Source organism: Phycodurus eques, chromosome 18 (assembly GCF_024500275.1).
Source record: "Phycodurus eques isolate BA_2022a chromosome 18, UOR_Pequ_1.1, whole genome shotgun sequence".
NCBI classification, from domain to species: Eukaryota; Metazoa; Chordata; class Actinopteri; order Syngnathiformes; family Syngnathidae; genus Phycodurus; species Phycodurus eques.
In genome coordinates, this window is record NC_084542.1 from 18,124,456 (window position 1) to 18,182,039 (window position 57,584).

General features: G+C 45.5%; 4 protein-coding genes across 8 annotated transcripts; 1 reads left to right on the forward strand and 3 right to left on the reverse strand.

The window, feature by feature from the left end:
- Window positions 1-549: 549 nt before the first annotated feature.
- Window positions 550-16,052, forward strand: LOC133416900 (potassium channel subfamily K member 2-like). Its single transcript, XM_061704219.1, has 7 exons — window positions 550-666; window positions 2,340-2,659; window positions 5,395-5,512; window positions 6,799-6,959; window positions 8,863-9,058; window positions 10,117-10,259; window positions 12,707-16,052. Coding segments are annotated over exons 1-7 (1,284 nt in total). The 5' UTR covers window positions 550-665; the 3' UTR covers window positions 13,052-16,052.
- Window positions 16,053-18,835: 2,783 nt separating this feature from the next.
- On the reverse strand, window positions 18,836-31,510 carry prkg3 (protein kinase cGMP-dependent 3). Of its 3 annotated transcripts, XM_061704278.1 has the most exons (21): window positions 29,872-31,510; window positions 28,979-29,041; window positions 28,774-28,900; window positions 27,869-28,035; window positions 27,314-27,427; window positions 26,651-26,756; window positions 26,502-26,565; window positions 25,575-25,652; window positions 25,389-25,477; window positions 24,457-24,522; window positions 23,405-23,452; window positions 23,270-23,311; window positions 23,088-23,199; window positions 22,873-23,009; window positions 22,275-22,364; window positions 22,064-22,205; window positions 21,819-21,982; window positions 20,622-20,738; window positions 20,478-20,540; window positions 19,545-19,620; window positions 18,836-19,442 (listed from the first exon to the last, which is right to left on the reverse strand). In XM_061704278.1, the coding sequence occupies exons 1-21, from the start codon at window positions 29,957-29,959 to the stop codon at window positions 19,356-19,358; spliced, it is 2,040 nt and encodes a 679-aa protein (XP_061560262.1). In that variant the 5' UTR covers window positions 29,960-31,510; the 3' UTR covers window positions 18,836-19,355. The 3 variants fall into 3 exon arrangements, with proteins under 3 accessions (XP_061560262.1, XP_061560261.1, XP_061560263.1); XM_061704277.1 differs by having other exon boundaries at window positions 23,270-23,452; XM_061704279.1 differs by lacking the exon at window positions 25,389-25,477 and having other exon boundaries at window positions 25,501-25,652.
- A 4,833-nt stretch (window positions 31,511-36,343) lies between these two features.
- fdft1 (farnesyl-diphosphate farnesyltransferase 1) lies at window positions 36,344-43,433 on the reverse strand. Of its 2 annotated transcripts, XM_061704029.1 has the most exons (8): window positions 43,189-43,433; window positions 41,778-41,875; window positions 41,047-41,230; window positions 40,755-40,883; window positions 40,321-40,512; window positions 39,948-40,124; window positions 39,343-39,495; window positions 36,344-38,038 (listed from the first exon to the last, which is right to left on the reverse strand). In XM_061704029.1, the coding sequence occupies exons 1-8, from the start codon at window positions 43,285-43,287 to the stop codon at window positions 37,823-37,825; spliced, it is 1,248 nt and encodes a 415-aa protein (XP_061560013.1). In that variant the 5' UTR covers window positions 43,288-43,433; the 3' UTR covers window positions 36,344-37,822. The 2 variants fall into 2 exon arrangements, with proteins under 2 accessions (XP_061560013.1, XP_061560012.1); XM_061704028.1 differs by having other exon boundaries at window positions 41,778-43,282.
- A 901-nt stretch (window positions 43,434-44,334) lies between these two features.
- gata4 (GATA binding protein 4) lies at window positions 44,335-53,663 on the reverse strand. Of its 2 annotated transcripts, XM_061704030.1 has the most exons (6): window positions 52,968-53,663; window positions 49,287-49,453; window positions 47,924-48,049; window positions 47,735-47,816; window positions 46,384-46,571; window positions 44,341-45,835 (listed from the first exon to the last, which is right to left on the reverse strand). In XM_061704030.1, exons 1-6 carry the CDS (start codon window positions 53,527-53,529, stop codon window positions 45,716-45,718), a joined length of 1,245 nt encoding a protein of 414 aa, XP_061560014.1. In that variant the 5' UTR covers window positions 53,530-53,663; the 3' UTR covers window positions 44,341-45,715. The 2 variants fall into 2 exon arrangements, with proteins under 2 accessions (XP_061560015.1, XP_061560014.1); XM_061704031.1 differs by lacking the exon at window positions 46,384-46,571 and having other exon boundaries at window positions 44,335-45,835.
- Between the last annotated feature and the right edge of the window lie 3,921 nt (window positions 53,664-57,584).

Here is a 57,584-nt window from a genome sequence, read left to right on the forward strand (position 1 = left end):
GTGGTTCCTCAAATCCACATTAAAAACAGGTTTTAACAGCGTCTTTGGCTTTTAAGAAAAGTGCTGTACAAATTGGATGTATTATTAATAACTGTGATGATCCCACTCCATAGTTCCAATTGGAATGGCGTTGCGAACCAAAACAGCAGCAGCGTTCTGCCTCGTTTCGTTACCTTTTCACAGAATCTCCCGTAATAGTCGTTGAATTGATGGATCTCATTAGATTGTGCAAGATGTCTCTCTCGCATTCTCTCTCTCTCTCTCTCTCTCTCTCTCTTGTTCTCGCTCACTCTGTCGCTCTCTCTCTCTCTCTCTCTCTCTCTCTCTCTCTCTCTCTCTCCAAGGCATTCAGCCTCCTCCAGCACTGAAGGCAGATCGCCGAAGTCGTCCAGGCCAGCGGATCCAGCAGGCTCCCCGAGACCTGGATGGATTTCACGGGGGAGATTTTCCGGCGTGTCTAGCAGGTGCGCCGCATCATGTCCTGCCCGCGTTTCTCCCTCCGCCGGAGACGACACACCGGAGGAGCCACGCGGAGCGCGCCCACGTCCGTCACGGGAGGCAAAAATCATCAACAACTCCAGTGAGGAAGAGGAGGAAGAGGAGGAAGGGGGCGGCGAGCACTTTATCGGAGATAAGGAAACCAAGAAGAGAGGAGATGGTAGAGAAGTAAGTGCCTAAAATGATTTCAATTCTCTTTTTGTTTTTGTTTGTGATGATGCTGTCTTTATTAATTCAGTATATTTCAAGACAATCTCTTTCTTTTAGCTTGAACTGAAAAAAGGTTCTGCATAAGGGAAATGCTTATTATGCATTACTATTGCAAACATCATTATTATTTGTCGGTACCTTTGTTTCGATTTTGAATAATTTTATTGTTTTATATTTTATATTATATTTGCATTTTTATGTTGTATAAAAAGTAAACATTTTATGTTCATCATAAGTATTGATAGTCCAATTTCATTTTTCTAAATTGATTTAGTCATTATTATTATTATTAGCGGTAGTAGTAGTATTACTGTTATTTCTTTTATTAGATTTTTATTATTTTTAATCCAATTTGGTAATTTATGTAACATTTTTATATCTATTTTACAGTTATCATTTTGGCTGTATTTCGCCCTTCATCTTATTTAGAAGGATTTTCTTCTCATAATATATATATATATATATATATATATATATATATATATATATATATGTGGTTGCAAGATGGCTTTTATTCAGCTTGTGTTTATTGGCTGGTTACTCCTGTAAAACTTATTAGCAGCGCCACTAAAGTGGTTATGCAACTGCAGCCAACCACAGTTGCCGGCTAAGAATGCCTTTTAGTATTAATATTTTAGTATTTGATGAGTTTCCCTGGAACTGCGCTGTTTACTTGATTTGCTGGCCGTAACCTGGTCCACTGTGACTTTGTTGTGTGTATTGATCTGACAACATGCAGTACAAACTTGGTTATGTCGTATTTTGCATTTCAGTTGTAAAAATGATAAATCTATGAATGAAAATCACGAGTCATTATGAAAGGGATGAATACAAAGCTTTACTTGTATGCGATATATTGTACATGGATGGATGGAACATTGGGGAGCAATGTAGTTTAGTTATTGTTTTTTTATTTTTACTTTTTTATTGTTTTAAAAACATTTTATATTCTTTTACGCAGATGTATAGATGGATAGAGAGCGAGATAGTCTGCCCAGCGCCAAATGACTTGAAAAGGAAAGATACCTTTACCTATAGTTTGCTTAGATTTCATGAATTTTATTTGATTTTCGTTGTTTTTATTTTATTATTTTTTTGGTTTTGCATGAAGAAAAACATTTATTTTATGTTTGATTTGTATTTTTATTCACTTTTTTCACATTCTAAAAATATTTTTCTAGAACTTTCTTTGATTTTTATGATCTATTATTGTTATTGGGGTTCAACAAATATGGAGGCAATATACTGTATGTAAATATATAAAATAATATATAATTTTATATATATATATATATATATATATATATATATATATATATAGCAAATTGACATAGTACATAGGATTTTATTGTATTTTTATTGACTTTGATATTTTTATAATTTCTTTGTATTTTATTATTTTGCAATTCAAAGAAAAAATAAATAAATTGTTTTTAAATGAATCGTCTTTTTTTAATTTCATTGAGATTTGACCAGGAAAAAAATATTTCTTGTATTTCTTGTAGCTAGGCAGAATTCGTCGGGTTTGGCATAAAAAAAAGACCAATCCAGTCAGGCCCACGTTTCTGTTTGAATGTCAAACTGAGAAGCCGTCGTGCTCTGTATGAAATATAAAATGCGCCCTTGTGCAGTGGCCGCACCTGACCTCCTTGACCCCAAGTCTGCCGCCCACAACTCCAAGCCCCGCCTGTCGTTCTCGGCCAAGTCGGTGGTGCTGACGTTCCCCGAGGAGGACGAGCGCGACGTCGCCCGCGCCACCGTCATGCGCTGGAAGACTGTGTCGGCCATCTTCTTCCTGGTGGTGGTCTACCTGGTGATCGGCGCCGCCGTCTTCCGCGCGCTGGAGCAGCCGCACGAGCGATCGCAGAAGTTGGCCATCCTGGCCGAGAAGCTAGACTTCTTGGCCCTGCACGCCTGCGTCAACTCCTCCGAGCTCGAGGATCTGGTCAAGGTAAAAAACATGATGCGCTTCTTTTTTGGGGGAAATAACAAAGTTTTAACATTAGAGGTGACACAAGTACTTACACGCTGTACTCAACTCATTCAGTGCCACAGATGTTAATATTTTACCAACAGGAATCCAACCGTTTACTGCCACTGACGAATATATACGTCAAGTATGTTTTTCAACTGGTCGAGGAGGGTCTCGCCCAGCTTGTCTGTGAAATTCAGGTTTGTAAACCACTGTAATGACGAACAGATCGCTGGAGATGGCGACGTTGCATCGCTTTGGATTTGAGCTTTTGAGGAGAAGATGAAGAAGATGCTAGCTAGCTAAATGCACGTCGCAGACGTTCTTTTTTTTATTTTTATTCGGGGAGGAGGACTTGCGCCGGCCTTGACTCCAAAGTGCTCCGTCACGCGACGGCGTTTCAACCGAACCGGGGTGTACCCCGCTCCGGATCGCCTGCGACGCTAATGTGGACAAACGGTGTCGAAAACGGATGACGAATGGGTTCGTGGGATGAAGTTGTTTCTGTGTGGCAACCGGGCCAACAGATGACGTCGCAGTCATAGAGACAGAAAGGCAAAAGACACAATTCAGCGTCTCTTTTTGTGAAAAAACTAAACAAAAACAAAGCTTGCTCATTTGTTCACATGCACTGACGTGGTTGCTGTATCTCTGTATTTACAATAAATGGATAATAATAGATAATAGATGCTCGAATGGCAATCCACATGTATTATTCTTCTTTTCTCCTTTTGCTTCTTTTTCTAAAATGGATTTTTTTTCAGGCATCCGATTGGCTAGAATGCCCTTAACGTTAGCCATGTAGTTAAATAGCACTACCCGTTGAGATGATGATGATGATGATGATGATGAAGATGATCCTTCTTTGTAATTAGAAAAATAAAAAAAAATAAAAAACACTCCCTCAAGGTATGAAGACATGGTCGAAGAAACTACTGAGAGATAAATTACATTCCCAAAAAGAAAGTCCAGTTTTATTGCGCATAATGCATGATTGTTTCTTAATGTTCTGCCTGGAGTCCAAATGAGACGAGCGCTCCACAGAGATCTCAGATATTCTCATGGTTGTGAACCAAAGGAACTATGATTGATTTTATATTTATTTCTCTCACACTTAGGGGGAAAAGCGTGTTCTTCGTTACACAACGAGTGATTGTCCGCTGCCTCCCCGGAGAGCTTCCCTTGTTCATTTCCATCTCACTATTGATTACCAATATGTACACAGACCGGCCCATGTGCAAGCCACTGAGCTGTTTGTTTGTTTTTGGCTAAAAGGACCTTTACTGACATCTAAAAGGACCTTTACTGACATTTCAAGTGGCAGAACGTCAGGAAAAGATGACATCGCCCCATATAAGCAATAAAGTAGAAGTTGTTCTTAAGTCGGGTTAACCGCTGTATGATACAATTGAAATAAATAAAGTTCTATTCTTTTATCGTCACACTTGTGACACATTGTCATTTGACGGTAATTCTTATAAACCTTCAAACAACTGCTACTCGAACACACCCGGAGCATCAGCACATACAGCGGTAGCGTACGTTCGTAAGCGAGCGCGAGCCGCCATTCGGGGGCGTTCGACTTCTCCTCTTTGATTGACAGGCCAAGCGTTTGGATCAGAGTCGACGAAGAAGTGAGCATCACGCTCCGCTGACGACACGAACATCATCGTTTTAGATAAAGGACAATTCAATATTGCGTCTTTTAACGGCCAGATATTCGACCAAACAATTGAATAACAAAGGTATGCTAGCTCAATGCTAACAACTAATGTGAAACACAATGGACAGGCCAACAGAAAGTAGCATATGTTTAGCTTTTCCCCGAAAATGTTGGTTGAACACCAAATTGTAGCAATTGTGGGATGTTGCAACAGTCACGAATTGTCAGTACCGGTACACCGGCGGCACTGTTGACATAGTAAATGACTGCGACAGCATTCGCAGTGCAACGTTGAACGTCGAAAGGCTCAACTCTTAGCATGTCTGCAAATGTTTTCATCAAATTGTCAGTTCCGCTAGAAGAGAAGAGCTTTGTTATTTCCCTGGTAGATGAAAAAAGGTGTTTTGAAATGATGGAGTGCTCATCTTTTGCACCGCTGGAAATCAAACAGAGAGAAAGAGAGAGAGAGAGAGAGAGAGAATTGTTTGTCCAGTAATGAGAACTCGAAGCAGACAGAAATAAATTGCTCTTGTGTTTCCGGCGGTGCCACAAAACTCGCCAGTCGCTGACATAAAAGTCTGCTCGGACAAAAGAAAAAGAGAATGAATCAGCGGTGTCGAGTGAGGTGCCAAGGAATGGGCCACGCTGCAACAGAAAAGACAATTGTGTGGGGCAACCGTACGTTTGCGTGTTTCTCTGAGCAGATTTTCATGTCTTACCTTGTTTTACCGAGGTACAGACCTTATTGCGACAGAATGGCGATCGGTCGTATGCTCCCAGGTTTGGGGAAGACCCTTTTCGGTTGCCGCAAGGTACGGCAAAACCTCGCTGCAAAGTGAAAAGAACTAAACGTTCCCGGTACTTTAGTTACATGTAGCCGCCAGATGCTCTTCGCTGTTAATTAGAGATGGATGGATGGATGGATGGATGGATAATTGGATGTCGGCATCGCCTGTCAAGCGATCCTCGTGAGAATTGACGCGTTCCGCCGCCTTTCTCTCGTTCACCAATTGTGCGTTTTGTTGTTGTCGTTCGGATTGCCTCGCTCCAGCAAGTGGTTTCGGCCGTCCGAGCCGGTGTGAACCCGTCGGGAAACTCCAGCAACCGGACGAGCCTGTGGGACCTCGGCTCGTCGTTCTTCTTCGCGGGAACCGTCATCACCACCATCGGTGAGCGTCCCCGAAAAAGCCGTTTTGCCGCGGTCGCGTTATCACCAACAAGCGGTCACCGTGCAATTTTGATGAACATTTTATCACGAAACTGCCCTGGTGTCGTACAAATGTGCAATCCTACACAGCGTAATAAGGCGCTTACGATGTATCGGCACGTCGCTACGCCGATTTTCGTTCCTCTTGAGGTGAACGTGAACGTTGGCCGCCGTCGGTTCCTCGTCACGTTTCTCAGATGTTCGACGAGAAGCACGTTAATAAACATAATAATTAAGAATAATATTTTTTAGTGGCCGTCATTTTAAACGGCTTGAATGAAATGAACATGGAATACAGAATATATTATCAATATTGTATATAAGCATGAAATGAATAACAATATTTTTCCAAATAAATACAAATAAACACATGCATATTTTATTGAATGTATTATTTAAAATATATATAGATATTAAATACACTATCAGGTATGTGTTGAATAGAAATAAAGAAATGGAAGAAATTGAATTTAGATTTTGTTTTGATAATGTATTAATAATCATAAGTTAACTTTAAAAAAAGAATAAAACAAAATGAATTATATATCATCTTTTAAAGTCCCTGTGGATGCTTGTTTTATTTATTATTTTATTCTTTTTAATTATTTGTCTACTATTATTATTGTATGCCATCCGTATTATTTGTGAAATAATGTTTTTCATTGATTTAATTCCTAATCCAAATACAGTTGGCTGGAAAAAATACAAAAATATATACAATACTTGATGCATATATGTATATATGTATACCCGTGTGTGTGTTTAGCTTTCCACCAAAAATAAACAACCATTATGAGATTAATAATGTAAAAACTGGAGCATTCTTATATTCATATTTCATCCAGGTCTTGTATTGAATCTCATTCAAGTCTGCTAATTTAATTGGTTACTGTTTGAAAATAAGATGACACATTAACCCGACCCCCCGCCCCCTCCACACACACACACACACACACACACCCCACCCCCAAAAAAGTAAATAAAATCCTTCAGTGCCGTTTGACACCAAAACACCGTTTTCCGTTTTTTCTTCCGACTGCTGACACCGAACAAGCTGCGATTGGCACGTTTCTCGCATTTAGTGTCGCTCCAGTCCCGGAAGTCGTCAGACAGACGACCGCATTTAAGCGGCGCGCGCTCCGTTAATCGCACGTTAACGAGACGCCGCATCAGCTGTAAATGGACTAATTAAACGTCTAATCTCCCCTTGGAATTGGAACGAACGCACGTTTTCCGGCCTCCTGACAGGATTTGGCAACATCTCGCCGCACACGGAAGGCGGGCGGATCTTCTGCATCATTTACGCTCTGATGGGGATCCCCCTCTTCGGCTTCCTGTTGGCCGGCGTGGGCGACCAGCTGGGCACCATTTTTGGCAAGGGCATCGCCAAAGTGGAGAAGATGATCGTGGTGAGCCTCTTTTGTTTTTTCCCGGCGCAATGTCATATGCGTCATCTCTCTGTGAACGTTCGCCTCCCGCTACGCGTCTGTGGAAGCGGCGGATGCAGGGTTGCCATGCCAACGGACTCCCAGGTACCAAAAGAAAATACCGTTTTCTCACGACCTGAAATTGACAAGTAACATGGACACTTTGGCTTCTATTTCTTTATTGTAAGCTCAATGATAACTTCTTGCCTGGGCTCCTGTGTGATTTTATTTTATTTTATTTTATTTTTGTATCTTGACGGAAGAACACTTCATTATATTTAATTAGTCATAAATATGAATTAAAGGCCATAAAGGGATGGGAGACCATGTGGTTGGTTGGCAAGGAATTTGTTGAATTTGAAATGAGAGCGATAGGATGACAAACTAGACTTGATTAAAATATCACAGTAAATGATTATTATTAGTAGTAGTCGTATTAGTAGCAGTAGTATTAAATGTAATGTTATCAATGGTGTCTTTCTGGACCCTACATGTTGTGTTGTTTTCAAAAGAAATTTCCTCAATGATGGAGCGGACCGGAGAGGGCGTTCAAGCTGCGTTGAAAACGCGCATCGGGATGAATTTGAAGGAGGTGAGGAATTCCCCTCGTGACCGTCGGTGCTCGTCAGCCAATGGGAAACGCCGTCCGATGTGAAATAACGCAAGATGCACGCGTGTCTCTGGAGCTCATCAATGTTAACGCCGCTCCTCCGGCACACTTGGAAACTCCAGCAGCGGTCTTCGTGCGTCGGCGCCTGTGCTCTCGCTCGGGTTTGGTGGCTTACGTAATATGGGGCGGTGGGGGGGCGGGGCTCATGTGGGAAGACAGACTGGCGTCTGACGTGCGCTGCGAGAGACATAAATCGGCGTTGTGCATCCTTTACTTCCAAGCCGGAGCCGTGCATGTTGCGTTGGTCACGTGACGACGGGCACCGGGATGTTTTGGAGGACGAAACAGTTTTGAGTCCTGCAAGGACTTGGCTCAGCGAGAGTGGACGAAATGGACAAAAGGTAGAATGGGGCGAGTGCTCACCTCATCTTATGGAAGGAAAATATAGAGAGACAAATTCACTCTTGTCATACTATGACTTTTTTCAATTTTATTGTGTTCTGGTCTACCGAGCAAAGCAAAGCGTGCGGGAGGAAGTGTCGGCTTCGTCGGACGGGAGGTATTTTCGGGCCGCTTTAGAGCGCCTCGTTGTCGGCCGTGAGAGGACGCGCGTCACACAGAGAAGTGCGGAAGTCCAAAGAGTTCGGGTTAGTTAGTTATTCCGACTTGAATGCGAGCTTGTGAACCGGGGCTTCGGGTTGGCGTGGCTCCTTTAGAGTGCCTCGTTGTTGCGGCGTGGACAAGCCCTGCGATGACCCGGTGGGATATATTCCAGCCGCCGGAGGCTTTAAGCGTTTTGTATTTTTGTGGCTGAAACGTAGTCGTGTGTAGGCATAAGTACGACGCTAGACAAAGTAGCATATATTTTTCCCGGTCGTAGAAGTCGGTAGTTTTGGACTGAGAGGACACGGCAACAGAGTGGCTTTTTTTTTTTTTGGGGGGGGGGGTTGTTTTTTTGTGTGATTTTGAAGCCTCATTATTGTTATCAATATTGTAACATTTGCCGTTTTTTTAGTCGTTCAAATTTGGCAGGGTTGTTAACAACATTCTTCTGTGTACTGTGTCACATTTATTTTCACTTTTCAGGGAGTTTAGGTCACCAACAGTGAGCTACTCACTGAGAAACTTGTTATCAGACCGCAGACGCAAAAAGCTCCGTCAAATAAAAGGCGCACTCGGTCCAGCTGGCGTCTGAGGGAGACTTAACCCAAGCTGCCGAAGCGAAGCCGGAAACTCCTCACCGGGGTCACTCGCGCTCGTTCTGTGTCGCCGCAGAAGTGGAAAGTCAGCCAGACCCAGATCCGCGTCATCTCCACGCTGCTCTTCATCCTGTTCGGCTGCCTGATCTTCGTGGCGCTGCCGGCGGTCATCTTCAAGCACATCGAGGGCTGGAGCACGCTGGAGTCCGTCTACTTCGTGGTCATCACGCTCACCACCATCGGGTTCGGAGACTTTGTCGCCGGGGAAAAAGGTCTTTCGCTCCGCCGCCTTCTGTACGCTGTTCCCACGCCGCTTTTCAAAGTTGCACTTGACACGAAGGCTGCCTGTAACTCGTCATTTAGGCCTTTTTAGGATACGATGACGAGATGATTTCTCATTTCAGGACGTTTTTCAACCCTTTCTTTATGGGATTACAATTTTTGTTGTAAATTACAACTTTTTTTGTTGTAAATTCTCCTCGGATTTCAGTTCTTTTGAGAACTTTTGAAAAATTATAGCTTCTTTAATTACAACTTTTTTTTCTTGTAAAATTAAAACACTTCTCATAAATGAAATGACAAAACTACTTTGAATTGTACATTGGAACTTATTTCTTGTAAGATTGAAAATCTTCAAAGCAAATCAAATGTTTCCCTCCTTGGAAATGACCCATTTTTAAGAGGATGACATTTGATCCAAAAAATTGTAGAAACATTGTACATGACAGCAAATGTTTTTAGAATGTTACATCTTTTTATACCAAACTATTGTTCTTATATAGTTACAACTGGATTCTGGTAAAGCTTGCAAACTTTGCATCATTTTCATCATGTTATGCGCATTTTATCCTTCTAGAATAACAACTTCCTCTTTGTAATATTAACACATTCAAATTTGTCCTCTTTTCAATGTCACCCGAATCGTCCGTCTCTGTCGTTTGACAGACGAGCGAGAACGCGAAGAGCGGCAGATGGGCGGCGAGCGCGGAACACTTGTGACTAGTGACTAGATTCTCCCGAGCGGACCTAATGATTATGGATTAGCGTCCGTGCCAACGCGGTTGGTTAAAAAGTCGACTCCGCAGGCTGTCGTGTCCCCGCTTTGCGTCGCGTCAGTGAGTCAGGCCGGGCCGGACGGCTTTTATCCAAGGAACGACGCTGCGCTCCGCTACTCTCGTGAACCCGTTTACCGGAAATCTGTATTTTGTTCAAATGTACGCGTCTTCCCTGGTTTCCTTCCGTTAAGAACCCGACCTTACATAAGAACGAAACTGTCCAAAGGTTTGAAAAGTTCTTTGTTCGATAGCTGAGCGCGGCTGTGCTTGTGCAGGTGGTTCCGAGAGTCCGGAGTACCTCAAGTACTACAAGCCGGTGGTGTGGTTCTGGATCCTGGTGGGTTTGGCCTACTTCGCCGCCGTGCTCAGCATGATCGGCGACTGGTTCCGTGTCATCTCCAAGAAAACCAAGGAGGAGGTACCTGGGGGGGCGCTGCGATATCCAATTTGTCCTCATCGGCAGGATGCGTCGCATCAAAACCGCGTCGAGAGGCTTTGAAGGCCCTCCCCCAAACTTCGGGAGTTCGCGTGTCACGCGTCCTCTCGAGAAGGGCGGCGACATCGCAACGTTCGCCCGATCCGTTCTCAACGTCCGCCCGAGCTCCGACGACGACTTGAAGACATTCGAGCTTCTCGTCGCACCGTTGCCGTTTTACCTTGCGCTTCTCTGCCGTCCCGCCGGTGCTCACGCTGCCGTTTTTAGATGAATTTCCGGAATTTGTGGCTGACTTCTTGACCCGTGCAGGTAATATATTCGCAATGGGTGACTTGACTATTCCTACCGACTCCCCGGCAGAACATCTCAGCGTGGTGTTTCACACAATAACCGATACTTTGGATTTCACGCAGCTAATGCATGAGCCGAGCCGAGCCGTAAGAATGATAATCATTTAGATTTGGTACAACTAACCGGGGCCCCGTGACCTCGTGAACCTCGTGACCCTCGCGACCTCACCAAGTGTACAGCAGAAAGCGTCACAGTGAAGAAGCAATGTTGGGCCTGACCTGTTGCACCTACAAATACTTGCTCGTAGATGACCGCAATGTCCAACATTATGATTCCAAAGTTGACGCAACATTGAAGGAAGAGGGTGAAATGATGCCATCGTGTTGCTTGAAGTCAGGGGTGTCAAAGTCATTTTTGTCGCGGGCCACGTTGTAGTTACGGTTTCCCTCAAGGGCCGTTATGCCTGTGAAACCATAAAAATCTTTCATCGCCTCATCACCTTTGTTGTTATTGTTTATTTTTTTTTGTAACGGCCTAACAGCCGCATCACCTCATCGTATGGTCACACCCGAAATTTAAAAACTCGTTTTGGAATCAGAAATCAAGGCTAATGTGTTTTTCAACTATTGTTCGTATTTGGCAACACAAAAATGCTTACAATACGTCAATGTTATTTACGAAATAGGACAATTGGAAATCCTGGTACAGATTTCGACAAGAATCGTGGAAATCGACACGCGTGATTTTGCCTTCGCGGGCCACATCAAATCATGCGGCTCTGGCCCCCGGGCCTTGAGTTTGACACCTGCGCTTTAAGTAGTCGCCTTGGCGACATGGCGAAAACACACGACGATTGCTCGCGGCGGCTTCATCCTTGATTTACACGTGAATAGAGAGCGCATCGCACATTTTGTACGTACATACTGCGGGTCGTCTCCCGCGTTGCAAACGGCTTGTGCCTCGATGCGCTCTCTTGCTGTTCAACCCGTCGGGGAATAGGCTGTTTTTTCTCATTAGCGGGTACAGTACACGCTGGCAGCTCCGCTTGGAATTTCAAGCTTCGCGAGACGTGCGGACAGACGGCCGAAGTGAGGAGGAGGAGGAGGAGGTGGAAGCGCGCACTCGACCGTGCGATGCCGCCGTGTGCGCGGCAGACATACGTTCTGGCCTAAATGGGCCCGAGCTTTAACCGAGCACACTTCGGAGCCTCGTAAATAAATAAACAGGCCGCAGAGACCCGACGGAGCGCCTCGATCGATCGCGTGTTCGACATATTCGAGGATCCGCTCGCCGTCCGTGTCGCAGACGCTCGTCACGGTTCGGCTTGTAACGAGCTGCGGAGTGAACGGCATTTTATTCATCTCTTTATATGGCGTGATATTAAAACCATCGGTGTAATTTACTCAACTTCCAACCAGAGTCAACGGGTAAACATTTTGGCGCCCCAGAGCGGATGTCCGTCACCAAAACAGACAACGGAGATGAAGGAAAGAACTTCACTCATCATTACCTACAAACTATTTCTCTAAAAATAGATAGACGTACAGTATATTTTTATTTTAGTGTCAATATTATTCCATGTCATATTATTGTTCGTATTTTGGGAAATGTTTTCCTTTCAAGGAAAGTAACGTTAGCGTGAGTGGTGGGGCGGCACCCTAGCGCCCTCTGTTGACCAGCGGCCACTGTTTCCATGGCTGCTAGAAAATCATTTGGTTTTTCTGCCTTTGCGTCAACGACCACATTCCAATGTGTGCAAATCCTAAACCGCTTTTAATCAACATATTTGATTTGATTTCATTTTATTTATTTATTTGTTGTTTTTTCAGTCAGCGACCTCGAGAACGCAGTCTGTTGGGCTGAATTACAACAATCCAAAATCCGAAGCATGTACAACTGAATTTATTCATTTTAATTTTTCATCAGGGGGCTCTGGGCTACTCTTGCTGTCTTGGCAAATGATACAAAATAATACAAACTAAAAAAGCCTAAAAGGATAAGATTATGAATGAATTTCATGTGCGTACATTTTAATTTCAATTTTGGTTAGAGGCCTGAAACCCGCACTGTAGGTTGGGCCCAAATTCAAAGTGGCATCCTCGGAGCCTCAGCTTTAACTGGTGGATTTGTGGCCGCAGGTGGGCGAGTTCCGGGCTCACGCGGCCGAGTGGACGGCCAACGTGTCGGCCGAGTTCAAAGAGACCCGCCGGCGCCTGAGCGTGGACATCTACGACAGGTTCCAACGCGCCGCCTCCATCAAGCGCAAACTGTCGTCAGAGCTGGGCATCAACGCCTCCGCCAACCAGGAAATGACGCCCGGCAAACGGACGCTGTCGGCCGACCTCGCCGACGAGCGCGAGGCGTACCCCAACTTGACTCTGTCGCTCACGCCCCTGACCCGCGACGGCGGCCTCTTCCTCAACGGCCTCGGCCCGGACTTTGCCGACCGGCTGGAGGTCGCTGTCGTCGAAAACTCCGAATGAGGACACGTTCCAAGCGTTCCAGTGCACTGAAGGCTCGTACGGGGGAGGAGCCTCGAGAAGCTCGCAACGTTCCGTCGAACGGGGGCGTAGCCAGAAGATTTCAATCGTCGAAGGGGCCGCGGTGCCGATTCCTACTTTTCCGCCTCGCAAAAACACTACAGCGGCACGGTGGCCGCCGCGTAGCTCCGCCCCTGCCATCGACACGGTCTCATGAGATTTTAGTAGCAAATATTACAGAAAGTTCAGTCGCATTGCTTTGAAGGGGGCTGTTTCTAAGCCACCTTCGCAGCAATCCGCAAACATGGCCGACCCGACATTCTAAAACGATTGTCCGTTAAATTGAAGCGCTTTTTTTTTTTAAGCCATATGCACCCGTATTACAATACGGTACAAAATGATTGTTTTGCAGCTATTTTTCTCGTGGCCTTAAAACGCCCGGTACAGTCTAAAGTTAAGCTTGAAAATGTTTGAAAGTTTCACATTTCATCCAAACTTAGCACGCCGGTTTCCTTGGTCACGGTGACATTGTTGACGTGCAGTACTCATCGTAGGCAAGTGGCTTTTATGAGCTGTGAGGAATTGCTGTGCTCCCTCGCTCCAAATCCGTTGCCAAAGGCGAACAGCTTGATAACAAAAAAAAATCTTACTGTAACAAAAATAGCATGTTCCACACTTTAGAGACTTGTGTTTTGCATTCCTCAGAGCCATGCCACTCTCTCTCTCTCTCTCTCTCTCTCTCTCGCTCTATGCACAATAGACAATAGATAGATGGTCGCCTCATCAATGCCCCGCATTCAACATGGCCGCCACATAGACACGGGAGGCCCGTCTTTTGGAATTGGATCTATTTTTTGTATCTCTGTGAGCCGTAAATACGTCAGCCCCATTCTCTGCCTGCGTTGCGCCGCAGCGCCAGTCAACAACAGTGGCCAATTATGGAACTAACAGACTTTGTCAACGGCAATTTAAGTGACAAATAGAAACTATTTTTGGACACATCGTTCGGTTCCGACGCTCCGTTTTATCCGATGTCCATTATATCGGAGTCCGTTTTCTCGAAGATCCACTGTTCAGCCTCAAGAAATATGGCCGCCATGCAGCAAATCACTCCACAAAAATGACCAACGTGATGCCAGAGACTCCGCAAACACGGCCGACGCGCTGAAACTCTGTTCGCAAACATGGCCGACATAATCTAACACATTCCAACAAGGCGGCAACCGTGCTACAAAACACTCCACGAACATGGCCGACATTGTAGATAGATGCTATTTCGATAGTCAACTAATTCATCTGCAATTTGTAAAAAAAAAAATAATAAAAATAAAAAAATAATAAAAAAAATCCTACTAAATACTGGTGAGAACAAACTCAAATCGGAGTCAGAAAAAAAAATCAATCAATCAAACAGAAGAAAAGAAAACGAAATCTCCGAAATAAATCAAAGCTTTGGTAAATCTGGGTCGCTGGACTTGTGCTCATCTATGAGCGATTTACCTACGAGGCTCAAACATCTGCATCAGATAAACGAGGATCCTCGGCACCTGACCGCACACTTCAGAAGGAATGTGCTTTTATTATTCGTTTTTTACATTTTTCTTTTACACCACGCTTCCATATGCCTTGTTACATTTCCTCTCAGTTTGGCCCCTCGCTCACAAGATGAAGATGAATGTTGATATTTTTGTCGTTGTTGTTGTTGTCCCTGGATGATTGACAGGCGGCTCTTCACCCCGAAGGCATCGCCCACGTGTGCCTTACTGGAACGCTCGCAGTCAACACGCGTGGAAGACACGAGGTAGTACCAACGCAGCGGACGCTCTGAAAAGGACGGCAATCTCGGCCAATATGCGAATACGCGTGAAAATCGACGGGGAACTGGAAAGAAAATACGGCACGAAGTGACAGTGAAGCCGCGTTCGTCACGGGGGATACAGAATGTTCCGGACCGACCGGCGATTGGAGAAAATCGACGATATAGACCGCAAGGGTGTCAAACTCATTTTTGTTGCCGGCCACACTGTAGCTATGGTTTTCGAGCGCCGTTTCCCTTATGACAGTCAAAGCATACAAATGGGTAATTGTCTCATCATCTTATCACATACTGTAAATACACAAAAACATTTATGGATAACTAGTTTTGAAATAGGAAGTCAAGGAAAACAATTTGTTCAATTATCGTTCCATTTATTTCAAAAAAGAAAGAAAAAAAAAAAAAAAGTTATTCGGCAACACAAAATGCGTGGAATCGCTCGACGTTAATAAAAGTGAAGACAAGTTTTTGGCAATTTTAGCAAGAAACGTGAAGTAGTAGATGCAGATGATTTACTTTCGCGGGCCACATAAAATGATGTGGCGGGCCGCATCTAGCCCCCGGACTTGAGTTTGACACCTGTGATATAGAGTGAATGTATTTTGTATGTAGTTTTTTCCCCCTGTCACATGCTTCAAACCCATTTAAGCTCACGAATACACACTTGAACTTATTCCAACACACTTTTGAGCATTGCTGAGTACCTGCTTTCACTTTCACGGTCAAGAAATGAGAGACGACGGCGTCATACAAAACGTGCTCGCTTCAAGCGCTTGATTTGTCACTCCCACCTGAACGTGACAGTAAAACTGACACATACAACAAAAGAGAATTAAAAAGGCCAAAATGCTCAGCCAAAACAGAATTGTCCGCTAGCTTAATGCTAACATATACGGCATCGTCTCCGCAGAATGTATCACGCGTTCAAGTGTCTTATGTTTTCATTGCCCAAGACGTGCGCTGTTTCCTGAACGCTACAAAGCAAAATGCATCGTGTCTTATCAAAGACGGACAAAAGTATCGAGACTTAATCAGTGAAGTAGCTTTTTCCGCTTCCTGGGTCAGGCGTCCCAATACTTTTGTCCCGTCCTTAACGGCGTGGCTTTCTGAAGATGGATGATTGACGGGCGGTGCAAAAGGGGCGCTGTTGCGTCATAGGTCGGGTCGCATGTTGTTAGCGTGCGACGAACGTGCGCGCGCGTGCACACTTCCAAAGCGCATCCGCTTGTTTTCCGTTAGACGGTTAGTGGGCACGCTGAATGTGATTTTTGCATTGGTTTGGAATGGGTCACTTTCGTCCAAATGTTGCCCAAAACACGTTGCAAAGTCAACGTGCGCCACCTGCAACAACAAAACGGTCGCACTTCGCGTTTCGCCAACTCGCGACTTTTCAAGCGTTGCATGCGCGTCGAAATGTTAGCCTTCTTCTCGTGTACGAAATCTCGTCTTTGGCGACGACGCGGCCACGTTAGCTATCAACGTCGCCTCAAACAAACTCGGAAAACATTTGAAATAAAGTCTTTCATATGCAAAACGAAGCTTGTCTGTGTGTTTTTTTTTTTTTTTTTTTTTATTACTCGCTGCCCAAAGGCGACCCCTGACCGGGAAACCAGAGCCCGAAACCGCGCCACCTCCCGCATATTGGAGATGTCAAAACATTTCATACAAAGTTTGCAATTAGTTAAATTTAGTCTGTCTGGAAAGCCGACTTTGAAACCCAAACCTATTTTAAAACCCTAATTTGAAACCCTAAATATGTTTTGAAACCCTATTTTCAAAGTCTAACCCTAACTTGAAACCCTGCTTTGAAACCCTAACCCTATTTTGAAACACTACTTTGAAACAATAACCTTATTTTGAAACCCTAAACATGTTTTAAAACCCTAATTTGAAACACTAACCCTAATCTGTAACCCTACTTTGAAACCCGAACACTAATTTTAAAGCGTACTTTGAAACCTTAACACTAATTTGAAACCCTACCTCTATTTTGTAACCCTACTTTGAAATCCTAATACTAATTTTAACCCTACTTTGAAACCTTAACTATAATTTGAAACCCTATCTTAAACCTTAATCATTTTTGAAACCCTTATTTTAAACCCTAACCCTGCTTTGAAACCCTAATTTGAAGCCTTACTTTGAAACCTTGTTTTTTTCCCCTCCCCATAATACAACTTTATTTCCAAAATGTGACTTGTCTTTTTTCTTCCCAAAATTCAACTTTATTTCACTAAGATCACGAGATGACACGTTATTGTCTTAAAACAAATCTTCCTTCTGATAACATTCCGCCTTTTTCTATTCCACTTTCAAAAGCGACAAAGCGATTTTAGTGTGTTTTGTCGACGATGACAGACTTTATTTTTTATTTTTTTATTATTGAGGAGGCGGACGCTGGGACCGGACCGGAAATTAACAAAACAATGAAAAATACATTTGAAAAAAACATTTAAAAACTAAAAGTAATACTAAAACTACTGAAAAGTGAATTAAAAAATAATAATTTTCCAAACAATAAAATCTGATAAAAACTCGGATACCCACTCTAAAAAAAATACAAATAAAATGTAAACAAACTGAATTTGAAAAAAGAAAAAGACACAACAAAAGCTTGTTTGATTTTCTGATCCAATAAAAAGAAGAATTGCTTCATTTCGAGTTTTGGTTTTTTTACCGGACAGAAATGATTTGTTGCTATCAATCTATGTGTAATAACAAAATGTCTTCAAATAAGCGTTGGCTCATTAGTTCAAACAAGGTTGCCATAGCGACGGCTTGTCTTCTTCTGATAAGCCAGGGTGTTATTTTCATTTCACTTTATCTACATCGCGTTTTTGTGTTGATTTGGGGAAATGTGGCGGCCACAATAAGACAATATCCCGCAGTGTCAACTTCATTTCCCTTCTGGGACAATAAGAAAACATTAAAAAAAAGAAGTACAATTCAAAAGAAAGAAATATGACTCAAATCGGCGGTTAGCACATCTGCCTCACAGTTCCGAGGACCCGGGTTCAATCCCCGGCCCCGCCTGTGTGGAGTTTGCATGTCCCCCCCGTGCCTGCGCGGCTTTCCACCACCAAGTCTCCTTCTCTCCTTTCCTGCCAGAAGATACGCCAAGGAGTCTCCCGCCTGCCTCTCCGATCACCTTGGCCGCAGCGGTCCGGTCTTCTGGAAGCTCCTCCCGTCCACCGAGAGCCTGCCTCACCTCTTCCCGAAAAGCTCCACAACGCTCGTCCTGTCTCAGCTTCCACCACATGGTTCTCTGCTCACATCCTACCCGTGGGGCGTGGCCACTAATCGCACCCTCAATTTCACGTTTCAGCCTCATCACTCGATCCGATGCTCTTTTCACGTCCAAGACATTCTTAGCCGACTCTTCTTTTACAATCCATTCCTCTTCCCATCTACACCGTGGTCAAATCATTGAAACCCTGCCCCTGAACTTCTAGCCTTACCGCCTTTCCACCTGCTCTCCCGGACGCACAATATAACAACCTTTCTCCTGATCATCATGTCAACCAACTGCCGAGATTTTCCTGTCATCGTCCCAACATTCGAAATCCCCACATTCAGTCCTCGGCTCTGAGCTTTCCTCTTCCCGTTCTGCAGAAGAACCCGCTTTCCACCTCTTCTTCTTCTTTTCCACCGGCGCCGGCGGCGGACGTCGTTAACCCGGGCCACGACCGATCCGGTATGGAATTCTTTTATCCGGGCTTGGGACCGCCCTACAGTTTGCACTGGCTTGTGCCCCCCCATAGGGCTGCATTCTGAAAATACCTTCATGAATTACCTGAAGGGTATGAAAATACTCTGTACACAAAAGAGGACAACAAAGAAACATTTCAAAACAACGATAAACAACATTCACGCAGTAATTGGGAAAAGAGAAGGTCAATTCATACAATGAAGGATTGTGATATTTTCTCCAGCGGACATACCAAAAAAACTAAATAGCAAAAACCCTTTTATTGTTAAAGATCATCTTTACCGCAAGCCATGACACAACATATATTAGGAATACAGATCAGATTTGCCAGAGAACAATTTGCTTTCATCTCGATTCCTTAAATCAAACATTTGGACACATTTCTACCTAGCGACAATAAATGTCCCACTAAATCTTTTATTGTCCATTGATGTTAACATAGCTAATACATCATTTTTTTATGTTAAGAGTTATCATTTGGATTTTTAGATTTGATTTTGTCCCATTCAAAGCATGCAGCACACCCTTTACTCTTTTGTATACAATATATTTCAGGCCGAGTAGGAGCAGTAATTCTCCAGCCAGGAGTACACATATCAAGTATTAATGATAAAAAGACATTTTCAACAGAAGATCATCCAACAGTCATCGGTCTGTCCAGAATCGACGTTTAGATCCATTTTAAGGACGCAAGATTTGGGAGTTCTCCTGCGTGTTCTCCATTTCCCACGCAAATGTGGATACGATCAAATATCGGGTGACGTCCGCAGTCTCCCGACGGCTCAGAAGTCCCGGTCCCAACCCGAGAACTCCTCGTCCGCCTTCGTCTGGTCCTGAGGGAAGCGGTCGAAATTGATGTAGCACGGGCCCTGAAGAAAAAACACAAACAAAACAAGACGTAGGACTCGCGCCGTGACGAATACGACCGCGCGTGCCGTTCTTTTCTAGGCGGCTTTCACGGACGGACTCGCCTTGCGGATGAGGCGCACGGTGGGGGCGTCCAGCTGGGCCATGCGCAGCTTGTGCCAGTTCATGTTACTGAACCACCTGTGGGGGAATCGGGGGGGGGGGGGGGGGGGGGCGAGGCGAGGCGACAACAACAACAACAACTTTGAGGACAAACGTACTGTATCGGGAAAGATGGCCGTTCCATCGGGTAGATCGTTGTGACACGTGGCCGTCTTCCACGAAGAATTTCTACAAAGTTCTTCTGCACCAAACTTATCTAAGAAAGCCTTTATAGACGGAATGGAAAATTCCATTCAAGTTTTTTTCTCTCTTGAAAAAACTTTTTCTTCTCATATTAGGCTTTTATTTATTATTATTATTATTATTATTTTGTAACTTTTGTTGGTACCCTGACTGAGAAATTTGATTTGTTCCGCGATCACACTTTTCTTTCCCCATTGAAACAAAAATAAATGCCATCAATCTGTTCTCAACTCCCCAAACCATTTTACAAAAATGTTTGAATTGTGTTTTTTTTTAAAAAAAAAAAAGAAAAATAGCATTCGATAATATTGTACTTTATAAAAAAACCAATGAAAATATGAATTAGAATAGAAAGAAATGAAAGCGTTTTTGCCACATTTGTTCGCTTCACTTGAGTGGATATTGCGCTACTCCTTCTGGTGTCTGCATCTTGGCCACCTGGGGCAGTATTATGCTGAGATACTGATAACTGTACTTGTACATGGAGACAATCGCAGCTCCTCAGAAAGGCAGTGATTTTAGTGGCTCTTCACAGAGGATAAAGAATATAAGCGTATTGTTATATTGTCTGGCACTCTCTCAAGGCCGCGCTCTAAATTTTCTCCCTTGAAAGGATTTTTTATTCCTGCATTCAAAGCATGCAGCAAAATATTGTTCTCCTCCAGATGATAATAACCGCGTGACGATGTTACCTGTGATGTCGGACTTCTTGAATGCCGTTCTTGGTGTTTCCTAGCCGCTGACCGGGCCGAGGTCTGCGACATCGACAAACCGCACGTAAATAATGCGTTTTATTTCAAATTCTGCGGATAGTCTCGGCTCCACGTCGGTCTTGCCTGCACAGCTTGCTGATGATGGACTTGGCCGCCTCGCTCAAGTACGGAGGATACTTCAGCACCCCGTCCAGAATCTTGGAGTAAATCTTCTGAGGTTCCGAGCTCGAAAAGGGCGGACTGGATCGTTCCCGTGAATAAAAGATGCGAGTGGGAACCGAAAGAGAAAAAGGACGGACACGACAAAGCTACAGCTGCAGATAAAAACAAAAAATTCATAAAACATATTTCCAGTGCTGCCATCTTCTGGTGGTGGCGTCACCACATTTTTTTTTTTTTTTTTTTGTGAGGACAACTTGGATTTTGGACAGTGTGAACTGTGTTTGGATAAATAATTTACATTTATTATTTGTATGATTATTATTAGACTCTAAATTGCCCGTAGGCGTGAATGTGAGTGCGAATGGTTGTTTGTTTGTTTGTGCCCTGCGATTGGCCGGCAACCGGTTCAGGGTGTGCCCCGCCCCCTGCCCGATGATAGCTGGGATAGGCTCCGGCACGCTATTTATACATTACGTTATATATACATATGCACCTACATACGAATATATATTGTTGTTTTTTTAATCAACCCAAACAGTCGCGTGTATCTAAATCATGTTAATTATAGAATATTAAAATGAAACACTGTATAATTGTCATTTGGATGTATAATAGTAATAACAATAATGTTAGTTGTTAAAAGCAAATGTTTTTTAAATGATCAATAAATAAGCTTTTTCATTTCAAAATAAAGAAAAAATAAATCAAAAGTAAAAATACTCATGTAAAAGATTACAACAACAATAATAATAATAATAGTTTGTTGTAGATAAATATATAAATTCTAGGTAGAAAATGATCAAATCAATGTTTTTTTAATTGAAAAAGATTTAAAAATAAAAAATCGAAAATAAAAACATAAAAAGTTGCAATAATATAAGAATAGTAATGTCAAGTGGTAGCGTGCGTGATTTTGTGCTAGCATGCTGCTTCATACAATTGATGAGCCCGATGTGAAGGCGGTTTATTTGCGTTGAATAATTGAACGACTGACTACATTTGTCGATGTAACGTGGGTTCACGATCGTGTACGTGCTAGAAGCGCGGTGTTGATGCTTTCTGACCCTTTCCGCAGTCAGCGCTTTGCTCCCGTCTTGTGTCATTGAGACGCAAATCCAAACTGCTTTTAGGGGTGCGTGTCAATTCTTGTCAAGATACCTTCCCACCAGCAGCTCGTAGATCAGGACGCCGAGCGACCAGAAGTCCACAGCAAAGTCGTGTCCCTGGTTCTTGATGATCTCGGGAGCCATGTATTCAGGAGTGCCAACAAAGGAGTACGTCTTCTCACCGCGCACCAACTCTCTGGCAAAACCGAAGTCCACCTGCATGGAAAGAATGTACAACAATATCAATACGAACGCGGGCAGAAACGGCGCGTACGCTCTCCCTGGAACGGAACGGACCAGTTTGACGTAGCCGCACGCGTCCAGCATGAGGTTCTCGGGCTTGAGGTCTCTGTACATGATGCTCTTCTTATGGAGGTAGGCGTAGGCCTCCACCACGCACGCCGTGCAGAAGACGGCCATCTGCTCATCGAAACGCCCTCTGAGCAGCAACGAAGTAGAAGAATCATAAATGACGCATATGTTTATTATTTTCTGTGGGTCTCCTCACACTTCTTTGAGTTTGGTCCAGATCTCGCCGCCGCCGCAGAACTCCATCACCATGTAGATGTAACGAGTGTCTTTGAAGGTAGCATGAAGCCTGCAAAAAAAAAAAAAAAAAACAACAACAAAATTGTGTTTACACTCAAATTTGAACACAGCATACTTTTTAAAAAAAGATGTCTTCGCCCCTGCTCGCGCTTCCAACTTCCTCTGTGACGTACCCGCACTCAGAGCGGACGACGAGGCGCTCTAAAGGGCCATGCCAGCGGACTATCCGAGGGGAGAAGTATTTTAGAGGTGTAGGCGTAAGTAATGGCGTCATATAACCGTTGATGCAAACGAAGACGTTCAAGTTTTTATAGAGCGGGCGAGTGGCGACTCGTGCCGGACTGCAAAGTGCGTCGCGCTGCGCTCTTTTGGCCACGCCCCCCCCCCCCCCCCCCCCAAAAATAAATCAATCAAGAAAAAATGAAATGTTTTCAAAACAGTTCTACGCTATATCTCCACAATTGAGTACCAATAATTCGGAGTCTTTCAGCAATTATTTTCAAGCGTATTGAGAAAGCAATTCCCATTCTCGGGTCTTTAAGTGGGCGTGTACTGACCTGACAATAAAGTCGCACTGGATGGCCTTCAGGATCTTCTTCTCAAACAACACGTGCTCCTCCTGCCTCTTGCCGACAATGTGCTTCTTGCTCACTCGCTTCATGGCGTAATACTTGCCGTGGTTCAGCGCGGTCATCTTCGAAACACAAAACAAAAGCCGAACCTTTAATACGATACGACGCTATGTGCGACGGAACGGCGGGCGGGCGGGCACCAGTTCCACGCGGCCGAACCCTCCGACCCCGAGGGTGACCGGGTCCCCTTGGAAGCGGCCCTCCTGGTACACCACCGGGACCAGGTCCTTCAATCTCAGAGTGGAGCTGAGACTACCGCACACAAAGAACAGCATATCTCAATACACCGTGCGGCGAAAATGGCTTCCCTTGAGCCTCTCACCTGGACTTTTCAGGAGCGTGCGTCTCCTGCAGCATCTTGGAGCTGACGATGAAGAAGACCAAGACGTTACATTCATCGCTCTGAACGAGACGGACGATTAAGAAGTAACGGAGTAAGTAGCTTTGCCGCGCATACTCATCGAATAGCTCCAAGTGCTCGACGGGGATTGTCTCCTCAAACACCCTCGAAGGAGAGAAGTTAGAAAGAAGCAAATGACAACCAAACAATTTGCAATGCAATGGGAAGGTCAAAATGCACTCCGCAGGATTTCACAAAACGATTTTCATCGATGGCGGATCTACGGCACAGCACAAAACCTGGCGTATCTTCATTTTCGTGCGAGCGCGAGGCTCGCTGCGCGTCTTTGCCAATTTGGCAGACCGCTCCGCGACAAGGCGGACGTACCGACGAAGCGAGGGCGTCGCCCGTGACGAGCGCCCGGCGCGGCGGGGCTGTCGCTTTTGAGATGCGCCCGGTGTGACCTTTGACATGCAAGCGGCCATCTGACAATTTGGCGGCCTAAAAGGGGTCGAAACTTAGGCCCGCTGGGACCGCGTCTGAGGCCCGGTACACATAAAAACAATCCTGTCCCGGTTTTGCGCCTTCAAACAATCGTATGTTTTATACGATTTTCCTGGAAGCTTGTCGTTGGGTCTGATGTGTGTTGAGAGTGGATTTGTCCAGATTTTAGGATCCCAAGCGAGTCGGGGCCGACAATTTTAGGCATTGAACGCGTTGAATATTCACGAGCAAAACTCTTGGCGTGTGCGGGGAAGCCGACGTTACCCGAGTCATAATGCCGCCGATTGCGACGCCGCACGGAACGCAAACAATCAAAGGAGCGGCCTGACTCGGGAACAAAAAGAAAGACTTACCTGATGTTGTCTTTTTGTATAAAAGCGGCTTCCCCAGACAGCAAGAAGTCTTTTGATTTCTCAACAGCATTTCCCTTTGGAATCACTCGGGTAACATCGCATGTTGTGCCCTTTATGTGCCAGTTATCTCATCTGTGGATTCAGCGACACCGCAGCTCCGCTTGTCGTTCGGCTTTGAGCGGATGTCGCTTGAAAACAGCAGATGTTCACCCAGCCTAGCTGCCAAATCATGGGTGGAGAAACTTGAAGGTGCTCTTATTGAAAGGATGTAATGATTTGCAAAATGGAGCCCATTTTGTCACGCGGCCTTACTCTTTGTCGATGGAGAAGCAGGTGACGGGGCCTTCGGCTGCGCAGGTGGCCGTTCGCAACACTTCGCTGCGCTCGGCATAAGAAAAAGTTACATGACACAAATATTTGGCTCGTGCAACATGGAAAATAAAAACATGGACTGTAGTAACAACAGGCAGCGCAGCGCAGCACTGTCTCCGTTTCCATGACAATGTCGAAGTGCTAAGAATATTGCAGCTTTGACAAAACGGCAACCGCGACACATAGAAAACGATGATATACGGCAATGGCGCTGTAGCTTTAATAGACAGTTATTCATATTATTTGTTGTTTTGACAAATCAACACAAAGGAAGAAGCTAGGGGAGTTTTGTTTGAGCCAAAATTTCACATCAAAAGGATTCACTGCAATTCGTGGAAAACAGGCATTTTTGAAAAGCTTTTTGAAATAAACTGTTTTTAAAAAATAGAATTACAAATTCAAAACAAACTCTATTTATTTACATTTTGCAAAGATTTTTAAAAATGAATATATGTTGAAATATAAACGATATGATAGGTTTTTTATTTGAAATACCAATATTTTTAGAACGTATAGAATATATATTTGGGACAATTTGAAACTATATTATATATTTTAGAATATTTAATTATTTCTCCCACATCCCCCCCAAAAAAACATGCGCGGTAGGTTGACTTACGGGCAACTCTAAATTGCCCGTAAGTGCGAATGGTTGTTTGCTTCTATAAAATGTTTTGGTTTTGTTTATGTATCATAACTCATAAAGTTAAGTAAAAATATATATTTAAAAATAGAAAAAAAGAGCATTTTAAAACACCAAATCAATATAATAGGCCTTCAAACTAAAACGATGAGGAAAGAGCAGCGAGCATCCACCGCATGCGGCGCGTTTGGATGTCGGGCGCGAATATCCTCGGCGTCGCCACGGTTACCGTATGAGGGCCTGTTCCCCGAAATGCTCGCCCTTCCCCATCCGGCGAATTTGCTTCTGAAGGCCGTTCACGCTCTTGGTCACCAACACCTGATGGGCGCGAAAACACACACCTGCAAAACATTCTTCGCGCAGCAGATTGTTTCCGTCCGTTCGATGCAGCAAAATGGCGCCACGGCCGCAATACCTCCCCTTTAAGGATGATGTAGAACGTGTTGGCTTCGGCTCCCTCGCGGACGATGACGTCTTTGTTCTGGTACTTGACCTGCGCACAGCGGTCAGAAAACAACAAAGCTATTCGGGGAGCTTCGTTCTTTTCGTTCAATTTCATTATCCTTTGATATTTAGATTGATATCTCTCGGACGAGGCCGGAACGGATCGCGGCATTTACATTCATATCGATATAGAAGAAATATGGAACTCTACGCTCTAAGTTGCGAGCGCAATGGCAGAACGGCCTCTCGTATCTCAAGGCGTCACCGCAGAGTAGGTCATACATGCATGCATGTCGCGCTGTGATGGCGTGTTCAAAGTATAAATAATAATATGTAACAATGTATGAAGTTCAAATGTATTCATAGGGTATCATGTAAAAGTGAAGAACACAAAAACAAATAAGTATGAATAATGTCAGAAAGCAAAATGTACATTTAAAAAAGGAAATATTCAATAAATATGAAAATGATGCCTATTTTTCAATATCAAAGAATATATATGAAATAAAATATAAGTATTCAATCAAACTTCACGGATCACTTGATCAACCTTTTTATAACGCACACAAAAGCAGGAGAACCAGGTGATTGCAAATCATTCAAATAAGTCATTCTTTTTCTAAATAATAAATATACGATAGAACGAAATACATGAAGTGAAAATAAGTTTTTTTTTTAAATCAAAAAGGAACTATGAAAAGAAATATGACTTGTTTTTGAATAGCAAATACACGACTGAATTCAATAAACTAGAATGATTGTTTTAAATAAATGTAAATTTGACAATAATAAACAAATATGAGAAATTTAGAAAAAAGTTTTTTTGTTTTTTTTTAAGTCTGAGGCTGTCGTATAACAGTTTTCTGGTGTTCAAACGGATCTGAAGTATTTAACGCACCTCCTCCATGGAGTCAATGATTTTGGACAACTGGACATCATTCAGGTCCTTCAGAGTCCGAGACCTTGAAAAGCAAAAAAAAAAAAAAAAAAAAAAAAAGAAAAAGTTGGTTTGTTTTGTGTGATGGGAAATGCGGCGGGCGGGCGCACGTCTTCAAGAAGCCCAGGAGCTGCTCTCGTTTCTTCTTGGATTTGTTGGTGATGATGGTCCTGTAGGTCTGTCTCTCCATGCACCACAGACGCACCTCCGTCTTCGCTGCGGGCAAAACAAAAACAAAAACAACGAGGTTCTTTTTTTTTTTTTTTTTTTTTTTTTTCTCCTGGAGGTCCGAACGTTGGCGCTTTTATTAATGGCCGTGTCGCTCCGCGTTGATTTATTGAGGCGAAAACAAAGACACGAGCTGAATAAAGATGAACGCCAAAGGCTGGAACGCTAAATAATTCACATTCCTGTCCGCTGTGTGAATAAAGACACCGGCCACAACGATAGGTCCGCCTCCTTTCCGGCACTGTGCAGGCAAAAACACGATGCGTTGTCACACAGCCGACAATAATGGCGAAGTAACGCGGCTCATTTTGAGCCTGAAACGTCTGAAACGTGGCACGCCGCAATCCAAACCAGCATCCAAAGCCAACGCCTTCATACATGTCATCGTTGCGTGTTTTTATACAGTACAATATTATCGAGTGCTATTCTTCTTATTCCAAATAACTAACTCTGTATGATCAACACCCGCAGCAGGGAAGAAAGCGAGACTTTCTGCTGCAGCGACGAGCATCCTGAGGCCCGCGTGCGTGCGTGTAAGCGCTGACCTTTGACCGTGGCTGTTCGTTTGCAGTTGTACAGGATGGCCAACTCGCCGAAAACATCGCCACTGGTCAGGGTTCGGAGTTCGCGGCCCGCTTGGGTGACGATGAGCTCTCCGGCTAGAAGGAGAGAGAAAAAATGACGCGGCGTTGTCATCGGTGCGGTTGCGCGCTCTGCCGGAAGCCGCCCCTCGCGATATCACGCGTCGCTTTCTGCGGCTTCGGTGCATCGGAGAATTTGTCCAAAGGTCAGAGCTCACCTGCAAAGTCGCCTTTACGGGCCGACCGATTGAAATGTGGCGGAAAGTCAAGTGGGCTCATGGAAACAAACCTTACTGGGTACCTTATCCATTTCAAACACGAGCCACAGACAGTTTTATGACATAAGACCACAAATAGCAACCTTGGCCTGACGAATAGCTAATGTGCACACTCGTCGCAACAGCGACAGGAACAAATGCAAGCGAAGAGCAATGTTTAGCTCCAACTCCAGTAGCGAAGTCTAAAAGCTCACCGCAACGCGCTGCGGGTACCCGCAATGCTTTTTGCAGTGGCACACACCTGCCACGATGTACATGCTGTCCCCTTCGGAGCCCTCTTTGATGACCTCGCCGCCGCGGCTGACGTCGAAGGTCTCCAGGAGGTCCACCATCATGGCGATTTGTTCATCATCCAGCCGGCTCAGGAAGTCGTTCTTCTGGATGGCTTTGACGATTAGATTGGTCTCGCTGGCAAAGGAGAGAGACGACGAGATCGATTCGTTAGAAACATGGTCCTGGGCGAGAAAAGGGGTACGCGGTGCTTTCGAAATAGCAGAAGAACCTGCGGCGGTGGACCTCCTGCCGTGTCGTGGCAGAAGGTCCAATTTACCCGCGTATGACAGCCGTCGCCGTTCATACGACCTTTGCGTACGATACAAGTCAACGGGCGCACGTTGCACACCGATGAAGTCCATTTGCGAGGAAGTTGAGATGAGAGCGTCGTTATTTCAGCCGGCATCCTTTCGAGGACGTTTTGGTTTCGTGCTTCCAATGTAGGATGGAAGCTGTTTGTTACGTTACATGCTCGTGTGTTTTTACGGTGGGATTTCAAACCAACCTAAACTGATTTGTTTTATTCATGAAATAATTTCAATAATGTCATTTTCAATTTGTTCAATTTGCTTTTGTTCTTAATTGAAAAGCCCCAATTTCTTTCCACATTCTTCTTTCATCGTGTTCTTTTTCAAACATTTGTATTTTTAGTTGCTTGAGGTAGTTAGCGAGCGAGCTTCAACTTCCAACTTTTGTAAACATTTGATTTATTCACGTATTGATTTGTCATTTTGCTGATCGCTCTTTGAATAATGCGCGATTCCGACCGCAGGGAGCGACGGCGCCGTCCGATTTGACGCCGACGCAAAGGAAAATAAGCTCGTTCGGCATTTTCGAACGGCCGATAATAGGATTGGTTCTCGTAATGCTGACCCGTCGGTTTTCTTCACTCTGGCCTTCCCGACGTCCAGCGTCTCGGGGATGGGTTCCGGCGCGATGACGGCCGCGCGGCTCTTCCGGAACTCGGGTTCGAGCTCGGCCCCGATCGGAGGCGGAAACTCTGAAATAGTTGGGAAAGAGTTAGCCGGCGCGCTCTCGATTTCGCAGTCCGCCGGTCGCGCCGCTGACGGCCGCTCACCGAGGTCGTGGTATTGAGCCTGCAGCTCCCGCACGAGTTTCTCTTTCTCCTGCAGACGTTGCTCTACGACGACAAGGCAGCACAATGCATACTTGCGGAAAGTCGCATCAATGGGAAACTTCCACCAAAAAAACTAGTCGGTAGAAATGTAGAACATTTTTTCCAAATTACATTAACGACTAAACTCTAGAACATTTGACAAATTTAAAAGTTACATCGTAAATACAGCTAGAATCAAGAAAATGAAAGATTCAAATCGGAATATTACAAAAATGAAATCGTACAAAAAGTGGCCATTAGAAAGCATTCGACAATTTCACATTTGAAAAATAAAAAAGGAAAAATTCAGCATTCAAGCAACATTTTAAAAAAGAGTGAAAATGAACAAATTCATCTGAAAAAAAGCAGTACAAAAACATTTTTTTACATTTCCAAAATCAAACCATCTCAATTTTTATCATTTTTGAAAAACAAACCAAAAAAAACATTTTGAAATGAAAAGATTATATAATGCAAGTAGAAAAAAAAAATACAATTTAAAAATCAAAAATGAAAGTTAGAAACTACTAAATAATCTTTATACATGTATATATATATATATATATATATATATAAATAAGTATATTTATGATTGTATAGACAAAGCTATTTTTTGAAAATGAAATAATTTTGAAAAAGAAAACAAAATCACAACTAAGTAAAGGTAGCTTGTGAAAAACAAAAGATTTAAAAAAAAAAAAAATGTAGAAAAACAATAACTGAATAAATAAGAATGCCAAAGTGCAAAGAGAGGAGAACAGACTTTCAAAAACAAATCCAAATTGGAATGACAACGTCAATGCAAATGAAAGCGTGTCGTGCAACCCTTCGATGCGACCTGCCGCCGTACTCACCCAATTCCTGATTTTGCCTCTGCAGCTCCTCGCTGATGAGACATTGCTTCTCCAGCTGCTGCCTCAGCTCCTCCAATCGCTTCTCCATCCCTGCGCGGGAAGTCAAACGCAGGCCGACAATTTCAGAGAGGAGAAGGCCGAGCGCCCCGCTGAATAATGCGCGCTCGCCGTCCGCTGTCGACAGGGGGCCGCCGTCGGGAACGCCGCCGCGTCCTGCCCACGGCGGCCGGTCGTTTCCGCCGGCTTACGCGGCCGCCGCAAAACCTGTCAGCCACGTGTCAAAAGCTCGCAAGATCGCCTGATAACGCGGGCGTATGGAAAACTCCTTTGCGCCAGTGGAGAAAGGCCGTGACAATGATCATCTATACAAACGTACAGAAATGACGCCACGAGATAGAATGGAACCAATTCCGCAGTTTTTGCCTTGGCCAACCGGGGGCAGCATAATGCAGACGTAGCTCGATGCTGAACACGTAGCCGGTCTCAGCTCCTCAGTAAACCGGAGCGATATTAGCCATTCTTCGTTCAAAGAACATATTCGACGTGTGCTGCTGCGCTATTTGTGTTCAAAGAGCTATTTTTGATAACGCCGCAACATCGACGCCTTTCGTTAGCCCATCTGTGGCGTTTCGGGCAAACCTATGCGGTTGCTTTAGATATACGAGGCCAAATATATTATTTTCACGGCGAGGTAGTGTTGTTTTAGCAGGATCTCGCCGATTTGTTGCCGCTACGTGGAATGCAAGACAAACGCAGCGGGCGCGCACGATAACGACGGCGCCACGACGACGAGGGCCTCGCCCTCTGGGGGTCGAACGTCCGAGATGAGGCGCAGCGCGGCGAGAAGGGGCCGGCCTCGCTCCGGGGCAAACGAAGTACAAAAGCGCCTTGAAAGACACAAAGCTGCCGGAGGACATTCGCACGAACATTCGTTGCGCGTGACTTTTCGAGGCACACACCTGGAAGTCGCGCTGACCCCGGGCTGTTTGATTAAGCGCATTCATGTCACCGCGCTCACACACGGCCGCACGTGAGCACAATTGGGAGAGGAAGCGATTGCCACTTGGAAAAAGCGTAAGGAGGAGATCGTCTTTGAGAAAAGAAAAAGGACTTTCAGCACGTTTGGCCACAGAATATGAATGAGCAGCATTTATTAAGCCTCCTGTTATGTTTCTAGTCAAATTGACCTGCTTTTGGGGGGAAAAAATGTCAAAATCGTTTTCAAATATATCTTTTTTTAAACAATAAAACCTCTTCTTCTTTTTATCATATGTATATATATATATATATATTTTTTTATATTATATTTGATGATTGTATTTCATACTTTTATGCAGGTCACATTGACTCATTGTAAAGAAAATAAGAACAAATTGGTAAAACTTAGGATGAAATGTCCTTGTATATGTTTTACTATGGTATTCAAATTTGGGTTATGATGGACATTTTTTACCTTTTTTTTATGACTAAACATGCAGCGAGTAAAATGGAGCCATTTTAAAGAAAAAAGGAATCCACTTTTTTCATTTGCATGAAAACGATTCCGCTGGCCTTACTTCTATTAATTTCCTTTTTTTTGTTTTGGTAAATATATATTGGTATGATTGTCTTTCAATGCTGGTTTCAACTTTTCTCTCTCTCTCTCTCTCTCTCTCTCTCTCTCTCTCTCTCTCTCTCTCTATATATATATATATATATATATATATATATATTCTTTTTTTGATGACAAAACATCCAGCAGATAAAAGTGATGCATTTTAAAGAAAAGAAAACAAATGTTAAGATGTATTTTTTTTTAAATTGGGCTGACATTTATTGTGCTGGCCTTATTTGTCATTTTCTTATTTCTATTGATTCCATTTTTCAAATTGTATATTTTATTGTTGATGAATAAACACGCACCAGGTCAAATTGACCCATTTCAAAGGAGACTTTTTTTTTGTTTTTCCATTTTTGAATAATCTACTGATTTTTTTTTTTTGAAGCTATCAAATTGCCAGCCAGCAGGAAGTAAAGGAGCGAGGAGGCGTTGAAGGAGCCTCGTTGAACACGCCGCACGCTTCGCCCCCACGTGAGATAAGGAAGCGGCCACTCACCTGCAGGCTCGTACGTGCGACGAGGGCCTCACGCGGGCCGCATCGGTTTGCCCCCCGCCCCAAAAAAGATTTGACTCCGCCGCTTTCGACTGGCCTTCTTCTGTCTCTTGCTCTTTCTCCGCTTTTTTGCTGCCTGCCTGTCTGTCAATCTCGGCGGCTGGTCTGGCGACACCTGAAGCTCCTCCCCCTCTTCAGGTGGGGGAAACGGAGCGAGGAAGAGGAGGAGGAAGAAGAAGTCGAGAACGACTATGAAAATGTACGAAAGATGTGTTGAAAAGCGCCTTCTAAAAGCAACCTAGCGGACGGCGAACTCGGGCCGCGGCTGCGGAAGATTTTTAGAATCGATTATTTGACCGAGTAGCCGATTGACTAATCGGATCAAAATTCATCGCGCACGACTCGACAACAAAATGCGCATGTGAGCTGCAGGCGTTGTTAGTGGCCAATCCGCACCTTTTTGAGTCTTTGTGACCTTAAAAGGCGGGGCCCGGCCCGGCCCGACCCGGCCCGGCGAGCGACGTGGGCGTCAGCGAGCAAGTGTGCCGAGTTGGCTGCCGCGTTAACATTTTGGCGAGAATCTGGATTGAGGTGCCGATACGTATGGAAAGCATTTGTGTTACATACTTGAGATTTTGGAGTCGGTTCAAAATGCTGCCGCTTCCCTTTTAACTGGAACACAAAGGAGGGAGCCTATACAGTGGGTACGGAAAGTATTCAGACCCCCTTACACTTTGTACTCGTCTTTATATTGCAGCCATTTGCTAAAATCATTTCAGTTCATATTTTCCACATTAATGTACACACAGCACTCCATATTGACAGAAAAAAACGGAATTGTTGATATTTTTGCAGATTTATTAAAGAAGAACAACTGAAATATCACACAGCCGTTAAGTATTCAGACCCTTTGCTGAGTATTTCGTCAAAGCCCCCTTGTGAGCTAATCCAGCCACGAGTCTTTTGGGGAATGATGCAACAAGTTTTGCACACCTGGATTTGGGGACCATCTGCCATTCCACCTTGCAGATCCTCTCCAGTTCTGTCAGGTTGGATGGTGAACGTTGGTGAGCAGCCATTTTCAGGTCTATCCAAAGATGCTCAATTGGGTTTAAGTCAGGGCTCTGTCTGGGCCATTCAGGAACAGTCACGGAGTTGTTCTGAAGCCACTCCTTCGGTATTTTAGCTGTGCGCTTAGGGTCATTGTCGTGTTGGAAGGTGAACCTTCGGCCCGGTCTGAGGTTCTGAGCACTCTGGAGAAGGTTTTGGTCCAGGATATCCCTGTACTTGGCCGCATTCATCTTTCCTTCGATTGCAACCGGTCGTCCAGTCCCTGCAGCTGCAAAACACCCCCACGGCATGACGCTGCCACCACCGTGCGTCACTGTTGGGACTGTATTGGACGGGTGTTGAGCAGCGCCTGCTTTTCGCCACACACGCCGCTTAGAATTCAGGCCAACAATTTCGATCTTGGTCTCATCAGGCCAGAGAATCTTATTTCTCACCATCTTGGAGTCCTTCAGGTGTTTTTGAGCAAACTCCATGCGGGCTTTCATGTGTCTCGCACCGAGGAGAGGCTTCCTTCGTCGGGCCACTCTGCCATCAAGCCCCGACTGGTGGAGGGCTGCAGTGATGGTTGACGTTCTAGAACTTTCTCCCTTCTCCCGACTGCATCTCTGGAGCTCAGGCGCAGTGATCTTTGGGTTCTTCTTTTCTTCTCTCACCAAGGCTCTTCTCCCCCGATTGCTCAGTTTGGCCGGACGTCCCAAACGTCTTCCCTTTCAGGGTTATGGAGGCCGCTGTGCTCTTAGGAACCTTAAGTGCTTTTTTTTGTAACCTTGGCCAGATCTGTGCCTTGCCACAATTCTGTCTCTGAGCTCTTCAGGCAGTTCCTTTGACCTCATGATGTCATTTGCTCTGACATGCACTGTGAGCTGTCAGCTCTTCTCTAGACAGGGGTGTGGCTTTCCTCATCAAGTCCAATCAGTATCCTCAAACACAGCTGGACTCCAATGAAGGTGGAGAACATCTCAAGGATGATCAGAAGAAATGGACAGCGGCCGAGTTCAATATAGGAGTGTCACAGCAGAGGGTCTGAATACTTATGCCTGTGATATTTCCATTTTTCTTTTTTAAATAAATCTGCAAAAATGTCAACAATTATGTTTTTTTTTTTTCTGTCTATACTTTCCGTACCCACTGTCGCTCTTATTCTGGCCTCCCCCCCACTGGATGGCACTTTCGAGTTGATTTAAAGATTGTGCTATTCGTTTTATTTTCATTTCATTCGAACTTTGTTACTATTTTATTCCTTTTAATTGTGTCACATTTAATTGTCTTATGTTCAATTTTGATTTAAGTACAGCACTTAGTTTCAGCTGCAGTTGTTGTTAAATTGCTGAAAAAAAATAAAATCAGGTGGAGTTGAGACAACAGTCTTGGTCCTCACTAGTAAGACGATTCAGCGCATTAGTAGAACAACTGTGCCTTACTAGTAACCTTATTTCCCGCAACTAGTGCCATTTTCGGCTGACGAGTACGACCATAAACTGGATATCAAGGATATCGAATAAATGTTGAAACAGCTTTAAAGCATATTTATGCTGGTTTTCCCCACGCTAAAAAGCTCCTTGAACGCATCACTACTGCTTCTCCACTATTTTTAGTTCCTTTTTTTTTGAGGCAAAAAGGTTGGCGTTGCGACAGAGGGCGTGAGCCTTTTATTGCCGCTTCAGGTTAATTATTGATCGCTCGTCGTGGTTAATCAGCGACACCGCTGACCCTCGCGCGCACATTTAATGCATACAGACACAAAAAGGCATTTTTGGTCATCTTCCGCTCTGACAACAGGATGAAACTCATTTTTTCATATAATATTCTCGTGGAACAACCTTTTTACGCAAAAAAAAAAAAAACACTTTTTTTGTAAAATGAAGTCTTTTATTCTAAGATTACAATTTTCTCTTAAAACTTAATCCCTATAAAATGTATTTTTTCCTCATATTATCCTAACTTTATTCTTGGAAAATAAAATTTCTCTTAAAATGACATCTTTCTTTGTCATATTCTACCCCTCATCTTGTAATGTCGACTTGTCGTAACTTGAAAATGTTTTTTTCGCAAAACCGCAACTTTATTCCTGTAATATTACGATTTTTTACCTCTTAACATTACAACTTTATTCTTATATTACAAATGCTAACTGTATTCTTATAAAAACCTAAACTATTCTTCCATGATAAATTTGAACTTTACTCTCACAATATTGCAACTTATAAAATGTTTGCTTTTTTTTTTTTTTTTAATCTTGAAATTCTGACTTTATTCTTAGTATAACGCAAGTCAAAGTGCATGCATGCAGTGGCATTTTTTACAAAGTCATTGAATTGACAGTAGGTCCCACTTGTGCAAGCAGGAAAACCGGATGATGAAAATTGAGCGCGCACGTCGTGACGTCGCCTTGACGTGGCCAACCACAATGCAGCCCCACTTCCGGATGGACTTCTTCATCCCATTTGAATAAGGCACACCCGAGATGTAATTGCACCCCCTAGTGGTAAAGTTGGGAAGTTACACTTTGATAAACCCAAACAATTTTTTTTTTTTTATTTAATGATTTTTATGTCTTTTTTTGTTTTGTTATGCAGACCACTGGAATTACTATTATTATTTTTAAAATCTGGAATTAACTATACATTATTTCAATCGGAATCCGTAGCCCGGAGGTTCACTTTTCCTCCTGTCCTGTGAATGTTTCAATGTTGATGTTCAATGAAAAATAATTGAAAACAAAATCGTTTGTGTGCTATGAGTTTAAGCGGACTCGCTTTCTTCTCGTGACTCGGATGAAGGTCAGACCACATTTGATGACCAATTTACACAGAAATTTAAGACGTTCCAAAGGCGTCGCATACTTTTTCCTCCCACCGCAAGTCATTCAAACGGCAGAACGTGCATTGTTGACGAGTGGAGGTAGAAGGAAAAAGTCACATCGAAATAAAGCAATGTTGAAATCGGACGGTTGATGAAACTCGTGACGTCACTGGACTCGCTCGACGGCCCATGTCCTGTCCACGAGGTAGATCGCCACTCGAGGAGAGGCGCTCCATTTCGCACACGACGTCCGTTCGTTCTTGAGGCGGACGTACGCGCGTCTACCTTCACGCTTCAGGAGAAACCCTCCAGGAAGGCGACGTGGCCGCCGTGAGCGGTCACCGGGAAGGCCACGTGGGGCAGGTCCTTGGCCACGCCCAACGGGAACGCGGGAAGAAGGCCAAAACTATGCGACGCAACTTGGACACTGAAATGCATTCATGCAAGCCCAATTCCAATGACGTTGGGACGTTGTGCTAAACATCAATAAAAACAGACTACAATGATTGGCAAATCACGTTCCACCTATATTTCATTGAATACACTACAAAGACGAGATATTTCATGTTCAAACTCATAAACTTTTTTTGTTTTTAGCAAATAATCACACTCGATTCCCTACTCGGCTGTGTTAGCTAAATAAGAAAGAAAGAAACTGGTTGTTGTCATTTTTACAAGTGGCACATCACGCAGGTCACACGGCGGTTTCATGACTAGTTTGTCACGCTCTGTCGATAAATCGGTGATGCTGTCAAATTCTCAGGTCGCGCAAGGCTCGAATTGCTGCGAAAAGAACGTACACCCTTGAACGCAATCTGCTCGTTGCCAAAATCACTGCACATTGCTCATTTCCTTTCCAGCTTCTTTTATTTGCTCCGATATGTACATACTCTCGTCTAATGACGATCACACGACACAGAAATGTCGTGTGATCGACATTTTTAGCTTTTTAGCTTTGGTGTCTTTGTGCTGGCCAAAGTTCTTTAAAGGACACTTCGCTAGCGGCCTCACGATTCAAACATTTCCCTTTTTAAGTATAAAACACCTCAGAATGATACAAATTCTATTTCTACAGGCTTCGGGTTATTCTTAACGGTTACATGCGGACCTAATTTGAGCAAAATAAGAGTTTATAAGAGAACGCCAAACAAAATTCAAACAAAAACTGTTTGGAGAGCCAGAAATTTTCCACGGGGATATTCAAGCAGACGGAAATCCAAGCTGCCCTTTTTCATGGCCAATCTTCCAAATGAATTTGTCAAAGTACATTTTGCCCCAAAATGGCGGCTTCCTGTCCAACGTAGGCCACGGGTCCTTGAGACTTCCCCGTGCGTCCCGTTACGATCGACGTTGTCGTGTCCCTCGATAAAACTGCCGTCGGGGGCTCGGTTTTTCTTCAAGAATTCCCTCGTACGAGCCCTGGAATTCGACCGAGTGAGTTTTGGGGAGCTCTAAAATATTTCACCTTTCACCAGGATGCGGGAGTTTTCAACCCCCGAAAGGCCAAAGAGCAAGCGAACCATAAAAACAGCGAGTCCGAGATGCCGGCGAATGCCAAAGTGCGTGCAAAGCGGGTTCCGACGCGACGGCGAGCGGCCGGAGAGGTTCGGCGACAGCCTTGACGGTGCTGCTACGCTCTTTGTCCTTACTACGAAGACAATCCAGAACAACCGTCCGTGTCTTACCAGTAAAGTTTTTTTCCCCGCTACTAGTGCCACTTCCGTCATATACTGAGACCCCGTGAAGTGTAATTTGTTTCTCTATACATTACAAACATTTGAAGAGAATTGCTGAGAACTATGTAGCACTGAATTGTGGAGGTGTAGCATGAACTGATTTTGAACAGTACAGTTCTCCTGACTTTTTTTTTTAGGCGTGGCTCAAACGGCCTTCCATACCACCTGCTAGTAGCGCTTATTTGCAGCGTGTCCACCCGCTGGAGAAGCGAATCCCAGGGGCCGTCACGAGTCCTTTTGTTCTTTTGTTTACTGTCCGTGCACGTCGCCGGCACCCTGCGCCGCCGTGGCGCCGAGGTACTGCCAGCTGACGGCGGCCAGCAGCATGGCGGCCGACAGGTAGACGGGCGACAGGCGGCGGCTCCTGACGGGCGGGCCGGACGGCCGAGACTTCTCCCGGATCAGCGCCAGCACGCGCAGGGTCTCGGCCCGCGACGGGTCGGCCGGCGACACCTTGTGCACCATCTGGAAGGAAAACCGCTGACGGTTAAAAGTTAGCGTTTGGTCAACATGGTGACATCGGATCAGTGGTGGGAAGGAAGAGAGTCTAAAATCCTTTGTAGATTTTTCACCAGGTATTTTTTTTTTTTTTAAACTTTCCTTCAATCTTTATTTTTCTGACCACGTTTTCCTTTTCTTTTTTTCTGCAGACTGTGTTAAAAACAGCACAGCGGATGAGTTTAGCTTGCAATTCTGAGGTTCTTAGTTTGAATCTCGGACAGCTGTGTGGAGTTCGCCTATCATAGCTGTCGGGAGGGGGGGTGGGGGGGGGAATCTCCGCAATCTCGTCTCCACCATAACTACTTTTCAGGAAATTAAAAAGCAAACACAAAACACCCTCTTACCATACACGCCACATTGTTCAAGTTGGTTTTATCCCTTATATTGCTATTATATACCATTGCGCACTAACAGTAATACAACACTACCCCAAAATCATGTCCGATCGCTAATTTAATATGCTGAAAATTATTATTATTATTATTTTTTTTTTTTTTAAATCGCTAATTTCTTTGACTGTCACTGATTCAATATAGGAAACATCACTGGTGGGGATCTAATTGGGGTAAATGTGGCCCCGCAAACTAAAATGAGTTTGACACCCCTGTCTTAGAGCCATGAATGATGTAATTAATAAGAACGACCGGCTGACTAGACAGTCGGATAGTCGGATATGGTTCTGCATACACTTACTGTACCTTCGTGGCTGACCAGTTCCTCCATTTTGAACAAAACAAGCTTACGGTACTCAAATGTAGCTAACTTAACTATTATCACTTATGATTGTCTCAAAAAAAAAAAACGACATTCAATTTTGAGGCGACATAATGCTGCACGGCTCCTGCAGCAAAAGGGAAGACACCGACTTTCACGACACTTCTCAAGACACTTGAAGTATTCGGAAGACTTCATAGATTTGTTCTTCAACTGTTCTTAAGATACTTTCAACTATTTCAATTGGTTAGTAATGTGTAAGATACCCAAATGATAGACAATAGTATTTATTTGTGAAAAAATATATGAAATTTGCTATATTTGGCATAATGAACTTGATTGAGGACTCTTAAATTGCCCGTAGGTGTGATTGTGAGCGCGAATGGTGGTTTGTTTCTATGTGCCCTGCGATTGGCTGGCGACCAATTCGGGGTGCACCCCGCCTCCCGCCCGAAGATAGCTGACAGGGATAGGCGCCAGCGCGCCCGCGACCCGCGTGAGGAGAAGCGGCTCAGAAAATGGACGGATGTGTTACTTTCGCTAGCGCTGCCCACCTCTTGGCTGTACTGGCTGATGATGTTCTGCACGGCCGGCATGTCGGTGGCCTCCATCATGAGCGTGACCGCCTGCCCCTTGCGGATCTTCACCACGCCCTGGAACACCAGCGGGTTGTTGTAGCACGAGGACAGCGTCGCTATCGCCATCACCTGCTCGAACAAAGGAATCACAGCAAAGCCGCCGTTTACGTGGGAAAATGCGAAATAGAATGATGAAATGGCCGCAATACCGGGGGTCACCTCGAAAAAAGTCATACGGCCGACCGCCGCCATTCGCGACTGCAAATAGCGAACATCGTCGTCATCAATTAGAATTGCATTACAACAAATTCTTGAATAAGTCAGGATATGCCACTTTCCCCAATTTTGACAAATTGACCAAAATAGTTAATTTGCCTTCATTTGACAGCACAGTATTTTATTATAGTTTGGCTGCCCAAGTCAACTCAAATTGGCTTTTTTCCCGCCCGCACCGTTCGTCCCGGCAGCAGCACTTGTACACTCGCTTGACACTTGCGTTTCATTTTGACAAGGACTTCTTCTTTTCTTTTTTAGTTCGAGTTGAAAACAACTGTTTTTGCATGTTGCAGGTCAGCACTTACCTGAGGGATGGCGCAGAAATTGAAGACGCTCCGGTTGCGGAGGCGGGCCAGGTAGGCGATGACGTCCGGCACGTGGCGCAGCGCGTCCGTGACCAGCAGGTTGAGACACGACAGCGCCGATTCCAGCTTCTCGGGCTGCGCGAACTCCTCCAGACGGCCCGCGAACTGGCTCCACGCCTTGCGTGAGTAAAACGCGCAAAACAACTCGATGTGCTTTTTGACCGAGTAGGACAACAATACGTGCCGATGTATAAAAAAAAAAAAAAAAAAAAAAAAACTATATTTAAGATGCTCTTCTCATAATCCTTGCTTGTAATTACCAAAGGTGACGCAAAACAAAGACCGACACGCATATGAGAGCGCGCGTTCCCACCTCTCGCGGCCAGAAGGCGCGTCCCTCCTTCGTGTCCTCCAGATAGTCTCGGATGATGTTGGTCTTCTGGAGGAACAGGCCCATGGAGTCGGCCAAGTCCGCGTCCCGGCCCACCTCGGGGTCCTCCAGCCGCGACGCCGAGAACAGGCGAGACAGGCCGACGCCCACCAGCCCCGCCGCGTAGTGGCAGTACTGCACGGAGGAGCGACAAATACCGCGCGAGATATAAAGAGGCGAAAGAGACACTGGGGGGGGGGGTCGACCCGACCGCGTGGCTCGGCGACGTTTTAGCCACTACCCCCCCACCAAAAAAAACACGAATATGAAAAAGAGTTGAACACGGCACGTCCGCAGCCGCGTACTACATCGTCGTCAGTTTTTGCACCTTTTCAAACGTGAATAATGCATTTCAGAAACAAATGGAGGAGGTTGACCTTGTCCCACTCCTTCATGGATCCCACTTTCTTCTCCAGGAATTCGGCCATTCCGACTCCCATCCGGCGGCAGATGTCCGAGATCACCTCCCGGTACTCTTGAGCCAGATTTCGGAATTCCAAAGATATCTGTGGATTGGTGTCAGCCAAAATGTGACAAAAAGCTCTGAATATGATTTCATACTGCTGCAAAGCACAACCATAAACTTCTTGTTAAATGACTCCTTCGAGCTTTTTATTTACACGCAGAGGCGGCCGGTCATTTGGAAAAATAAATAAACAAACATCGGACCGTGGGGAAGTCCTCCAGAACCTGCCGGTCCTTCTCGCGGCTCTCGCTGAAGCTCCAGGCGTCCTGGTACAGGTAGGTGTGGAAATCGTGCAGCATGGGGACCTTCGTGTCCAGCGGGATGCTCATGTCGTCCTCCACCGTGTCCAGCGCCCGCAACACCAAGTAGAAAATGCACACGGCGTGTCTAAAATAAGAGCGAGGGTCGGAACGCTCAGATTGTGAAATTGGAGATATCTCGAATCTACAAGTGAGGTGCAGAAAACTTTCGTTCGTTTCATTTCAAAAAACCGATATGTATTTAGTGCCTTCACGTGTGGATCGCTGCAAGTCAAATGTGCGTGTTTGTAATTGGTTGTCCTTTTGGAAGAATGACGCGGTTTTGGGAAAACCGGATTAAAGTTATGTCCATGTGTCTTTTGGACGAGTCACAATGACCTTTAAAAATGCTAACTAATCAGAATGTAATTAGCCAAATTGTCAACGTGAATTGCGGATATCCAAAGGTAAGTTTGAAGCGCGTTTTGGGTTTGGTTTGGGTTTCTCCAGTTGTGGCGACGGGAATGCGCCTCTGCGGGTTGGGCTGCCCTGCGACGCTAACAATGTTATGATCTGAAATCGTGGAGGCTAACATTAGCCGACGCGAAGTGGACAATATTAGCGCGGCCGTCGCTGCGTGCAGAACTGTGTTCTGCACGCAAAATGTCGCCCCCGCGTCCGTCCGGTCGACTCACCTGAGCTCGCCGTCCAGGGCCTGAATGACGGCCGCGAAGCTCCTGCTGGTCTGGTTCAGGTACACGTAACACGTCCGCAGGCTCTGGCTCATGGACTCCTGGCACGACACACAACACGAGGCCGCGTGACGACCGCCGCCCGCCCCCGCCGCCCTCGCGGCCCCGGACGGCCGGGCGACGGCCTCCCGCAGGCCGCGCTCGCCGAACCTCCGGCCCGACAGCAGCGAGCGGGGACAGGCGGCCACCGACAGGGAGCGCTTGAACGCGGCCAGCGAGACGGGACACTTGCAGCACGCGCCGGCGGCCATGCGCGCTCCGTGGAGCGACGAGCGGACGAACGAGCGACGAGCCGCGGGAGCCGACCTCCGAGGGGGGCAACAAACGGAGCCCCGCCTTCCTCCGCCAGCGAGGCGCGAGCGGCGTAGACTTAGAGGAAGAGACCGCGGCGTGCGCTGCTGCGCGCGTGCCGCCATATTGAATGTGGCAAGGTGGTCGCACTCTGTCCTCGCGAGGAAGACAATTTGGTGCACGAGCACAGCTGCTTCTCGAACAAATTACACCGAGTACCACCTAAAGAAATACTTATTCATCTCTTCAAGTACCACCACAATGTCCAACATTAAAAAGTACAGTGGTGTAGTAGGCCTAGGTGTTCATTTAAAAAAAAAAAAAAAAAAAAAAAACCACACACATGGCTTAGGTTTTATTCCCTAGAAACCTAGCATCTCCCAAAAATGTTTTATTTTTAGACGTAGTCAAAATAGGGGAGGCCAAAACCACCTATTTCGACTCTCTAACATGGATGTAGTATATTAAAGTATAAAATGTCATATAAAATATATTCATTCATTTATTTGGACTTAATTCAGATTCTTTCGTGTACCACTACTGAAGGAAGTCCCCGCTTGAGAATCACTGCACTTGAAGAACGACTAGGGCGCAACGAGCACCATTTGTACTACTAGTGCCTCTTTTGGCCAACTAGTATTCAGTCAACCTTACTAGTACTACTACTATGTGTCACGCACTAGTAGCCTCCTGGATCCTACCAGCGGCACCAAATATGCCCACTAGTAGTTTTGCATCACCGGTAACATGTTCCAAATCGAACGTACTGAACGTCGAAATGTTGTCTGCAGCTGGATCTTTATGTGGTTCCTGTCGACATCTGGTGGCGGACAAGTGTAAGAGCACAAAGCTGTGGCTACTTCGGCAGGAAAGCCCTTTCCATTAAATTCAGGATCATTTTGTTGATATTAAATGCAAGGTTTGAAATCGTTCGTTTTGAAACCGTCGGGGTCACATTGTCGTCAAAACCGTTCCATCACATATCAACCAACCTCGTGCACAAAATAAGAATCCTCCATTCTCTCTCTGCACGGACGTGACGTGTTTATCCGTTTGTACTCACGTAATCCAATTTGGGCATGACGGCTCGGCAGCCTCCCATTTTAAATTTCAACAGGTTGTAGATCTCCTCCGGGTGGCCCAGAGACTTCAGGACGTCCATGACGACTCTTTAACGGACACCAGGAAGCGTCAAAAGATACGCGCGGACGCTCGCCATTCACGCCAAGAACGGGGGGGAAAACCCCAAAAGATGCTTCGAAGCTATATAAGAGAAGCCTGCGCCGCGCAGGACGGTCGGACTTTCAGTCTCCCGGCTCAGGCCAGATCGAATCACGGCCTCCGATTGGCTGGCGTCGCATGGGCTCAGCGGGTAGTGGCCAATGAGCGAGCCGAGCCGCTGGTGTGATGTCCCGCCTCCCGCTGCGTCACCGCCACTCGGCTTTTCATTGGCTCTCTCGCAGCGTCCCAGGTGTAAGCCTGCCTGGCAACTCACGAGGCTCGTTTCAACTACGTGCAAATATAGAGAAAAGTGAACACATGGCTGTGATTGGTTCACCTGTAAGAGGAACGCCCCCTTTTTTGCCATTAGGTACAATAGCACAATATAAAGCAGTTTGCCAAACTTGACTTAACCAAGATAAAAACAAACAAACAAACAAAAATCACACAACCGAATAAAAATGTAACAAGTGGATCAACAAGGTCAGTGTTGGGAAGAGGACAAAGTTTTGGTTGCAAAAACAAAGTTACCCCGTCGAAAATATAACAATTTTGTAACTATTTCAACTATGTTCTCAAAGTAGTATAACTAATTCCTTTTGATGACATTTTGACTTTTCAATGCATCGAGAGGATGTTTCCTCGAAAAAGGTGGATTCAAACCACAGATAGCTTCTGAAAAACTCATTATTAGACTGCACCACAAGGTGGCGCTTCGAGGTCATATTTGGAAAAATGTGTCACGTTTGAGACTAGGGCAGCATGGCACGTGACGAGAGAGAGCCAATCACGAGCGTAGCCTTTAGGAAGAAATGATTTTGCAGCCGTTTTTCAAATGTAACTATCATTGTAGTCACGGATATTTCCAGAAGCAATTGTGATTTAATGAGATGTGTTGATTACAATTACATACATTTAGAAATGAAATTTCATGCCTTTTCCTCCGCTTATGCCCTGCCCAACACCGCACAGGTGAATTATGTACCTTCTGCCATCCGATGAACGAGGATTTATTTGTTTTGTCACAATACATCACAAGGATAGCTAGTTGAACAAAGACACGTTAGTTTTCGTAAACACACATTTATGATATTTTGCATTTGCGGCAGGGCTCGGTCGCAATCGGCCGTGAGTAGCGAGGGAAACGCCGCGTGTTTATTGTTTTGACGGCACTTGGAAGCGGTGCAGCACAAGATTGAGATGAAATGTTGATCATAAACGAGGTCGCTTTCCCTTTATTACGTCAGCACAAATGTCAACTTAACACATTTGCATTGTGTCCCGCTGTGCGCGCCACAAAGAGGAAATACGTTATTATAGGTAGTGTTACGTTAGTGCATCCCAATGAGTCTACTGGGTTTCGGCAATATAGCCCAAATGGTCATCTAGATGTGTGTGTGTGTGTGTGTGTGTGTGTATACACACACACACACACACACTGGAGTGGGGCGCCTTTACATACATGTAAATAAAAGTTGTCGCTTTTGGGTTAATTCCATGCAGCCACATAGTATAGCACATTTACACACTTGCCACAAAAACAAATACTGTACAACCATTATACACAAGCCCTTCAATGAAATCTTGAGCTTCCATAGCTGAATGATAATTATGTTGCGCCTTTGGAAATAAATACTAAAACAGGATCTCGGCACGTACAGTTACACTCGACAGTATTTAAACCCTGGCCAAATTGAATGGCTATCTTTAGGGTGTGAATGACACGAGCGGCAAAAAAGAAAGTATGAATCGAAATATTCATCATTGCTTTCACTAACAATTTGGAGGCAACAATCTTTGGCGCCGTTTGAAAGTAGCATCAACTATAAATTGAGAAGATATGCCTGGGTACAAATCATTTTAGACATGGAACTTGTTTTTGTCAAAAAGTACAAAATAAGGAAACCTTTTGTCTAGTTTTGCCACTGTGTGCCATTTCTCCACATACAAATGAGCTTTAACATAAATCGCGGAGGTTATTTAATAATTTGGGTCTTAACTGAACACACACCAACACGGCGGACATAAAGATAATCTTGCCAACATTTTAAAGCGATGGCATTTTGTATCGAAAACTCACAAAGCCTCGCCAAGTCACCCTGGAAACGACTTTCCGACAATTGCATAACAAACCGTTGTTTCGCGTGTGCAACTTTGGCTGAGTCGCTGTGTCAATACTAAGCTGGAAATTGACCTCTGACCTGTTGTGTCACGTATTGAATTAGACACACAGCCTTGCGTTGATGTCCACTGTCAAAAGCTGATTTTTCAAACAAAAGAGTCCTGGGGTAGAAGAACCTCGTCGCAGTGCTGCCCTTCGACGCGCCTTCATTTTTGTCTCGCGATCCAGCAGGGCGGTCCTCGCACGTCTAAGCCAGGATGAGGTTGTTCCACGGCTCGGCCTTCGAGCCGCCGTGGCCCCCGCCGGGGGGCATCTTGAGAGCGAGGGCTCCGCCTGGAGTCGTCATGTAGGCGGGCAGAGATGACGTCTGTGGCGAAAGGGAAAGAAAAGATTTCAAATAGACACTCAATCAAGGCCTTTTGAAGTTTTGGATTTTTCTTAGAAATGTCGATGAGGGGTGTCGAGGAGTTCTATTCTTCAAGATGTGGGCTATACAATAAAGTAATAAAATGATTGTAAAATAAATTGTATTCATTATTGATATTTTTTTCAATCATAATTAACAAACCAATTTTAATGAAACGTGTAAAGCGATGTAAACGTGTTTACGAAAACTGTATTTTTATTTTATTAACCTGGAGCTTTCATCTAATTTCTTGTTTTTCAATTTGAATCAAATGCTATGACACATGTGAATTAACCCATTTTGAGAAGGAAGAAAATCGAAATGACTGCAAACCACACCACGTGAACAAAAGTATTGGGACACCCGCCATTGACATCCACAGGACATTTAGTGCAAAATGTCAAATGCACGAACTTGAGCGTTTTTCGCATGTATTGTCCAGCGAACGGTCCGGCCATGACACATGACGGCCAAATGTACGAAGACTTTCGGAACGGGCGTGCGTGTACCTGCACGTGTGCGCCGTCGTGCGCGTACAAGCCGGGAGTCTCCGGTTCCGTCTTGATCTGCCGGACCTCCTCGGACACGGAGGAGGCGCCCGAGGAGGAGGAAGAGGAGCAGGAGGAAGAGGAAGAGGAGGCGGGGCCCCGGGGAGCGCCGCTCGTCGTCACGGGCGTCCCCTCGTTGCTAAGAGGCGCTGCGGTAAGCAACGCGCCGACGTTAATGATCACACAAACGCGAACACACAGCGGGAGGACGAAAGTAAGCTCTTGCGAGTCGCTCACGCAACAACGAAAAACACCGATTGGGAAAGCTCGGACAGTAGGGTGGCGAACCCCGGCGGACCGAAAGAATACCTGCACCTCGCGTGCCTACTTTGTATCGCTGGCAAGCAGGAAGCTGGAAAAGAATCTCGCGTTTATCGCGGGGGTTCGGTTCAAGGCCGCCCCCGCAACAGGTGAACTACGCAAAGGAGCGACCGCAAATGTGGCGGGTTATTTATTTGGATTTGAACACGGTATGAACCTCCCCAGACTCCTGCTAACCTCTATCATACTCTCAGAAACGCTTTCTATAAACATCTTGCTCTTAAACACCTTTTAAACTCATAAAGTTACGCCAATGCGCAGTCGTACTTTTATTCCTTGTAATGTGTTCGAATTTTTCTTTCGCTTCGTTTTACAGTTTGAACGTTTTAGGATAGGAAGCGCTTACCACAAAAATAAAATGACAGCGTCCACTCCAAATCCCAAATATATGGCGAGTTAAGCATGATATGATGATGAAAAAACACGTATCGGTGGTTTATCTCAGCTTATTCAAGATGTGTTGGGGTTAGATTTGTATCGTTTTTTTTTTTTATGTCAATGCAAAAATGGCTTCACGGTGGGCAACTGGTCAGCGCATATGCCTCACAGTTGTGAGGTTGCGGGTTCAAATCCGGCCTCGCTCGTGTGGGGTTTGCGTGTTCTCCCCGTGCCGGCGTGGCTTTTCTCCGGGCGCTCCGCTTTCCTCCCACATCCCCAAAACACGCACGCGAGGTTCAGTGAAGACTCTCAATTGCCCGTAGGTGTGAATGTGAATGCGAATGGTTGTTTGTTTCTTTGTGTCCTGCGATTGGCTGGCGACCGGTTCAGGGTGTACCCCGCCTCCCGCCCGGAGTCAGACGGGTTAGGCTCCGGCACGCCCGCGACCCGCGTGAGGCGAAGCGCCTGGGAAAATGGATGAATGAACAATGCAATTATAATGGCCGTTTATTATTGGCTTTTCAAGATCCGGCCTGGTCTGTAACCTCCGCAAAACGCGAGGGTGCACCGTACACCCGATTCATATGAATAATAAGAATCATTTGAAACCAACCAGTTTGGCTCTTGTTCAGATTCTTGGGTTTGCGCTTGCGGGTCTGGATCCCCTCCTTTTTCATGGCGAGGGGCCGCGGGACCTGTCAAAAAAAGATGTTACTTTGGCCCCTCTCGTTTATTACGCGCCGCTGTAAAATACAGGCAAAAATATCAAACAGCATTTTGTCCTGTTTTGTGTCGTCTTTACCCCGTGCAGTTTCATGTAGAGGCCGCAGGCGTTGCAGACGGGCTCGCCTTCGGCGTTTCGTCGCCACAGGGTGGTGGTGGCGGTGTGACAGTTGGTGCAGGACAGGCCGACCCTCCTGGAGGCCGACTGGAAGACGGCACGTCAGGCGACAGGACACAGCACGGACGGCCGAGGCACAGATTTCATCTTTCACGCTTTTGCTTTATCGCAAAGTTTGAAGCGATCATTTTTGGGGGGGATGGCTTTAAGTCTGAATCTGGAGTTGCACGCCTTCAGTGTAGTACCACCTTGTGCCACAACCCTGCCAGGCAGCACTGAGGTCTAACGGCGGGCAGATAAGGTCGCCAACTAAACGGCAGTAAAAATCGACAGTTCATAATTACTCTAACATCATTGCTCATTTCCGTGGGCCTGACGATGGCGTTGCACATTGTATGTTAGCATGAAGCTAGGGGACTCGTCTTACTATATGGTTTGGTTCAGCATCCATCCATCCATTTTCTGTCCCTCTTCTCCTCATGCGGGTCACGGCCCATCCCTGCTGACTTCGGGCGAGAGGCGGGGTACACCCTGAACTGGTCGCCAGGCCAATCGCAGGGCGCATACAAACAAACAACCATTCGCACCTACGGGCAATTTAGAGTCTTCAATGAATGTTTTTGGAATGTGGGAGGAAAGCGGAGTGCCCGGAGAAAAGCCACGCGGGCACGAGGAGAACACGCAAACTCCACACAGGCGGGGCCGGGATTTGAACCCGCATCCTCGCAACTGTGAGGCAGACGTGCTACCCAGTGGCCTACCGTGCCGCCTCGGTGAAACATTTTAGCTTAAATATGTTTCATTCTTTTGTTTTACAGCCAACTTCCAATGGGAGTGACGTGTCTTGCCTCCTATTGGGAACATTTCCTCAAAGTGATGTTGAAAGTGCTATCTTGTTCCTTCACACTAAGTAAGTGTGAAAAGGCACGAAGGAAGACCTTCAAAAGTTCAAGTGTGTTTGAATGAGTTCAAAATGTGTGTGGACGGCTCAAAGTTCGTAGAAAAATAATTGTCCGTACGGCATATATCCCCCCACGATATATCGGGCGGGCGCGGTTGAAAGTGCGCCTCTGCTGATGAGCGCTGCTCGCGCAAACAGCGAACAGAGGAGGTTGTTTCGAAAAAGCGCCGGCGGTGTTGCCAAATGAGCCGCTTTTCTGACAACAATTTTTCAAAAACACTGACCAGCAACTTTAATTCCCGCTAGGAAACAGACAACGTCGACGGAATCCTTTTCACGTCGTTACGCCTGCCAAAAGAAGAAATGCCCTCGAAGGCCTACAAGACGTCGGTCCAAAGCCGCCCGCCGAAAGGTTTCACCCACCAGTCGCCTCTGGGGCTTGATGAGGGGTCTGTTGATGCCGTTCATCTTGTGGTAGAGCCCGCAGGCGTTGCACAGGTAGTGGCCCGTGCCGTCCCGCCTCCACAGCGGCGTGGACATGGCGCCGCAGTTGACGCACTCTCGGCCCTCGGCGAAGTCGTCGAACAGGTCTGCGGAAGCGCCGCACAAAACCGCCGGCGTGTTAGCGCGTCTTTGCTCGAATTGCGACGGACTTAGTAGTCCGTTCGGATGCGCGATTGGAACACTTCTATGAAATAACTTTTAAAGTGGACACGGTTACTGCAACGCGCACCTAAAACCGCTGACGTGGCATCTGTAAAGCTGACGTTTACGTCTTCAAATTGGGGTTGTGGCTGAGTTCAGAATGAACCGATCCTATTCAAGCGCGTGTTCGACGGGAGTCAGCGGACGCCGGCCAGCATTTCAAGTGCTTCTGATCGACACCAAACGTGTTCAGATGTTCTAGTCGGCTTTTCCTGACATTCTTTCGCTTTCATAATTCCTTCCGGCTTGTCTCAGGTTCCATACATTTTTGTGTTATGGTCCAGCGAAACCAAGGTGGAACCTTTGGTCCACCATTTGAAAAATAACGCTTGGCGCAAACACAACACTGACCACCAAAAGAAGAGCATCCCTCAAGCGAAGCACGCTGCTGCCACCTTTGGGCGAGCTGCGAGGAATTACAGTAGAAACTGTTGGAAACAGCAGACAGTTGTAGCACAAAATCTTCAGGCGTCTGCTAGAAAGCAACAACGACAAAAAATAATAATAATTTGTAATCAAATAAAGCCAGGGAGAGCCTACTAGAACATCTCAACTTTATTTGTGGCAGGTGTGTGCCCACTCCCATTTAACACGCGTTTGAATGTGATTGGTTTATTCTGAAGACAGCCACATCCCAGTTTGAAACGGGCGAGTAGTCTCTTCATACTCCTTAAATGTCAGCTTTACAGATGCCACGTCCGCTCTTTAAGAGTGTTGTTTTAAATGTGGTGGGGTTTTTTTTTATTTATTTTTTAAGTACTGTGGTGACAAGTGAAGGCCTTTATCTTTGTTCTTTTTGTTGGATCACGTCTTTGTCATACTCGACATTTTTGCAACCACAACAATGAAAAGTTTTTTTTTTTTTGTTTTTTTTTTGCGTGTGTAAATATAGATGAACTTCCAGAGGAAGAAAGCCGTGTGAACCTTCAAGCCGGCTCGCGAGTGTGGTGGATGTGCGGCAGCAGGAGGCGCAGGCCCCGCTGCTTATCTGGCTGGCTGCCCCCCCAGCAGCAGATAACCAGAAGGCTGGAAATAGAGACGCAATGGAAGCTTCGTCGCATTTCGAGACTCGGAGTCACGATCACTTTTTTCTGTGTGTGTGTGGGGGCGGGACTCGTTCCCGGGCAGATAACGCGACGCCGAACCACCGGCAGGACTCGGCGGAGGAACACTTAATAGGCCCAAATGAAGGAGCGGCATCATTTTTGATTTCAGCCTGCCGCCGAATAGGAATCTTCTCGTTATTTGGCGAGATCTCACGCGAGGCTGACAGCAAAACAAAGACAAGCCGCGGAAGCTCATGTAGCCAACACATCAACGCATTTGTTTGCACCGACGCGTGACGGAGAAATGTCAATGTGTCTCCTTATCACGACGGCCATTTTGAAAACACGACTCGACGACGAGGGCAAAAGTCAACGCCAGAAGCATTGACTGCAAAGTTCTACAAATGAACATTGTGACTTGAGAAATGGGGTTGCTTACGATTACAAGTTACCTGGTTGAAAATGTCATCGTAGTGGAACTATTTCAATGACTTTCTCAAACTAATAAAACCCATTACCTTTGATTACATTTTGATGTTTCCTCCCAAAAAATTCAATCCATAGATCCTTATTTTGGAACATATTACCACATATTTGCTCTATGCACAAACAATAAAGTGATCATAAAACCTGATGAAATGTAAATAAATAACCCAAAAATATTATGTGCAGCATGTGGAAAACATGACCGCGTGTTGACCTAATGACAAACGTGCACAATTTCGACAATATGGCTGAATACAACAACCACATCAGTGAATATTCCATGAAAAAAGTCCCAAATTATCCAGATGAAACTGTTCAAACGTCAATGTTCTTTGGTGTGTTCAAAAAGTTTAACCGTACATTTGGAGTGCAACCTTTTCAAAATCTCAGACAAACTGATTCCAGGTCATATTTGGAAAAATAGGTCACGTTTGACCCGAGCAGAAGAGCACATGTCCAGGGAGAGCCAATCATAAGCGCCGACTTGAGAAGGACGAGGTGATATGAGACAAATGACAAGAATTGGAGCCAAAATTGCAATCGTGTACATTTCCAAAAGCGACTCATTGAATGCGACTGGTTTAATGGAGCACATGACATTTACATCCATTTTGTAATTAAGTGACAAACTCATGACATGTCATTTGTGACTGCCCAAAAAAAAATTTTTTTTTTTTTTTAAAAGGGCTGCAATTGCGCTCTCATGATCTTAGTGAGGAACGTGTGTGAATCCATTTGGCCGCTTGTTTTATCCGCTTTTTGTTGATGCGATTTTTGGAGGCCATTTTGGCGAGCGGAGTGTGCGCGCGTGAAACCAGATCACACATCGGATTGGATCAATTCTCTTATCTATTGAACACACCTCATTGATTTGCCTCTGTTGCTGCTCCGAGGGGAACATTTCAAGAAATCAAGCTTGAATCTGTCACATTCAGATTGATGGCATTGAACGTATTTATATTGAATATTTAATCCCAGATAGACCTGTCGAAATTGCACTCGTCAAGAATATTTCAAAAATGAGAATGTGTATCATATGGAGTGTACTTTGTTGATGGACAATATTGAAGTTATTGTGTGTATTTATCTGTTTACATGTCAGATACTCAATTCCGGTTGAAGAAAAGAAAATATGATGGATTGAAAATCTAATACTTTTTTTTTTTTTTTTTTTTTCCCCCCCCACATGAACTGCACCTGAATTAACAGTTTGAAGTTCTCAATTTACTTGATGGTTTTGCCGTCTTTTGAAAGTAGAAATAACATTTCGTAATTATTGGCGTAGGACAATCATTTTTTTAAACTCAACTAAGAACTGACTAAATGTTCCATGTTCCAAATGTTACCTTGCAGTAAAGAATTGTATCGATTTCGTTTTCTGAAATGACAACGCAATCGTGCATTTACGTCGGGCCTGCGGAGAATTGAAATGGATTGACGAAACAATTCAACATGTTTTAGTTGGCGTGCTGTTCGAACTAATCCGATGACATGAATTACAATCGAAGGAGACTTTCTTGAAATGCATTTTGTTCATTTCGCCGTCATTGAACGTGGAAGTAATATTTCACACTTGCCAACTTGGGAACCGTTTTTATTTTGTCCAATGTTTTTGTTTCGGGGAAACAAACAACGACAAAAAAAGAAATCTTCATCGAGAAAGGGTTGTAAAATAAAATGGGACTGCATATGATTTACCTTTAGTAAAATATAGGTGTCCAAAATAAGGATTTGATTTGATATTTGTTTTTCTTCCACTTGTGGCCGTGCAACGTGTATTTGTGAAAGGTTGACACGTCGGCGTCCTTATCGGCATTGTTCCTATTTTGTGGAAGTCAAACAGCCGACGAGCGGAACGGGGGCTCACCCATCGTCGAGTGTCGCGCGCCGCCTGCGGGAGCGCCCGCCTGCAGGCCGTGGAGCACCGGACCCTCGAAGGGCGACGCGCACCACGTCGCGCCCGCGTTGCTGCTCACGTAGGCCGGGTAAGGGCTGTGGTAGGAGCCGCCGAGGCCCCGGGCGGCGAAGTGCTCTCGCCCGTTGGCGGAGATGCTGAGCGGGCCGCCGTACGGGGCCGAGGCCGCCGCCGCCGCCGCCGCCGCCGCCGCCGCCGCCGCCTGCTCCTTGGCCCCGGAGGACAGAGGCGGGCTCGCGGAGAAGCTGAACCGCGGGGACACCGGGGAGTGGTTGTACGAGGGCTCGACGCCCGGCTGGCACCAGGCGGAGTGGCCGGACGCCGGCGCGCTCGGCTGCGACGCGCCGGGCGTCTGCGTCTGGAGGTAGGGCAGCCCGGGGATCATCGGCGTCACCTGCACCCGGGTGCCGGGCACGTAGACCGGCGACGTGCCCGAGGGGGCGTTGTGGAGGAAGCCGCCGGCCTCGTACGAAGGGTGCCCGTGGTGGTTGCCGCTCATCGTTCCCTGGTACATAATCGCCTCCTCCCCTGCCAGACGCACATCCGACGAATTCGGAAAAGGTTTCGTTCGAAGGCGATTTAACGCGCGCGCATCACGTCTGCGGCCGCCGTCCGGTCAACAACTGCGCGCGATTCCGTCTTATCAAACGAACACGCGGACCGGAGGAAAGAGGAGGAGTGAAAGATTTGCCTTTTTCTGCCTCTCTCGCCCAAAGCCCAAATGGCGAGCAGTTCCAAAAACGGAAACTCGCTTTCGAACGGCTTCGATCTGCCGAGGCCAAATTGCATGATCCGCACTCACAGCAAATATCGGACACATCGCGAACAAACGATTGTCCTAACGTGTTTGTGATGCTCTTTCTAACTTCCGAAAGTTTTCTTTCCACACAAATTTGTGTTGCAATCTACCAAATGAAAGGGACTTTTTTCCCCTCCGCCGGCTGAAAAAAAACAACAACAACAACAGGAACTTCAGTTTCATGTTTATTAAAGGTTAAAAATGAATTTAGAACGCTTTTTTCCTCCTTCCCCGTGATGATTTTGAAGCAATGGCTATTATTCTCCCGCATCTTTGTGATTGAGGTCAACTTGAAATGCTATGAAGTGCTATTGGAAATGTGTGGGAGCATGTCACGCATGACGCGACATTGCTGATGTGTACATCGCATCCCATATCCCCTTCAACTCCGTTCAAGCCCGCCCGAGCTCGTCTCCTCCCTTGACCAGCATTCCACTCTTTCCACTCTTTCGAAGCGTTTTAGAAACCTTACACATCATATCGACATTCGGGGGGGATGTCCTGGAGTGTCGTTCCTTTTTCTGGAGAGTCCAAATGTACATTTATCATTTACGCTTATAATTTAGTTTCATTGAAAAATTCCCAAATGTGTCCCTGTTATATAAATTGCTGACTCGAACGTCTTCATAGCAACACTTCGCCCGCAGAGTGCAGTTCGGCGCGAATAGGGCGATATTGGCAAATGCGGAACTGTCATCAATGTGTAACTATGCACACTGATAAGATGGCGAATCCGATGACGGCGAGGAGCCTTTAAGAGTCCCGCTCCTCCGAAAGAAAGCATTTTGTTGTGACACGGGGAGGCTTTTGTGCTTCCAAAACGTCAGTGCGACTCCCACATCGCGTGACCACCCGCAGAGAAGGGAAAGGGTGAAAAGCCGCGTCCTCGTTTGCTGCTATTGTGCACGATGTTGTTTGTGTGTTTGCACGTGCCAGCCGGTGGCACTGGCACTGGCACTGGCACTGGCACTGGCACAGGCCACAGCGCGCGATGAGCGACTGGCAAGAGATGCCGATGATGCCGCTCCGTTGCGCCTCAATCCAAGTTGAACTCGTTGAACGGCCCAAAAGCTGGGATGGAGAGACGACATCGTTTTCCCTGCTCACCCAATTCTATGCAATCACGACCACGTTCTATCAAATTAGATGAAAATGACCCTTGTAGTTATACACCTCACACGCTCGAAACACATTTCAACTTATTTAAACACACTTGAACTTCCCCCGAAATTTATAATAATAATAAACGCATGGTAAAAGTATGTGAACAGAAACAACAAATTAGGAGCATAAAACGTGCAGGGGGGGAAAAAAAACACATACTGCGGAATCCGTGTACATGTATGTGCCTTTAAGAGGCGGAGCCTGGCGGAGTTACAGGTAACATCAGCGAGTCTGTGCGTGAGTCTCTGGGTGCGAGCTGTGGCCGACAGCAGCGCCGGCGTGAGTGCGCTCATTGTCTTTGCGTTTTACCGTTCGAGGAACGGCCGCGAAGATCCTCGGCGACCGCGGCTCTCCGTTACAGCAAGTAAGTGGACTGTAAAAACGGGGAAAACATCAGTGCAGTAGGAACGACAATTCTAAAATCCTTCGCAAAACAGGAATAATGTTCATTTCAATAATAATCTGCCGCAAATCGTAAAGATCTTAGTTGGCTGGCAGCGTTTCGAGTCATATTTGGACATTCTTAAGCGTCACACAAGTGTCAAAGACCAAAATCGCAGTTGAAGGCTACATGAAATGAAGGTCAAACGAATCCCACTGCGATGGCGTGGCGAACCTTAAAAACGCCCGACATTCGCCATATTGTACTGAGCGGCCGGGAGAGCGACGCGCGTCCTGTTTTCCTCTGTCGTAATGCATTGGACACTTTTCTCGTTTGCCGCCATTCGGTGGCGCACAACACAAAAACGCCAAAGTACAAAACACGGATCAAGTCATTGTTTTATATCGCTTGTCGTCCTTTGGGCTTTTTGTCCAATCAGATTTCAGCTTGTGTGTTGCCGTGCCAATTTCAGACTTTCACAATCCGTCGCGCAGGCCCACGGGACACGAATCGCACGAGCAAGCGGACCGTTCCTTCAACCAATCGGATTTCCAAATCACCTCGCACGATTGGTTGGTCGGAGCAAAACGCGGACGGCGAAACACGTCTGATCTGAAAATATCGAAACATTTCCTCTTCCTCTTCTCCGGCACGTATGATGTATCTGGTGACATTTCTTGATGACTTTGTCATGTTATCTGACCAATATGAACTGCGAAGCGACCCCGTCGCCACACACTGGAGTTGTTATTTTGCATTTTCGTTATATCGACGATTCGATGACTGCCACGTGCTGGCGGTGGCGTTCATTTAAATGTCCAACTTGAGTATGATCAGCTTTGTAAAGTTCGAATTTTTGACAACTCCTTCCTCCTGAACCCGACTGGGCGAACTTGTAAATGACACACTCCCGGCTCGCGGTTACGTTCACAACGAATTTGTGTGGTTTTTTTTTTCCCCGAGTGACATCCTTGAGGGTCAAGGTATGTTGTTGAGCGCTCAGGAAATGCAAGTCACAAAGTATGCGAAGCAGGCACCAGGAAAACTGTCCCCGTCTCGGCTGGGCCAGAGACTCAATCATGCGGGGGTCACTGACTGACTTTGGCCCCTCTTCCCCCCGACACACACACACACACACTGAGACTACGCTAGACTCCTGGCTCCAGGAAGAGGACATCACATGGTGACGCAGGAAAAGCCAGCAGGCCGAAGACGCGTCAATAGCGACGTGGAGACAGCAACACGTCTCGTGTCATTTTGCCGCTTCAGCATAAATCCTCTTTTTTTTTTTTTTTTTTTTTTTTTTACAGGTAATCTTTTTTGGACATCACCTTCTCCTGCTGATCGCACCCATTTTGCTCGCCTGATCTGATTAGACCAATCATCGCCGGGGCGATAACGACGAAACAGTGCTAATCAATATTAAGTCGGGGCGTCGTTGTCAGGTGTCCCTGTGACCGACGTTGTCAATCCTCCATCTTAACTTTGACACAAAAAGCAGAGCAGATAAACTCAACATTTCATCGCGTTACAATCAAACAGCCGCCTTCGGTTGCTCTTGTTATAATTCCAGTAATGATACATAATTCCACATGACTTACGGACACAAATTCTCTCGCTTTCCTAACCAGTACACACAGACACACGCGCACACGTAGAAGTGTGTTTTGGAGCAATAATGAACTCAGTGGCAGTTTCCTGTTTGCGACGGTCCGGAGAGTCGAAGTGGACGGGCCGTTCGCACTGTTCGAAGAGCGGCGCAAACACTCGATGACGCGGGATAAGGACGAAATGACGCGAACCACCGGGCGCACTTTTGCCAAGGAGACTGGCGCTAAGTTGCAGCGTTGTACCGAGAGGTCGGCGATATTGGAGCTGGATCTGCTCCGATCTGTAGAATGTGTTTGGTGGGCTCGAAGTCAAGTTCTTCCGCACCAAAGTCATCCGAGCACGCTCTTGCGGGACTTGCTTGGTGCACGAGAGCCGCGGAATATTGCGTTCTGTGACGATGCGCTGCAAGTACAGAACCTACCAAAAGAAAGAGTACGCTCTCTTCTCTCACCAGGAAAAAAAAAAGCTTGTTTCTAGCTTTTCCCATTTTATTTCCTGTCATCAGCAGTAGAGCTTGGGCTGACTTCACCAAAAACACCAGCGTCTGACCAAAAAGCGGAGACAATTGGGTTGGATTCCAATGACTGAATATACAGTACTTTTCCACACCAGT

Bases quoted from the DNA above. Each gene is read 5' to 3' on its own strand.
- LOC133416900 (XM_061704219.1), top strand. The intron at 9,059-10,116 runs GTCTTTCGCTCC...GTGCTTGTGCAG, and splicing joins CTTTGTCGCCGGGGAAAAAG to GTGGTTCCGAGAGTCCGGAG. The intron at 10,260-12,706 runs GTACCTGGGGGG...TTGTGGCCGCAG, and splicing joins CCAAGAAAACCAAGGAGGAG to GTGGGCGAGTTCCGGGCTCA.
- fdft1 (XM_061704028.1), bottom strand. From the start codon at position 42,250: ATGGCGGCACGCGCGCAGCAGCGCACGCCGCGGTCTCTTCCTCTAAGT. The intron at 40,125-40,320 runs GTGGGAACGCGC...TACTCACGCAAG, and splicing joins GCGCCTTCTGGCCGCGAGAG to GCGTGGAGCCAGTTCGCGGG. The intron at 39,496-39,947 runs GTAAGTGCTGAC...TTGTTCGAGCAG, and splicing joins ATTTCTGCGCCATCCCTCAG to GTGATGGCGATAGCGACGCT.
- gata4 (XM_061704030.1), bottom strand. From the start codon at position 53,529: ATGTACCAGGGAACGATGAGCGGCAACCACCACGGGCACCCTTCGTAC. The intron at 47,817-47,923 runs GTAAAGACGACA...TTTTTTTGACAG, and splicing joins TCTACATGAAACTGCACGGG to GTCCCGCGGCCCCTCGCCAT. The intron at 45,836-46,383 runs GTACACGCACGC...CTTTCGCCACAG, and splicing joins ACGACGGCGCACACGTGCAG to ACGTCATCTCTGCCCGCCTA.
- prkg3 (XM_061704277.1), bottom strand. From the start codon at position 29,959: ATGGAGAAGCGATTGGAGGAGCTGAGGCAGCAGCTGGAGAAGCAATGT. The intron at 26,757-27,313 runs GTCAGCGCTTAC...TTTTGCCCGCAG, and splicing joins ACGAACAGCCACGGTCAAAG to CGAAGACGGAGGTGCGTCTG. The intron at 19,443-19,544 runs GCGAGTCCGTCC...TTTTTTCTTCAG, and splicing joins CCGTGCGCCTCATCCGCAAG to GGCCCGTGCTACATCAATTT.